Genomic DNA, 72089 nt, shown 5'->3' with positions numbered 1-72089 from the left:
TTTTATCAGTCCACCTGTTACTCTGTAGACACTTCTGTCTATAATTGAATCCTAGAAATCCTGTTTCCTGAATGAGGCCACAAAATTGCCACAGTGTAAGAATACTGCATAACAGTTTCCTATCTAAATCAACTTTAAATCAGCTGCGACAGAAATATGAAATATGAAACCTGATTGAATTAAGGTGATTGCTCCATGATACAGACTGTAAAGAACACATTGTTACTACTATGGTGTGTGATAAACAAAGTAAGGTATTCTAAACTAGTTGCAGACTGCAGTAAGTATACATTGTGTTTGCTTTTAAATATGCAAATATAATTTCAATAAAATGCAAAGTTGTTTATGTCTCTTAAAAATACTTGATACCACTTGCTTGAGGCCATATATGCAAACTGCTCCTGTTTAATTTGTGATGTTCTCATGCATTGTGATGAGTGGGACCTTTTTAATTTATTTAGTGTTTATATCTAAATTTATAAATACTAATTTAACTGTCATTTATTTCAAACATAAAATCCTATTTATTATTTTTTTTCCATATAGTTTACATAGCCTATATTTTGTATTATTGTGTGTTTGCATTTTCATCTAGAAACAGTAATACAGTGTATTGAAATGTTTGTAAAGATTGTTATATCTTAATATGTTCATATAAAATGGAATAATTCATATGACATGATGGTAGAAATGCCTCTGAACATGAAAAATCCTCTAATTTGATTTGAAATAAAGACATCCAAATGAAACAAAAACTAAAGGCTTGGATTACTGTCAATGTTTTGGCATGTTTTTCACTTTCTTGCAGAAAATTTGACTTGAAGACTCAATCCCAGACTGAAATGACTTGATAAGATGTTCTCCACTGAACAATGCATCATTTAGAACCTTTTCATATTTTTTGCCCGATAAATATGAAACTGCAAAGTAACTATATCTGGCAGATAAATGTGATGGAGTACTGTACATTCTTAAATATAACATTTACCTCTGAAATGTAGTGGAATATGAACATAAGTAGCAGAAAATGGAATTACTCAAGTACCTCAGAAAAGTACAGTACTTGAGCAAATGTACTTGGTTACTTTCCAATACTGGATCCAGACTTTTCCTCACAGATATTGTATTTGTCTGTTGCTACCTGTTTGTCTCTCTTATTGTCCCTGTCTCTGTTTCTCTTCCCGCCCCTCCTCCAGGCAGCCTGGAGAACAGCTGAGAGTAGACTGAGATTTATCTCTTACTTTCTAAATGTGTTCCTGCCCGTGCCCCTACCTGCCCGCCAGCCTGTTTGCCCGCCCGTCTGCCCGCCAGCCTGTCTGGATATTGGATTTGCTCTTTGACTGTGACCTTATACACGGCGAGCCACAGGAGCTAGTGCGACTGCTGGACCTTCTGTCCTGTCGTGCAGAGTCGTGTCTTCCTGCCATCGGGGGCCCATCCTTCCCAATCCACCCCCCCGCCCACCAAAACCCTCAACACATGCTCCACCTCCCCACCCCTCCACCATGTGCACTTATTGGATTCCCCTCTTCACCACGCACTCTGATAAGGGCATCTGTCAAGCGAATGAACAATCAGAGCTAAAAAGGTGTGTGATGCACGCTTGGAAGGATCTTACTTCCTGCAGAGGCTGAGAGGATGCTGGGTGGAGGAACGGGGGGCGAGTCAGGGGACCACATGCAGGACTTTAAGGAAACAACTGCCAGCACCAGGGACGCTCTTCACGTCAGGGGGAGAAACGTTTTGCTGCTGTTGATGATGATGATGATGATGATGATGGCTTCCGCTCAGCTACGCGTATTCTCAAGCAATAACATCGACATCTGTATTATCAACCCAAGAATACCCGTGGTCGAGACGGGAGCAAACGGTCACGCCACCTCACTCCCCTCCACCGTCTCTCTCCTCACTCTCTCTCTCTCTCTCTCTCTCTCGCTTTCGTCTCCCATCCCCCCCGCTCCCCTTCTTTCTCTGTTCGACGCTATACAGCAGGAGAGAGCTGGAGGGAAGGGTGGCGATTTCATAAGCTGCTGAAACTGTCCAGGTCCTGTAAGAAAAGAGAAGAGGAAAGAGAGAGAACGTAACTCTTTTGGGACTGATTCTTCAAATGGTTGTTGATTCATCTACCAATTAATTTTTCCATTAATCGATTAACCTTACTAACCATCTAAAAAAAAAAAATTTAATAGTGACAAATGTCTGATGTCTTTAAATGTCTTGTTTTGTTTGACAAATATTCCAGAGCCTGAAGATAACCAGTTTACAATTATATATGACAAGCATCAAATCCATTTGAGAGGCTGGAACTAGACAATGTGTCTTGTTTGACAAAGGCCTGAAATGATAAAGCCGATTATTTGTCTGTGTCGACTAATCGATTAATTGACTAAACATTTCAACGCTAAGACAAGAACTACCACATCTTCTTTGGAGGGAATGTTGCCAAGAATTATCTGTAGATGTCACACAGATATTGCTTTATGAGAGTAAAATGAATGTTGAAATATGAATACAGAGCAATTAATTGAAAAAAAAAAAGGGGAGTAAATCATTTGCGAGTTAGAGTTTTATCCATCCAAATGGAGGGTGAATGCTTTGTTCAAGATGCCCATTCTCTATTGTATAGAAATCCTCACTAATTGGTGTTAATATCTCTTTTAATGGCGTCGGCTACAATGCGACAATGAAACTGCTGTTGTTTCCAGTGTCGTAAATATTCTCTACTCACTATTTCTTCTGCCACACCAACTGTATCTGCAGTCAGCAGCAGGCAAGCAAAGAGAGAAAGAAGAGAGAGAATGTGATGGACTGCCGTGCTTACATGAATAGTCATTTTGTCACTGCACACTAGGGTGCAATAAAGTTTTGGCTTCTTATTTTTTTTCAACGCTTGGAACCCCTGACTGAGTGCGAGTAAGGAAGTGGGAGATGTGAGCTTTGCCATCCCTGTCCCTGTGTTTATCAGTGAGTGCCACAGTCGCACGCATACATCTGAGGGAGTGAGGGCTGCCCCCGCAGTGCTGCGAGCTCAAGCCCCCATGCTGCACACATGAGAGAAATCAGGAGAAAGGGAAGGAGAAAATAGAGCGAAAAGACACAGAAAGAAGAGGCTTTAAGGAGAGAGTGAACAAGAGGAAAAGGCAGACTCGGAGGCTGGAGCGCGCACGTGTGTTTTTTTTAATGTGTATGAGAGAGATGGAAAAGGACAGAGCGAGGCGACATGATGAGTGAGAGAAAGGAAAGGTGGCGAGGGGAGACAGAAATAAGGGAAATGTCAGGGAAGAGAAAAAGGAGGAAGAGTGTGTGTAATTTCAAGAGATGAGAGAGAAGAAATGGATAGAAGCAGGAGGGAGTGTGTTCGTGTGTGAGAGAGAAAAAGAGAAGGGTGGGGGGTGGGGGTGGGGGGGGTATCAGCTGGGTTCGGACTGTCATTCTACGACATGATTGGCTGTGTCAGGAAGAGATAAGCAGTCTTCACATCCCTCTGCCCTCGCATCTTCAAGGCCCTGGAATCAAACGGTGGAGAACACCGCCGCGCGCTCCTCTGCACTGAAAAGAGACTACATGAAAGGAGTGATTCCTGCTATTATTCTAAACACCTCTGCATGTGAAATACCACACTTTTTCAAAGAGGGTGGGGAGGGGGATATGGAGGTGGGAGGGGGGTAGAGAAAAGGATGAAAAGAGAGAAAGACAGAAATGGGCTGGTTTGAAAATGTTAGGATTCTTCATAGGAGGTTGTAGCCTGATAGTACCCTTGTGGTTCCGAGGCCCTGAGATCTCAAATCCCTGTGTCTTTACAACTCTTTCTTCCTCTTCCGCTCACCATAAGCTCTCACATTAGACAGCATTAGGGAGGGAGATGGAGCGAGGAGGAGCAACTCCCCTGCGTCTCAGTTCCTGTGGGACTTAACATCTTAGCTCTTAACTGTCCTGGTGGCCTGTCCGGCCGGTCTCCTCTGACTCAGTCAACCACTTCCCATGTGTCACCTAAGAGAAATCCCCAAATTAATCCTTCAACCATTACTATAAGCTCTGACACTCTTGTATAGATCTGCAGGATTACAGAATAGGTAGGTATTATAAGGTATTACTAGGAATTAGTTTTTTTAAGTAGCAGCTTAAACCTTCACGTCTGATGACGGAAAGGTCTAGTGAAAGGAGTTTTAAACATTTATTCTATTGATACAAGTGGTTTCTTGTAGAGAAGAGACTTCGAGGATGATGTAAAAATTCAGATCACAAACCCTTTATAAACCCAAAGCTTGGACCCACACATTGAGGATTGATTGTGCAGATCTGAGCGCACATAGAGGATAAGAGCGAGTGTTGTAATGTTTAGACCCTGTGAGGATAGAACACACACACCAGGCTCGCCTAATACAGACAGACTGTCTGCGAGGCTACACAGGCATCACCGGCAATCTCTAGTGTGCTCCCAAACAGCTCCCCACTATGCGCCGCATCAATTATTCAACATATTTATCTATGCAATTTGACGGCCTCTCCCCTCTAAAGCTCTGAACAAATTGCGGAAGCAGCTAATATTGCTTCTGGGTCTGTGGCTCAAATCACCACGCTAGCAAACCCCAGAGGCTGAGCACAAGAGGCTGTAAACAATCACTTGACACTTAGCACTTATATTTTTTGATCTGTCGGGCTAAATGCAGGCTGTGAACTCATGCACACCTCCGCTCCGAGTCACGCACACTGAAGGTAGGACCTTGTTTTATGAAAGAGACAATGGTGGTAAATGTGCACATGAGACCTGTGGAGCTTTTACAATACCAACAGATCTAAGTGCCCCCCCCCCATTGGTGCAGATGCACACAAATGCTCAAATGCATGTGCACACACACACACGCCCACATACCCCTGCAGGTCCCACCCCTCCTCATTTCTTTCTTTCTCTTCCTTTCCACCAAACCGGCATTTAGCATGACATACGCCGAGGAGCAAGGGTAGCCAATTATCAAACAGATGTCAATGTATGCGTTACAATACTAAGGGGAGCCCAATTACCACACAGATGTTTTGTTTTTCCTCCTCTCACTCCTTTTTTTTACCCAGCATCCTCTCTGCTCAAGGCCCTCTGAGGATGGCCCAGCCCCCCCCACCCGCTCCACCCGAAAAAAACACCCTCCACCAGTCACACTAAGTGAGGTGCACACATGTGTACACACGCGCACACACACACACACACACACACACACACACACACAGCCTTTAGCGAGCCAAATGGAGAGCATGTGGATGTCAATCAACAGGGTGGAGAGGAGGGGAGGGAAGAGGGGGGAGCAGGAAGGAGGGAATGATTGGGGAGGGAGTGTGGAGGGAGGGGAGGGTGGCACTGTGCATGTACACATGTGTGTGTACATGTAAGTGTGTGTTGTGTGTGGGGGGGGGTGGCTGGTGTGTAGCAGGAGGAGTATAGGGCCACGGATCAGAACCAAGGACAGCTCCCAGTGGAGAGATATGTGCCGCTTTGCTGCGTTACTAAATGGAGGTCTGCCCTGTTCACACACACACCACAAAGATGCACACACACACACACGCACATGCAGTACATACTCACACATGCACGCATGTTGCACTGCGCTAAAGCACAGATACACAAACAAATGGACAGGGAGTGCTTACGATCAAACACATTCAAGCACACACACACACACACGCATATACACATGTGTAACGGCATGTGTACACACACACAAAAGCCTGTTGTCCAAGCACTAACTACAATTTAGTAATCAACTATTAGCTCATTCCTATTTCCCCTCCTCATCCATCTCTCCTAATGGATTCCCAAGGCTTCAACCAGTCTTTTTTCCCTTTTTTTTTCTCCTCCTCCTCTTCCTCCTGTCTTCGCCTCTCTTTTTTCCCTCCCTTCTCCTCTTTGTAGGGGGTAGAGAGCCTAAAAGACAGAGAGCTAGCTCCGAGCCGAGCCCACATGAAACCGAGGAGATGGAACTTTATGTCTCTCTCTGCTGCTTGATCAATAGGAATTTAATGGACAAGGATTGAGTTCAGGGAGTTCATGCTTGCCAACGTGCCTGAGGGGCTGAGCACATGCACGCTGAGAGGCAGGCAGGGAGGCTCACACACACACACACACACACACACACACACACACACACACACACACACACTCTCTCATTCAAATTGATGTTCTCTCTCTATGACACACAGATGTACACACACACATACACACATGCACATTGCGCTACCACATGCTCTCACAAACACACACATACACACACAAGCTGCCAAAAGCCACCAAATGAATTGCAAATGCTATAAATTCAATCGATTATCAGCATTAGGCAATATTTGCTTTGATACAGACTGAAATAATAATTCACCCATTATTGAATTACACAACTCACGGGGGGGGGGGGTCTATAGGAGAAAGCTTGAATATTTCATTGAAGTGAGCTGAAACCGATCAATTGGAGAGGACATCACATTATAGGAGTCCTTGTGTGAGAGCAGCTCCATGCTTCCAAATGCAGAGTTAGTGTTTCTAGTGTTTAGGCCACATAGATACTGACATAAAACTTAGACTGGATTGCTGCGAAACATAAAAGAGAATGTCGAATGAAGGCCTGAGAGCCTGAAGTAGATGTACATCCACAAATATATCATAGTCTAGGCAACATCAAATGAAGCTTAATTTCCCTGACACACACACACACACACACAGAGAGAGAGAGAGAGAGAGCTCTGGTGAAATAAAATAAATGTGGAAATATCTGAAAATGTTAATTGTGTTAATTTCTGTGGCTCAAATGAACGACAAATCTGTCATTTTGTCCACCCCCCCCCACCACCCCAATTTCTACTTTTCTAAAGTGTTTTGAATGTCGAAGCTTTATTTAAAAAGGGATAGAAAGTCATCCCCATCCGCAGCAGAGCGCAGGCCGTTCACTTTAAACACGATGAGAAGTCATTGTAAATGTAAGCAACAAGCGAAGTCACGTCCAACTCTTTTTATCTTAGTTCAGTCTTGCGGAGATAAATTTAAAAAAAAAAAAAAAGAAAGAGGGAAAAGCTTCAGAGCAAGTTGGAAAAACAGTACACGAGGAGAAGAAAGAAAGGATAAACGGAGAGAAAACAGAAAGAGCAGGAAAGGTATGATCTGACAAGGTTATACCGTGACACCACTGTTGGCTTTGTGATGCGACTCAAACACAGAGCGCTTTTTTCCTCCGCCCCGTGCTGCTGCTGCTGCTTCTTTTTTTCACGGACTGGCTTTTCTTCACCGTGGTCAAACATTTGAATGAGCCCACCTGACAAAACTGACAGCTTTTCACAGTGCACTGTAGCCATATTGGCCACACATTTCTGCGCGACTTACGGTTGTGCATTAATTCTATTACACAGCATTTAAGTCAAACGGATTATGAAAAGAATGGCAGCAGCAGCGGCAGCGGCAGTAGGAGCAGTAACAGAGGCAGCAGCATCTCTGGAGGATTTATTCCATACTCACCCCATTGTTGGAAGTCTGTCAATTCCTCCTCATGCACTCAAGTCGACGACAGTGTATTGGCAATATCTGGAAATCACATTGAAGGGGGGAAACGCCCCCTCTCTCTAACTCTCTCTTTTTCTCTTTCTCCCTCCATCCCCCAAAAAGCCTCTCCCTTGTAGGAGGAAAAAAAATGAAGGTAAAAGAGGAGGAAAAAAAAAAGATCCGAGAGGCAGACACTCTGCACCCTTTATCCTCCCTTTAGATCCTGGAATCTCTGGCTCTGCTTCTGCTCTCATCTCTCTCTCTCTCTCTCTCTCTCTCCCTCTCTCTCTCTCCTGTCCTCCCTCTCTCCTGTCCTCCCATTGTTGCGAATCAAGCGTGGTCAAAGGGGCGCGGCGGAGGCGACTCAACGATTCAGGATTCACAGAGAAGGAACAGATTCAGCCTCACACACCATGGTGATGGTGATGCACACTGATTGGGACATAGTGACAGTTCATATACTGAGAGATTTATCACGTGGAAGTCTAATGGGTAAATTAATTAATGAACAGATAGATAAATAATCATAGGATTGGGAGTCAGCCTTTTAATCTAAGTGCAAAATATGTTAACTAAGCTCCATTTTTCCATTTGGTCAATGGACTTTGTGTAGCCTCAGTTTTCTCCTTTGTCTCAGTGTCTTAATTCCATTAGGCTATAATAAGCACATTAAACAATAGTCTCTAACTAAGGCTTGGAAATTATTCAAATGTAACCTTCACCAAAGTGTTCAAATGATAAACCTGCACACCAGGAGACACTCATTAGGCAGTGGCAGGCTGCCTGGAGAGCTCTACTTTGGAGCCGTTTGCCCTGTACATGACCGCGTTGCACGTTAGGCTAATTAACTTTTCAAAATTACAGATGGTCCTGCATTTAAATTCTGGGTGGAATGATCGACGTTTTCTGTTATTAATTCTGGGCCCCGCCTCTCTTGCTACAAAATCATCATTGTGCATAAAATTGGGCCCATCTAGTTTTTCCCCCCTTTCTCCTTTAAAATTGTCTTTTTCATCAGCAGGCACATAATAGGGAGCTGATGGACAGACGGTAAGTGCATTACTGCCTGATGCACACGTAAAGGAAGTCTCACCGCCTGCCTATTCAAGAGCACAATCTGTGTATGTGTGTGTGTGTGTGTGTGTGTGTGTATATATACATGTGTGTGTGTATACTGTGACCCACTGTGAGCATTGCAGCTCCCTGACAGCAACTTCTCAGTGACTGGCTCTATATCCATCCTAATCCAATCCCATGGGATTTCCAGCCGTTGAATTTCCACAGCAAGAGGACTGGCAGCTTCAGCGGGATCTCTGCTTCCCAAATCTCTCCAAACCTCGCCTTATCCGCCGGGGGATTACACAGCTCAGCTCCCTGGGTAGCAGTGGAAGTAGAGGTAGTATACTCCAGTAGTAGTAGTAGTAGTAGTAGTAGTAGTAGTAGTAGTAGTAGTAGTAGTAGTAGTGGTGGTGGTGGTGGTGGTGTGGAAGTAGGTGTTGCTCCATCATTGCATAATAGCTCAGTATAGCTGACGAAGTGGGCATATTGTGGGACTGCGCCACCATTCATCATGGTTTTATTGTTTGTCAAATAGTATCAGGATGCAGGGTTTTACTGGGCTGACACTGAAGGCGGATTTACTTTATATTTTAGAAAGACCAGGCGGAAAGAGCACACACTCACACACACACACACACACACACATAAACACTCACCATATCTGACCATCTATCACTCTGCGGCTGATACAGCTGTAGTATTACATAATACTGCTGCATGCCGCCTGTCAATCACTCAATGGTTCGATTTTTCATCACATGCATTCTGTATATGGGTGTAAACTTTCGGTGGAGGGTGTTTCATGTGGTTTCTTTAGGTTGTGAATACATATGTTGTGAATTGTCCCTCAGAGAAACATGACTGTCCAACAATGTGTCCTCACCATTGAGGTCATTTTTGAGCCAAAATGGCTCCTGTGGTGAGGTGGTGGTTTTTTTGGGGAGGGATCAATCAGGGACTGAGTAAAGAGCCCAGACAGGACAGCTGAGTTGTAAGTCCTGTGCCCGTCCTGTTTCCTGGCTGTTTTGGCTCTTTGGTTCTCTAATTTCTTCTCTCTGTCTTTCCTCTGTCTCTCCCCCCTCTTTTGCAGTCTGCTCAGATCCCTGTGGTATGAGCACATTTCTCATTCCCTCTCCTTCTCTCCCTCACCCTCGCTCCCTCAAGATTGCTGCTTTATTAAACAGACTCGCCCTATCTTTCATTTGCCACTCTCCCCACCGTGCTCCCCACTCTCAGACTCTCTGTGTTTTTTATTTATTTTCTCTGTTGCCCCCCCCCCACCAACAGACACATCACACTGGCTTCGCATACGTCAGTGCATTGCTCAGCAGTCATGTCTGTATAGACTGTTCTTCCATATGCTTGATATGATTCTTCCGATACAGAAAGAAAGAAAGGCCTCTCATTTCTCTCCTCTATATGTTCCACACTCACTCTCCTCACCCCACACCTCATCTCTCCCTTTGTTCACTCTCTACATTGCTCCCACCCTATGTACTCCCTCCATCTCTCTCTCTCTCCCTGTGCTCCCTCCATCTCTTTCAGACCCAGGGCAGCTATATTTAGCGGCAGGTTAACTGCTCCTGTCAAAGGTCTGATTTGTATTCTCTGCATGCAAGTCTGACTCGGGCCTCGCAGCAACACAAACAAAAGGCCCTAGTTTGAATATGCACTGAGCCCACTGGCTTAGGAATCAAAGCCCTCTCTCTGCCCCGCTGCCAGTGGCGCCACCTGCTATGGAAGGGGAGGGTGGGCGAGGAGGAGGTGGTGCTGGTGGTGGGGATGGGGGGGCGGGGATTGGGGTGGGGGTAGCTGGGTCATGGGGACTCAAAGTCAAGCTCAATTCACTCCAAACGCACACGTTCATGCAGGGAGGAGCTCAATGGGCCCACTTCACTCTGTTGCACCACACACTCTGAATGTGCAATGTTTGAGTAAGAGAGGGGAATAAGGAAAGGGTCGTGCCCCTGTACCTTCCTCCCCGGACGACAAGAATGTGGGATGGCAGGAGGGAGGGACAGGACAGGACAGGAAAGTAGAAAAGGAGCTCTGGTACAAGAGATGAATTGAGAATAGAAATCTCCCTTTCCTCAAAGTCTGCCCCAGGCTGAAGTGACAGGGGAGATTAAAGTGAAAGGCACATACATTACACGCTACTGTACATATAAGGACACATGGGGAGTCCATGGAGTTGAGCTGGAGGAGAGGTGTGATACACCCCGCTGCCCCCCCCCCCCCTTTCGCCTGCGCTGCCTGGTCTCATCTGGTCCGGCAGCAGGCTGTGGGTGACAGGCTGAAATGGCACCCTGCTACATCAAGAGATACAGTCACTCTGACCAGAGGCTCTGAGCTCCACATGTCCCACATACCAAAGCAAGGCCAGCCTCATCTGACTGTATTCTGAGTCCTGCCCCTCTAAATCACTACACCTGTCAAGCTTTCCATTTTCACACTGCACTACAGTGATAATGGCGGCAGATTTACACCTAGAAATTATTCATAATTTTTGAAACAATGGGTTCTTGATTTCAGACAGAGGTAGGTATTGGTTGAATTGACAACTGTTTCCAGGAGACTTTATCAGCTGTTGCTAGCTAGCTAATTAACATTAACTAGCAGCTAACATTAGCTGGTTAAAAACACTGGCTGTGTCCCTCCATAAGTGTGTGTATACTTTATAGTCCCCTCTAAAATTCCCCAGTGGAGCAAAAGAAATAGAGCCCATGGCACATACACTTGTTTCTAATAATTATATAGTGCAATGTGCTGCATTGATGCAAAAATGGCCGCTGCCTACAGCTGACAGTGATGACGCAAAATGAGGATGACTAGTAAGTGTCCAAAATCTCAATTTATTGCTCATTATTTTGTAAAGTGTCCATTATATAGGAAGCACTGAATGAGGGAGTGATTTCAGACACAGACTCTGAATCACTTTTTAATGTTGTCAGCTGACTCATTTTGAAACAAGAAGCCTGTAAAAGGCTCTTAAATATGCACTAGACATGATATTGAGCTGAAAGACAGAGGCTAAAGCTACAGGTTCCAGGCAAAAAGTCAGAGTCCTCAGCAGTTCATTATCCATGTAGAGCACATGTAGAGGCATTGTTCTCTTTTTACTGCAGTGTATACGCTGAAGATTTACTGGTTTTTGTATTGTATTGTATTCGGTATGGTTGTGGGAGGCAGGGTTTTAGTGAACAGTCACTTTAGTCAACAGTCAACATTCATTTTAGTGATGTCACAAATTCACAAAGCTTGATTGAAGACTGTGCTGTGTATTGGATCAAAAACTGAAAACCCTTTCTCCATCCAGCCTCCCATGATCCTGTTTAGGATGTCAGCAGGTTACACCCTCAGCAGAACATTATGTTTACTACAGGGCTAACACAGATAAAGACAAACAGTTTCCAGTTCAACTAACCTGTGTCACTTTGATCAGCTGAAATTGATTGAATCATTCTGTCAATTTGGGCAATCAAATGAGAAGTGAATTGACACAGTGCCTGTCACATCACATCACCATGAAGAAAAATCTGTGTCTAGTCATTGTTACAGTCGTGCCAAACAATGAGAAAGTTCCAGAAAAGAGGATTGTTGATTCTAGTCGGTGTCTCAGAGAGAAAAGAAAAGGAAACTAAATAATACTTCAATATGTAATTTGTCAAGTTCTATTTAGGTGTATTAATAAGCATTAATTTCAGCTAGATTTTTGCCCAACTGCATTATGATCAAAGTCTGAGGTTTATGACCATGTGGTTGGTAAATATTTTGAATGCAAACAGTGACAGTTGGTGTCCAGTCTGCTCAGTCGGGTACTGACATAGCCAAACAATATCAACAAACATGACCGATGATTGCGTGATTCAAAAGGGGACTTATCCAATCCAAAACAAAAAACAATTTTCACATAACTGTTTTTGAATTGTCCATTACATCCGAGTGGCATCTCAGACTCAGACAAGTGAAAATGTGGTCGGAAAAATAGGGTGAGCGCAGACATGTAATGAATACATTTCCTGGTTGGCAGAGACATATTTGAATATAATTTCAAATGAGCTGAGGAACACTTTGTGTATTTTGCTCACTGAAATAGCTTTGAAAATGGATGAATTACCTGCTAAATAAATCAAGCATTTTTTTCTCTCTCAACTAGTTAAACAGTTCCCACAAATACTGTATGACAGTGTATCTGCAACATCAGTCCAATAAGGTGCTGACTACTTCCTCCTTAAAAGCAGCCTCACTCTGACTTTTCCTGGGATTGTTTCTGTTTCAGTAGGGAAATAAACCTTCTAGTCCAGGAAAGACAATTGTGTTTCTGTAATGCTTTAGATTACAGAGTCATTATTTAGTAGACATGGACTATGAATAAAATATTTGGGTACTTTTTTTACTGGGTACTTATATCAGGACAATTATGTAAGCACAGGGGAATTATGATATTAAAATGCTGTGCCTAAGAGGGACTTGGAAATTGCAAATTATGTATTTTTCTTAAATTGCAATTGTAACAATGTAATTATTACATTAAAATTATAATATATTCATACTGAATGAACAGTATTAAACAATGTGACTAGGATAATGTTGCAATAAAAGCAATTATGATGAAATTTATTTTGAAATGATAATATATGTGTAAATATTTTTCTTTAGGAAATAACATTGTAAATCTTTTCAGTAATATAGTGTACATTATTGCAGCTGGGAAACAAAACACTAGGCTAAGCTTGGAAAGAACGGTGTACAGCTGTAGCTGTAGCTTTTAATAGTTATAATATATAATATATAAAATATAAGAATATAAATAGGATATTTTATGTATTGTTTTGTAATGTAGAGTATGTATTTCTTCTTCTATTTTATTTTTACTGTTTGTAGACACAGTAAATACACTGATGTACAGTGTATGTGTGCCAGTAAATGTATTAAACATTATGATAGCTTTGGTGCATGCATGTCTTTATACATACAGTATGTAAGTGTGTGTGTGTGTGTGTGTGTGTGTGTGTGTGTGTGTGTGTGTGTGTGTGTGTGTGTGTGTGAAGATGGATTTGTGGATACTGGGGGATACACATACCTGTATAATATGTTGATTGAAAGTTTTTTGGCCCCTCAGTGAGGTTGGTGGGGTAAGTGGGGTTTTGAAGAGTGTGATGGCTTCTTTATGTGGTTGTGGTTACTGCATGATGTAATACAGTCCATCAGCCTGCTATTGTAGTATATCTATTATTATGTTTACAGTAATGTAGTTTGGAGTCTGAAGTTTGGTCCATCTGTCAGTTAAAACTGATATTAGAGAAAGTCAAATACACACTTTTGCAAACAAATTTTATTGTGGCATATTTGTCAACATGCACTAAATAGTGTGGTAAGCTATTGCCCCTTTGAGATGTGTGCTATATTGAACTTCATAATAAATTATTATTATTATCATTATTATTTTTAACAGTGTAATTTATTTCCAGGTACATCCTAAACACAAATTATTACTTCCTTATTTCCTGTACCTCTTCCCCTCTGCGTACCAGTTGGTGCCCATTAAATATTTCATTTGTACCCTATATGTCCAAAATATTTACACTGTAATTTGCAGGCTGTAATTTAGGGCATTACAGATTTTTCAATCTTTCTTTCAATCTTTTTTTTTTTTTATAGGAGGCTTGGATGTCAAAATAGATTGCTCTAAGACTGGAGCCTCATCCTTCAGATAGATGACAAGCCGAGCTTCCACACAACCAGAATGCCAGGGGCGACTTTAGTGACAGACAAATGTACCAATATTTACAACATTTTACAGATGTTTCTATTCCATAAAAGAAATCACAAGTTGTCGCTCGCCATCTCTGCCCCACCCTCCCTCTCTCCGCTGTCTTTCTGTGTCAGTCCGTCTGTCTGTCTAAAGGCTGAAATGTACTGCCGAGCCCGCAACCATAAACATTGAGCGATTTTCCCCTTTTGCAGCTGTCTTAAGCAGACTGGGAGGTGTTTTCGGCTTTATAGATATTGACTCCTCCTCTGCTCTTTGATCCTGGCTGTCCAGCTTCAGACTGGAGCCTCCCAGCTGGCTGTAAACCCGGTGACAGCTTCAGACAAGTAGCACCAACATAAAAGTGCATGTACATCTATTGTCCAGGCCTCGTCAGACAATAACCAGGTCTGTCAGTCAATCACTCAGTCAGTCAGTCAGTCAGGCTTGGAATGAAAAGGTGTTGTTGTCAGATGTGGAGAGGGCTATGGTGACATTCAGTGTTTGATCTCACACAGTTAGGATGAAGATACACTTGTTTTTCATTTATCCTGATAAGTAGGGTGAAATAGTGCAAATATGACAGCTGCAGTGCAGTTTAACAGTCTTAGGGTATAGTGCTTTGTCTTGACTGTACTTACACCCATCAGCCTGGCCTCCTCTCAACAGCTCACTCAAGGGGAATGTCCTCATTGTCAATTAGCTCGGTGTGTGTCCATGTGTTTACGTGTGTGTGAAAGAGGTCCTGGGCCTGTCATCAGTCAGATTTACTACAGCAGCAGCAGTGTTGGCAGGGAGGCAGGGGTTATATGGGTTGGGATGGGATGTGAGGAAGCTCGGCTTGACTCAGTCCCTCTGGTCCTAATGTATGTGTGTGGCTGACTATGCGTGTGTGACTGTGTGTGTGTGTGTGTGTGTGTGTGTGTGTGTGTGTGTGTTCAGCACCTCGCCCACAGCCCACTGATGATGTCCACGCCTGATGATGTCATGGTATCGATCAGCAGGGCGTCTGTTGTGGCATTTGGTGTCAGTGTCTGGAGAGAGAAAGGGAGACAAGGAGAGGATGGGGTTGATGGGGTTAGGTGGAGAGAGATAAGCAACACAACAAGAGAAAAGACGAAACAAGAACATAGATAGATAGATAGATAGATAGATAGATAGATAGATAGATAGATAGATAGATGAACAAAGACAGAGAGCGTGGGGAGGAAGATGCCCTCAGTGACTTACTGTGAAGTGAATCAAGCCCTGTTACCATCCAGTAGACACAGGGGACTTGTATGGAGGAGGATTACAAACCTTACTGCCAGCTCCGGCCATCATTTAAACCTACTTCAACATCTCATGCAGTTTTGATCGATATGTTGCCCAGCATTAGGATCACATTAACAGCGTGAATATATAGACTCATGAGATATCCTTATATACATTCACTGCAGTCGCCTCACAGAACGGCCTGCATAGCACCGCCATCCTGCCAATAATTACTTTAATGAACATCCTTCTGTGTGATAGTGGGATTTTATGAAGTGGGCAGAATCATAAAATGTACTCTGGGTTGTTTTTATGGATTTGTGTCCTCTGGGTTTCCCTCCGATGCCTCGGCGTAGTGCAGCACCTCCATCACATTGACAGTCAGTCAGTGGGCTGAGCCGTGCCGGAGCTGTATTGTGTAGGCTCGTACAGTACAGTTTAGCTACAGCTACTGCATTAGGGCTTCTGCTGTGTGCTATACAGAAAGAGAATGGGAAGAAGGGGGGAAAAAGACTTTTTCCTTCACCTCCTCCTCCTCCTGTATCTCTCACTATCCGCTTCCTGGAACCTGCCCATGCAATTGGATTTAGTGTCTGTCTGTGTGCCTGGCTTGTCTCAACCCTCTCTCTCTGTCTCTCCACTGCTCCATGGCACTCCACTCCCCTCTTTACTGCCCTCCTTGGCTCGTCTCTGCATTCTAATTGGACAATAATGCAGCCAGTGTGGTCCACAACTACAACACTACATGACAGAGCAACAACAATAGTGCTCCTCTGACAGGCTCACTACTGACTGTGTATCGAGTTGCTGCCGCTGCCGCCTGCGCCGCTTATGCCGAGTCTGTTTACACATTTGTGCATGCCGAGTGTGATACCCAGGTCTGGTGTTACAGTTGCTGTTTGTGTTTAGATAAGGGGCCAAAAGAGGGAGCAGGGATGGGGGATGGAGAGATAGACAGTTCATTGTTTACCTTTATCGATTGCACTCCCTTCTCCTCTTGCATTCACATTCCTATCTTTTCTGCTGCATGTATTCATATTTATTCCTCCTCCCATCCATCCAACCTCCATCCATCCATCCACTCTCTGCAAACACTCCTTTACACCTGACCCTCTGCACACTTATCACTGCACCCATTGCCCTACACTGCTCCCTCTGCATCTGCTCCATGTTCAGCTGGAGAGTGGGGAGCTGGCCGAGTAATGGCTGTAGAAACAGCCTAATAACATTACAGCTGCCATAAGGGTAGGGAGGGGTCAGGGAGGGTGAGGCAAGGGAGAAGAAGTGGGGAGGGGGGGGTGAGCTATGTATGAAGGGTGAAGCATTGGCGGGGGTCTAGAGGGGTGGGTGCTGTGAGGGAGGGAGGGGGTGCAGGGAAGAAGGGGGAGGGGCAGGTGCATCACTAATGGCTTTTTAAAAAGGTTACAGCATGTCGCTCCCTCTTCATAATGGGGCCCTGGCTGTGCTGGAAATGCAATTTCCGGGAAAGATAATGCAAGGAGTGAAGGGCTGTGGGGGGGTGGGGGGTAGGAAGGGAGGATGGGCGGGCGGTGTGTACCTTGCGCTTATGTTCAAGTGAAAAAGAAAGAGAGAGAGAGAACGAGAGAGAGAATGAAGACACAGATGAGGGGAGAGAGAGAAGTTGGGGGGGGGGGTTACAGGCGTGAAAAAAGGAGGGAATGCAGCATATAAGCTGGAGGAGATACAGGGGCTATCTGCCTGCATGTGTGAGTGCATCAATAGTTAATGAAGACATTATCTGAGGACACTGCGCCCATGTATCTAAACAAACATTATCCTTCAACCCTTCAACATCCTGCATGGTTGGTTAAAGTCAAGTATACTAATTAACCCCACTCCACCACTGGATATGAGTCTCAACTTTGCCTGATTGAATCTTCCTGCTTTTCAATGGGTATCTGTAATTGCTAGTCATGTTAGAAGGACGATTTAAGTGTATACATTATGTTCCTGTCGGCGCTGCACCCTTTGCTCGATGCTATAGTAATACTTTCAATTTATTTCACACCCTCTGCACATAACATAAAATCAATAACTCACGCTTATGTGTAATTTCATTGTGTCAGCCTGTAGTTCTGCCTGAACAATTATAATTTAACTAAATTAATATTGAGCTGACATCTGGTATCTGTGCATGTGTGTGTCTATATGCATGTGTGAAAAGTGTATACATCTTTGTGCATTGTTTTTCATATGAAGAGGAAAAAGAGGAGAATAAGAGGCAGAGCAGTGAGGAGTGGAAACATAATAAGTTGCTCTACACCTTATATTCTATACAAATCCAATACCAATACCAGAAATGCACACACACACACACACACACACACACACGCTTCCTCCCCTCCCTCCCTTTCACGTCTGTCTGTCCCATCATGACTCATCTGGCTTGTCTCTCCTCCTCTCCTCCACTTAAGCACGATGATGACATGTGCAACTTCCTCAATGAAGCACCTCAGCTGACTGCGCCTCACCTCCAAACTGTCAGGGGAAACTGATGCCCCAAACCCACAGTGCCTGCTTTTAGAAACAGGTCCCGTATCCCAGCAGACAGAAGACAACACAGAGTGGGATGGAATTTGAGATTCGGGTGGGAATGCCCCGTTGTCTGGTTGTTATAGATTTTCTGTGGTGCCTTTTCTCTTTCTGCTTTCCTCCTCATCTGCCACCTGCTTGCTTGCACTGCTGTAAAAACTTGTACAGGACTGAGAATATAAATCAGGGCCTGGAACTACATTTCAGATTGAAAATGAACTGAATTCAAACAAATGAGGTGATCTACTAATCATTGTGGGTTGACTTTATTCCCTTTCAATCTTGTCCATAACACACTTGCTACTGAAAGTGATTGGTATGAACTACAAAAGACAATGAGCTTTTGTTCTAGCACTGAACATATGCAACTCCAGACACTTTTTTTAAACAATGGTGACAAAAGCCACTGAAATAAACAGCTATAGTTACCAGATTTTAGCTAGCTTGCTAATTTAAGCTTACTAGCTACATGAGTTGATGAAAATGTTGTCTCTGGTTGACTTAATTTTTCTAGCTTATTCATTTTAATAGAGAAATCAGTATTAAATATGCACCAGGTAGTGTGTTTTAGTATTGTGAGTATGAGAAGGAAATTTTGTCATTTTTTCATCATTTTGTTTTAACTTAACACTGTTTAACTGCTAAGCTTACACACTTGTTTTCACTGTTAGTATTACCAGAGTGTAGGTGTAAGATGAGACCTTACCTCATGGGTCTAACTGATGTTTTTGGCAAATGTAAAGCTATCTACAGAGATCTACAGAGATTGTAATGTTAGCCTAACCTCTGTGGGGAAATGCTGCACAGCAGATATTCCTTTGATACAATACAATCTATGAGATAAACTAGTTGTGTGGCTTTTTTGTCAGCATTACCTGTAGCTTCACAAAATAATAATAGCTGATGATGTAAAGTTATTACTGTAGGTACCAAGCTCGTCATTGGGACATGATAACAGTTGCATACATTGGTAGAGACAGTACCCTACAAAGAGAGTATCACTCTCACTACAGCTCCATGCACATCCACAGGCCTGCTGTGTAAAGGTTGCTAAAGCTATGAGTTGTTAATCATTGTTCAGTGGGATGAGGGGTTAGTGGACAAGAGATTGAAATGAATTAACTATAAAAAAAAATTCAATAAGCCTGATGCAAAATAATGATGATTTCCATCTAGAAATGCTGAGGTAATGGGTCCAAATTCCCCCAGTGCACCTACACCCCAAGAGGAAAAGTATGATTTTCCACCCCCAAAAAACCTCCTTAACTCTCTCTTTGTGCACATTTAATTAATTTAATTATTCAATTAAATACAGTCTCACTTAAAGATATCTGCTCTATTTATCTACCCACCATCTTCATTTTAATGGTGTTTTGTCTGGGTGAGTCTCTTCTTACGTGCCGTCTCATTCACTACTTGTGGTAATGCACAGAAAAACACTGTAATCTCAGATATATTCATTTCCACCAAGACAAAACAGAGTTACTTTCCAAGAAATATCACATTCTTCTTAATCTCTGGTCTCTATTCTCTCGGCTTCTTCCCCTCACACGCACCTTCATCCACAGTCTGTAAAACCACTCAGCACTGAGCTAGGTATTAAAACATTTGGTCACACTGATCACGTTTACTTTCAAAACCAAAAGAGTGTGCTGGTTGCAAGAAAAATTACCTCAAATTACCAGAAAACTCTTGTGATTGGAATGCAGAGAAGAACACTGTGGAATTAAAATTCCCAGCAAACTAACACAGGGAGTTGTGCTGCCCACACTAATGAGGCCTTGTATGGGCAAAAAAAGGAGACAGAAAGACGCTGCAGGTGGGATTTCACCAAGGAAACAGCGTCATCCTTTGAACCTCTCTGACTGGGATGTTTGGTGGTCGTTTAAATTCAGTCAAGCAGAGGTTTTTTAGGAATTGCAGGTGCATCTCTCTAAAGTCTAGAGAATTAAGCTGACTGCAATTAGTGTCAGCTGTACTGTAAGGTTTCTTTGATCAGCATTTCAGTGTAATTCATGGATAATGTTCTCTGTGTTTTATGGGTGTGAATTCCTGAAATGAGTCAAAAAAGCCTGTGGAAATCAAGCATGCAGAGTGAAGAGTGCACAGACACAGATGTATAAGTAATTCTTTCCATTATCTATGACATTAAGAAAATGGATCTCATTATGTCTCATTAGCGTACACAGGTGCAGATCTTCTCATTAGCCACTGTTTGATTGTTCCTTTCATTTCATGACACAGTTTGAGAAATCTCTTCGTGTAAGATGTCTGAAAAGATGAATGCTGTGTTAGAGCTGGCTCTCAGTAGCACCCTCACAACATATACATGTCTATGATGTACATTGCCATCTTGTGGAATTAAGCTGCAAATGCATAATCTCTGGGGAGTCACAGGAGTCATAGAAATTCCTAATTAGAATATATGAGAGTGACAGGACAGACACCAAATGTGAAGTTTGGTTTTATCTTTGAATCTCAGGTGGTTTAGATGCACCTCGTCACTATCTGCACAAGTGACCTGCATTACTCACATTTATACTTTCTGATAATCCATATGATTGAGTTATGAAATTGTAAAATCATACAGATTATATGAATATTCTGAGATATCAAATTCTCTTTTCACTTTTTTTTCTCACACGATGCATCTTCACCAGGACTGCAGTAGATTAATGTCAAGTGTGTGATGGCTAAGAACACACTGAACCACATGATGGCAGCGCTGAGCCTGTCGCAGCATACAGTAGGTTGAACTGTGAGTGTTCTGAGTTTACAAGTCATGGTGAGTCCTATTCAGCTGGAGAGAGCAGTTGGAGAAAAATAACCCTCATGATGTATTTATTAAGTGTGTTAACTGTACATCCCCTTTAAATGATGGAACAGACAATGGCGGAGAGTATCTACTCAAGAACTGTACTGAAGTAAAATTCTGACATGTACTTTTCTTGACTGTATTCATTTTATGTTATCCACTCAGAAAGCACTTTATTTGGACCAGCTGTACTGCTTATTCATGCGACTCAGTCATATGGCAGCAGTGCAACGCATGTTGACACGTCGTTCACATGTGATCTCAGTGATGTAGACTATGCCATGATTATTGGTGCCAGAGGGGCTGGTTTGAGTATTTCTGAAAGTGCTGATCTCCTGGGATGTTCACGCACAACAGTCGCTTGAGTTTACTCAAAATGGTGCCAAAAACTGCAAACTTCCAGTGAGCAGCAGTTCTGCTGATGGTTGATGAGAGAGGTCAGAGGAGAGCAGCCGACAGAAAGGCTACGGCAACTCAGATAACCACTATTTACAACTGTGGTGAGCAGAGAAGCATCTCAGAATAAAAAACATGTTGAGATAGATGGGCCATAACAGCCAAGACCACATTAGGTTCCACTCCTGTCAGCCAAGAACAGAAATCTGTGGCTGCTACAGGCACAACAAAACTCACCAAAACCTGACAGCTGGAACAATGTTGCCTGGTCTGATGAATCTTGATTCCTGCGGAGGAACACATAGGGTCGTATTAGAGAACTGTCACTGACCTGCATCCCTTTGTGGCCACAATTTGCCATTTCTAGTGGTTATTTCTAACATGATCATTCACCATGTCACAAGGCAATGAACAGAACGATGTGTTCAGTGTACTTCAATTAAACCAGTGGCTCCCAGTTTTTTTTTGGCTTGTGAACCCTGAAAGCAGAGACTGGTTGAGGTCAATGCGCTCTTAGCCTGTCAGTCAACCAACGGCGTTTCATTTATATAACTTTTTGAGGCCCAAGCAGCAGAGGCAGACAGTATTATATAGTATAGTTATTTTTAGTCCCTTGCGTTGGTTAAGCTCCAAAAACACTGTATCTTACACTACCCATAATGCAACCAAGAATGCCACACAAACACAAACAAACAACACACACATACTGGACACCTGTGTGTACCTACACAAGAACACACACGCTCACAGAAACACACGCACACAAAATCACACAAATCATTGTGTGGATATGTAACAAAACAAACACAGACACACTGACATAGACAGGTTTTCTTATTGCAATATCCATTTATTGTTCTCATCACACTAATCTTTACAAAACAGAGGGTTTGCTGCAACAGGATCAAAGGGAAAGTGTTGTCTCTCTCAGAGTTGCAGATCTGAAGGAGAATCGTGCTTTTTATTCACATGTCAGTCAACTGCAGCGTGTTTGTTCTTTGATTTAAAACATGACTTACTAAAGACTTTACAGGAAAGTAAAGCTGTGGTGTTTGACAGTCGAACCAGAGGAGAACATATTCTGACCTGAAGAGAATCTGGCTCTTTCTGGAGGCTGTTTTGCTGTTGGTGTGTATTCTTTTGTATCCCATTCATGTATTTCTTGTACTAAGGCAGGGCTCACACAGTGAACACTGACTCAGATACTAACTGACTGCATTGCTGAAGAGATACTGAGATTTTGCACAAATGAGACGCTTGCACTTGTACTAGGTACTTTTACTATTATTTTTCCATTAGGGTTATTTGATTATTTGGCATGTCTGCTTTAGAGAAACATTAAAGACAAGAAAGAAATGAGGGAACAAAGAGATGTCATGCAGCAAAGGTCATGAGTCTGACTCAAATTCATATTTCTGTAAGTATCTGGTACAGTATAAATGTGGCTTGGCCATCTGAACCACCAGAGTATCTCTTTTTCCCTCTATACAGTGCAGTCAAACTTCTCACAAGTACAAAATGCTCAGTATATCTCTACTTCTTCTTTCTCACAGGAGACAAAAGAGCTTGGGATCAACCTGATAATATATAAGGGTAATACAGCACACATCCTTTGTGGCTATGCTGTACATAGAAGTTATAAAAGTCAACATCCTCCTGGTTCATAGATCTACAGAGCCGCCAAAGACTTTTTTAAAAATCTTGTGTGCACACATTTTTCAAGCAATAGTGGATGTGAATATAATTTTCAAACTTTTTTGTTGTCAAATCTACAGACACAGACATGGTCTAATGTTCAGACAAATGTTAAAATCAATGAAGCTAACATTAAGCAAGCTACCAGGGTTTTCTTTAATCACCTTGTGAAGTTGTCATGGCTAATGTGTTTATAGACTATCTTACAAAGAAATCATCTTTCTAGATATTTGAGATGCTATTTCTAACCAAACCACAAGGGTGTCAAATCTAAATGTTTAAAACTGTACTAATCGATATTTTTCGTATTAACAACAATACATGACCATGTGTACGGTGAAAGAATTCGCTAAAAGTAGTAACACATAGTTAACACTTTTGGCTTGTAGGGCCCAATACTTCACTATTTGGTTCAGTCTCAGTGGTATTATCAACCTCGTTTCCACCAGCAGCAGCCAGCTGTCTAGAGAGAATAAAAACTTTGATAAACCTACTGTGTGCTACCTGGCCAGGTCCAAACAGCAAACAAAGTTAGATGTAAGACAGAAGTAACTTCTATTCATCAGGTGGCCAGTAACGCAACTGGATGGGTAACACAACCAAATGAATGCTAATGTTTGTTACTGTGTATATTTGACTCTGAACATTTCTGTAGATTTGACAACAAAAAACAGGGAAAACTGTATTCATACCCACTATTTATGCTGAGAATTCAAAACAGAAAGTTCATTAAGTTTTGAACACGTAGAATCTGAACTGGGACTAAACAGCTCTCCCAGTCTGACCTTGTTCCACTGGGCAAGTTAAAGTAGTTTGATACAAAGAGTGAGTAATGTGGGCGTTTTCCAAGCGATCCAGTGTTGGTTCAGAGTGGTTCAGCACCTTCATACACACTGCTCTCTTTCATCATAATAAATACAAGATTTTCCCCAATCTCTACACTTGAGTGTTGGTAATGCTTGTGTAAAAATCACACTCTCAATACAAAAAAGAGCTATGTACAATATCATACAAACAAGTTTCATTGTTAGAAAGTGGATTTAAGGGGAAGGGACGTACAGTAACAACTAGGTTAGGGGATATAAGTGTGATTGTGCATGTGTGTGCTTTTGAATATGTTTGTCTATTTGTGTGCTCTGTAAAACAGGTCTTTATTCTAGTGTGTGTTTGTCTGCATGTGTGCGTGTGCGTGTGTGTGTGTGTGTGTGTGTGTGTCATCCAGCAGAGGGAAACATTTCACAGCACAGTGATAGTCAAGATACTAACGCCACAGAGAGAGAAAGAGAGCTAAATAAAAATTGTTAAAAGATGCGTTTGGAGAGAAAAAGGAGAAGTGAGTAAAAACCATGGATGTGAGGGAGTGTGCAAATCAAAATCAGCAAAACTGTCACGCCACATGTAGCGCTTATGGCAATCACATTGTATGTACATGTCAATAAATAAATCTATTAATAAAACTGCAGAAAATAATCACAATAATTACATAACTATAGAGAATCTTTTCCAGATTCAGTGAAAAAATAATACCAGTTCAGGGTGAGCGATGCCGTTTCAGAGAAATAAAAACGGCAAAAAAAAAAAAAAAAAGTCTGTCAGCATCACTGAAAGTGAAGTGTTTTGTATGAAGGCTCCTTGTCTCAAAAGAATACAACAAACAAATATTTGCTCCTGAATGTGATGCACTTTATTTGGCTCACTGTTGTCGTGCCACCTGCAGTCGGGAGCTTGGCTTTGTCTTATCAAATGTGTTTGTCTTTCACATCAGGTTTTGGCGAAGCTGCAACCATCTGAGAGAAAAAACATGAAGAGGATAGCCACGTGAAGATGTCTGTACTTTCATTCTGTTTGCTTTTGTCTGGTGCTTCTGCTGAGAGATATGAAATGAATCCTTTGATCTGAGTAAACTTCATGCTGAGCTGGCTAGGGCACTCCTACTCAGACTACTCTATGTGTGTGTGTGTGTGTGTGTGTGAGATGGCGTGTGTGTGAATGGGACGAGATAAGGAGAGAGGGTGAGAGAAAGAGATGGGGAGAAATTGGAGTGTGTGTGTTTGTATGGCTTGCTAAAAGGATGTTTTTTATGGGTAAATCTCAGCAGCACACAAATCCGTCAGTGGGTTTCTTTGGTCCAACATGGCAAACTCCTGACAGCACACATCAAAGCTGCATCCTGGGAGTAGTACAGAGGGGGTCAACATCACGTTTAGCTTTCAGCATGTGCCTCCTTCAAACAAGTGAAAACTCATTCATACAGTTGTGAAAGAAAAAAGGAAAAAAAATCAGTGGACATTCTCAGTGGTCACAGTTTGATGTGTTTTTCCTTACAGAGCACACCACTGAAGATGAAAGTGAGCTTCACTTGATAGAGTTTATACAAAAAAAGTCTTTAATTAGAATATTCAAAATGGGGAAAAAAAAGAAAAAGATGTACCTGACTCTGTACTGAATGTTCAGCATTTTACTTTACTGGGTATCCAGCAAAGAGAAAGTCTTTGAAGAGTTTGCCTATCGGTTCCCCAGGGTTTAGAGAGGGCAACAGGATGGTGTGTGTGTGTGTGTGTGTTGTATTTTTTGTTTTGGGAGAGGTCTAGACCTGCGTGGAATAGGAGCGGTGCAGCGTTGCATACCGCCCAGCCGGATGGGCGGCACAGTGCGGCGAGTGCTGCTCCGACTGGTCTAGACTTCGCTGGAAATGGAGCGAGACGGTATGAGGACATCGGGGGTGGCGGGGAACCGATAGGGCTGATGGTCATGTGATCTCGGTGAACGGAGATCCCCGCGGAGTCTGCAGGGGAAAGAGAGGAGTGAGAAAGAGAGAGGACGGGGCAGAGAGAAGGCGAAGGAAAAAGAGAAAAGTGAAGAAAAGAATAATCAAGAGCAATGCACGGGATGAGGGGCGAGAGAAAGAGAGGAGGAGGAGGAAACAGATGTAACGGAGCAAGAACAGAAATAAGGCGACGGATGACGGAGATAGCGAGGAGTGACAATGACAGGCAAAAAAGATTTAAAGTTGTTCAGAATGGCTGGACGTAGGTGTTGTAAAGTGGGGAGGAAGAGGAGAGTGCGGGATGCTGGAGGAGAGTGAGGGACAAGGGAGCAGATTGAGAGGAGAGAGGCAAGGTGGGAGACAGAGGAAAAGAGGCAGTCAGGTGAGGGTTAGTGACAGTGACAGACCAGAGAGGACGCAAGACATTTCCCTAAATACTTGGACGAGGACTCGAGAAAATCTCTTCAGTAAAAGCAGCATTGTCGAAGAGCAGATATAACTTGACGGGACCTCCACAACTGTTCTGACTTTTCACTGAATTCATAGTTTTACTCAAGCCAACTGCTTAGCATTATATCCAAATGGTAAATTACACCTCCAGTGTGTCAGCCAAACTGCTGACTCACCTCACAGAGTTAAGTGATTCTCTAAATCCCCGATAACAAGAAAATGTGTAACACTGTAGGGTTTAGGAGTAGAGTAGCGCCTCTTTCGCACTAGAATTTGTTCAATCCTCTGGCTGAAATGTAACCGCGGCTCATTTCACACCAGTAGAACAAATCTCAGCTGCGTTCGTGTCAGCCTACAACAAGGTTTGCGTGTGCAGAGATTTAAGGGATTCACTTGGGTTTTTGTCGGGACTTGAGGATGCAAGGTGGGGCTCGGAGCATGCATGTTTGGGGGTTTGTTCTTTTTTTGGGAGGAAAAAAAGGAGGACAACGGATTCAGGTAAGAGACAAGGGGTGTGTATCTCTGCCCCTCTTCTGTGAGCACAGCCGTGCCTCACACCCACCCCCGCCCCTTACCTGAGGACCACTTAACTTTTCAAGTGGACTCTCCACACAGGGAAGCGTCACCATGGGCATGCCCAGCACGGACTCAGGTCGCTGGGGTCGTGGTGGAGGAAGACTGGGCTGCAACTGCTGGAAGTTGTTAATCACACAAGTCACCTGGAGACAGAGACCAGGAAGAAGAGTTAAGAGAGGACCTGAAACATTTAGGCTGACGTTCAGGTTTATTTTCTCAGACTTCTCTCCTCACCAAAAATACAGCGATGGCTCCCCCGGTGAAGAACCCTGCCAGGACATCAGCCCAGTGGTTCCGGTACTCGGCTACCCTGACCACGCCTACTAGCATGGCCAGACAGAGAAGGGTGAGGCTGATGGTGGGCTTGGTCAGCCGCGTGCCTTTGGTCTTGAACACCAGTGTCACATACATCTGCAGAAAGGCACAGAGGAGGGCACGCACAGTAGGACACAACAAACACAAGAAGCCACACAAGACACACAAGCATGTTTGTCTCATTACTATCTGACTAGGTTTTTTCAGAAACCAGGTAATGAAGGAAACAGTACTTCTTCCTCTGATTAAAATCAAGAAAATTATCTCAACAAAACAACAATTTTAGAGGCAGTGAAATTGCACATAAAAGACTGCAAGATTCATTTTTTGGTTTACAGATGCATATTTGATCTTGGGGGCACCAACTGAGGTGAGGAAATTATGCAAGCTGAAAATGTTTAGTCACTAAAAAGCTAGTTTGATTCAAATAAAAAAGGTACAGAGAGAAGAAAAAATGAAAAGGGTTTGGAGGACTATGACAGAAAGATATGATCATATCTGAGGTCAGTTTGAAGTCTGAGCTATCGCGTGAAAACAGCAGAATAACAACTTGAGTTGGTGCACAGATCGCTAGTTGGGGGGCGACAGCTAACGTCTTGGTACAATGTTTGGGCCAAATAAACACACTGCAGCAGATCTTTACTTGCATGAAAAACGCAAGGTAAAAATCTCTTTGCATTCAGTCTAAACTCACCTTAAGAGTTATGTATTCCTCATGATTCATTAATTCATGTGCACTGTGAAGACTGCCACCAGCGACCACACTAATGGAGCTAGATAATGGATTTAAGGTCATATGAATAAGCAGGGATAATGCATGGGGCTCAAATATTGGCTGTGCAGCACTGATTCAACCCAGTCTGTGAAATCTATAGGGGAGAAAAAAAAACTCTACTCTCATGTCTGTACAGTTAATATGAAGCTACATCCAGTGGTTTAATGCAAAGACCGGGGGAGACATCCAGTCTAGCTCTGTCAAAATGTAACAAAATCAGCCTATCAGCACCCTGTTAAGCACATTATATCTTGTTCAGTTCATTCACCTTTGGATTATTTAAACAAACAAAATATGACATGTTAATTACTGAAGTTTAGAGGTGTTGGTAGGTGGATTTTGTTAGCTGCTAGTTGCTCCCTCTGGTTTCCACTTTTGGTGCTAAGCTGGATGCTGCCGGTAGCTTCACATTTGCTGTACACACATGAGAGTGGTATCAACTTCTTCTCTAACTTTTAGTAAGGTATTTGTGTATTTCTCAAAATGTTGAACTACTCCTTTAAATTAGGGGTTTCTCAGCAAGAAAAAATTAAATACTTCAGTCTCATAGAATAAAGTAAACGTGAAACCAAAAACATCAGCAGAGGAGAAGTAAACACGGTTTCAGTCGGCAGCAAGCATTTTGCAGAAGCATTATCTCACACTATCTTGTCAAGAATGCTCCAACCTACCACTGTGTACACTGCAGAGTAGACGCTGAGTGCTGCATCCTTGGATGGGAAGGATTTACGTGCAGACATGACAATGAGCGGGTTGCCTGTGCAAGCGCGGCGCTCTGTGATGTACTGCATGGTGGACTGGCAGCCCAGCGCTGTGTAGTTTGGTCGGCAGGCTGACAGGAAGTGAGGCGTCTGGTTTCCTGTCACTACCTGACCGGCATTGGCGAAGATGGTGGTGGTGAACAGGCCGAAGGCATAGACGCCTGGGTTGGATATGGGTGTGAGGGAGAGTTGGGTAGTGGACAGGAAAATTGTGGAAAGGATGACAGAGAGGCAGAGTTAGAAGGGAGAAACAAGAAGATGAAGAAAAGCATATTACATGTTTGACAGAGAGCAATACCAAACCATGTAACAGCACTATGAGATTAAACAGGTGATAATGAGATTTTCCTCTTAAAATAGCCTCACATTACACATTATTATCAGCTAAGGTCTGAAATCACAATAGAAGCCTTCATCTCAGCTGGTTCAGTTTAAGATGCAAATTTGCAGACTGCTTAATATTCATGAGTGACTTGCTGCCATGATCCTGACTATCTTACCTCAAAGATTATATCACAGTTTATCATCCAATTAACAGCTACATGTGCAAGCTCTGGCTGATGAACTCTCAAGTGTAGCAGGTTACATTCTAACAAGTCAACCTTTTCTTTCATGTTGTTTTGATCTTTTTCATTTTGTTTTTCACACTTCCTGACAAAACCTCACACACAGAGGCACAAAAATGGCCTTTCACAGGCCTGTAAAGAGCAGAGAGGCTGTGTAATACAAACCAGCATGCTCACCTAGGAAGCGTATTATGCGTCTCAGTAGGGGGTTGAAGTAGCAGCAGTCTGCAGTGACAATGGTCTTCTCCTGGGTTCCCTCTGCCTTGGTGAAGAAGGCACACAGCTCTCCAACGAGAATCTGCGCACAGAGAGAAAACACAGAAATGGTGTCTAACAGTGCTGAGTGTAATATTATACCCACACTCACAATACCATTTAATGTTTTGCATGTAATGTATTGCACGGCAACCACACCCTTACACACAGAGAGGTCAAAGGTCAGCTGTAAGACAGTAAAGTCTACAGCTGACAGATTTCAGCAGCATGGTTTCAGTAATTGCAATGCTGTCCTTCAGTCCACAGCTCTGGTTGAGACTGAATTATCTCAACAACTACTGACATAGCTGTGCTTTGTGTGTAGTGCTAATCAACAAATGTTAGCCTGCTAACACCCTAAATAAATAATATGGTAAACGCAGTATAGAACCGGTCATATATTTTTAAAAAAACAGCAGAAATGCAGATTACAGACTATCTGGTATCCTCACATTTCTCACATTAGGGAGGATGACATTACACTCAGGGTTTGTTTATCTTAAATAACTTCTAGCAGTGTGCAGCTCTACACAGAGGAATCATTTGACCATAGTTCAGGTGCAGCTCAACAATGAGGGTGACCATGACTGACCCTGTGCCGATGATTGATTTCAGATTGTTTCAGAGCTCACAGTGCAAATTAACCTAATTAGACACCTTAATCATCTGTTTTAATGAGCGTGGACTCCCTGGCTGCGGTTGGATAGAGATGTAAACTCAGTGCAGTCTGAAAGTTTCTGTGATCAGAAATAGCAGCCATTGTTACAGGGAGCTCACAGTTTTATTGTTTCCTTTGTGAGGAGCATCAGGCTTGTGGCAGAGGTTTCAGTCAGGTGACTGTGTTCAGTTCACTCCCTGTGAGTCTGAACAGTGGTGCCTCTCCAGGCTGATGATCCCTTAATGGACTGCGACTGTGAGACTCATCTGTATGAGAGCCTGCAGCTTTCTGAGAAGCTGGCACTGACTAAAACTGAGCTCTCTCAATGAATAACCATCTATGACAGAGATATGCTTAATCTTAAATCATCCTGACAATTTCCATGCTCTGCTGTGACAGAAGTGAAACCCACTTTAATGCTGACCGCACTCCACAAACCCATCAGCCTCGTTCTTCCTCTTCCACATTTAACATAACCCCCCCCATTGTGACAATGTCTGAAGCACTGCTGTCTGAGGAGAGAAAGCAAAAGGAGATGAAAGATCCGCAGAGTGAAAGAAAGACAGAGACAAAGAGAGATGTAAATGATCATGATCGTGTTTCAGCCAAGTGCTTCTCGTGCTTCAGAGCATTTCTAAGTGGGTCCAGCCAAGTCAAATGAGTTAATAACATGCATGGGCCCAGTCAGTGCAGCAGGGCTGTGAAGTGCGTGCCCAGCCGAGTGCTTTCTTCCATTAGTGAAACATGGCCCTAGTGGGTGTTCCATGGCAACCCTCTAAACACTAATACGAGCATGAAATCAAAGCTGAGGGGGTTTAATCAGTGGCTTCAAATCAGAGATGTTAGGGGCACAGTCACACTGCGGACAACCATTTACGGGGCAATTAAAATACACACAGTAGCTGCTTCTATGGGGACTGCTGGTCTGTGGAGGGTTTGAGCATGTGTATACCACAAAATGTGAGATAGTCGTGAGAGTGCTGTCACTCACAGACAAGTACTCTTCAACACTTTGTGAAGCAGTGGGTGGTAGTGCCTTTTTAGAAGCATATACTACTGCCCCACAAGTTCTTTTCTGTTAGTCACAGTGAATGCCTAATCTGTGCATTTGTGATAGGACTCTTTAGAGTGAAAATCAACCGCCCCAACCCCTCCACTTTTAGGGTTTCAGTTTGATTTGACTGAGCTCTCAAAACAGTGTTTCCCTATATATATATATATATATATATATATATATATACATACACACACACACACACACACACACAGCACAGCACACATGCTGGGAAGTAAATGTTAATCAGCTAACAATGTTTCTAAACAACTTAATTTGATGATTTAAGTGAATGACTATCTGCTCAACTCATCAGTATGTGTTACATTATTTAGTCATAATCTTGATTCATATCAAAAATGAATGTTTTTATGGTGTGCCATAACCTTCTGATTGGTGGTGCTTGCTGCGATTGAACATGTGCAAAAACTATACAAAACAGCTACACTGTCCTCCTTACTACTGCCCTTGGAGATAAGAGTAGGAGAGTTTATGACAGATTAACTGAAAAGAGCTGAAGAATACAGCAGGAAAGGGGACCAAGAGAGGAACAGCATAGGGAAGGTAGAAAGGTGACAGGGTTAGGGTAATACTGCAGGAGTGCATTATTCATGTGTGGATGGCATACATGTGAATAATGTAGCACATTATTTGAAGGAACATCTCTAAATTATCTCTCTCTGCTGCAGTGGGATGCGCTCCAGCTCCACGCCTCTGCCCCGACTGCTCCTTCAAGGATTCACAGTTAAATATGACGAGGTTGTCACTGTAGTTTAGGGACGAGCGGATTATAATTCCTTGAAATTAAACTGCTCATCCGGTCTACGTAATGCACTGACAATGGAGATGCATCTAGAAACATGCCATTCCAGGACAGAGAATGATTTAGCCTATGATGCTGTGTCATAGCAGGATGAGCCTCAAGACTGGGGGAAAAATAGTGAGTGTATACAAGGACAATGTATTACATTCATACTTACATGCATGATTTAGGCGCAGAACAAGAAAGGAGTGAAGGAATGAAACATTAACACAGATATGAGACATGATTGATTCTGTGTGCGTGCGCAAACAGCGTCATGAGTACAGAGCCCATTTTCGGCCGCACAGGGAAGCTGGAGGATTCTGCTCTGTGTGTGTAAGTAATCAGATCTCAATTTGTGACAGCGAGTATTAGTCAGATGTGAGCGTGCATTCAGACTGGGCCTTTTTATGAAGACGTGTCTATTAGAAGACAATAAGCGGGGATGTTTTACTCAGAGCAATGAGATGAATGAGGAGGATTGTGGAGATGACAGTGGGAGCAGTGGGAGTTGGGGAATGAAGAGAGCAAGACGAGAGCAGGAGCGATTAGAGGAACACTACTGAAGAGGAAGAAGAGGCAGAAAGAAAAGACTTTAGATTAACAAATGTATTTATTATTTATAAATATTTTTTTATACATAGTTTTAGAAATAATTGATTACACAGTGGATGTGCACATAACAAGCTGGAAAAAAGAGAAACTGCTTTGTAAAACCAGCTTCACTAGTTTGTCTGTAGGGACTGTCTGAAGCAGCAAGTTATTCAAAAGACAGGAGAGGATGCAGGAGACAAACAGGCTGTCGTATGATCCTCATGTGGCAATGATGTCAATAAAGCTGTGAGAGACAAATCAAGCATCTTGAAATCAGCCTGAGCGATGGCATTACAGCAGAACAGCGAGATGCAGATTGCTTCCATTAGTGTTCCCTTCTGCAAATAGCTACTGACTGCTCAGCCTGTGTTAGTGATAAAAAAGGTGGCAAAAAAACAGAAAACAAACAGAAGACAACAAATGGAAACAGATGGAAATACAATGTATGGTAGAGCCATTACATAAAATGGACTAATGCTGCAAGAAGCATTGACACTAGGTTCTTATATATAATGCTAATCCTAAAAGGCAACCCAACTACTCTGTTATTGTGGTCTTTACAACTATTGAAAGCATACACTATCCTTATTTTTTTATGGATTTACTATACTTGGTATGTCAGGCTGACACTTAATAGTTTATTGGTGACTGTGGAGATGCAATGTCTTACAGCCCTTGAAAACATGGTTCATTACTAAATAAGATAAAGTTTAGAGGGAAAAAAAACTACATATAATTATCCTTAACCCAGTGAGAAAAGTGAGAAAGTCTTCAGAGTGGGCCCAAAACCCTTGAGACTGTTACCTTTACAGTTTAATCATGTTTTACAAAGAGGGGGACCAGATGGAGGTGAAGTGATTTTAATATCCCAATAAAGAAAAAGCAGTTCAGAGCTTCTGTCTGAAATTACCCCTGTCTCTCAATACCAGTATGTAATGAATGCTAAACTTTAAAAGGCAAGAAAGAAGATAATTCATGAATGAATTATTTAGCAGAAACCATTTGTGGTGAGATATTCAGTCTTTCTCTGGCATCTAACCTAATGAAAGTATGCCACAGCTCTTGTATTGTACAGACCAACTGCAGGGCCATTTCTATGAAACACAGCTCTGCAGCCGTAAGACCTACTGTTTCTGACAAGACTGGGGAAGTTATTCATGTGTAAAGTACAAAGAGATGCCTAGCTGTCACTAGCATCCCATTATCTGTCATCATCTACGGCAACCTCAATCTCTGCAATGCAGTGTATATGTGAGATTTGAGCTAATGGATGATACGAAAGACACTGCACCTGTCTGAGTACATCACTGTCACCATCACCTTTACTAACATGTGGTTCTCACCAGGATTCTGACTGTGTGGAATGGGTGCTAACAGGAGCTTGTTAATCCAGGATACTGACTGAAAATACAGACAAAATACAGATGAGTGCATGTATTTCAATCCACTGACATGATGAAGTATGACGACTGAGAAAAGAACAAGATCTTGTTCATGGATGGACAGGCAAACAAATGCATTCACAGGGGCATAGGGCACTTCACACAAACCTTACTCCGTCTACAAAAGTGGAGGAATGTGCAAAAGCACACCCACTCATGCATACACATTTACACACATCATAAACATACACACACAGTGATGTTCTTGCTCCACTGAGCAGTGTGATTACACATAGTAACCACTGTTAGCCTGCTGAGAACCAGGCGTCCAAACACTTGTTTGTAGTATTATACTGTTACTGTATACTCTACAGAGTATAGATTTATTCCATCTTATAGAAGAAAAACTTCATCATTGTGTTGCAGCATCACTAATCCTTCTCCCTCTCTCTTACCACTCTTTTTCTCTTTCACCTTTCTTTGTGTTTTTCCCACTGGAAGGAAAAGTAGATTATATATTCCTTGTCTCTATCCTTCCATTTTTAACCAGTTCAATTTCATGCCCCCTTTTCCTAAATCTGCTGTTACATTCCTCAAAAATCTGCATCAATGGGATTGCTAGCTGTTTTATGTCTCACTGTGTATTTATCATTCTTTTTTCCCTCTCTCCCTCCCTCTTTGTCCTGCTACATCTTTTGCCCACCATCATCCCACTTACCAAAGGGTCATCAGAGGATGTACTTGAATGTGTCCCCAATAGCAGGTCCAGTGTTGAATACTTTGAATATCCTGGCAAATCTTGCCAAAATCCCTTTTCTTTTCCCATAAAAATAGCTGCATGACTCTGGGATTTTTAGCCTGTGCCTGGTGGGTCTGCATGCACCTGTTTGTTAGCATACTTAAGACTGAAGATTATATGTACGGATCACAGACACCTTCTACAAACTTCATTTAAGTTTTTATAAGCCTTAAACTTTCCATAGAATCAAACCCAGTCTTAGATACTTTTGATGTCTGGCATTTTTTTTTCTGCAAGAGATATTTCAACGTATGTACATCCTGTGATTACCTCTTTCTATAGTAGTTCTCATTGTTAGTGGCGGAGTCCGCCACTGTAGCAGGGAATTCAAGCTGTGATCCAGCAATATTATAATTTCATCACATTGATATCAGCCTCACTGTTTTGCATGGCTTAAAATAATAGGCCCATTAACCCCAGAAACCACAACATGTCATCTCTACACCTCGTTTTTAAACATACAAGACATGATGTGTTAATTAGTCACCCTGACAGGTGGTGGTATGGGTGAATTTGGTGAGACCCAGACTACCTTTTTACCTCTATTTCTAGTTGTTATGTTAAGTAAAGCTAGCTGCTGCTTTCAGCTACATATTGACTGTACAGACATGAGAATGGTATCAATCTTCTTAATAACCCTCTCAGCAAAAAGGAAGCAAATAAGTATATTTCCCAAAATGCTATTGCTGTAATCAGACAGGAAGGCCTCCATCTTAGAATCAGAGTGCAAACCAGCACTGACAGAAGCACTGAGTGCAGAGGTTTGTCCTGATGTGACAACTTAACATCAAGTAATCAGAAATGTCCTCATTCTTCAAACTACAACATACCAAAATGGCTGCATGCAACAGATATTCTTTCACTTCCACTGCACACAGCAACCCCAGGTCAGGACTATAAATAGGGCCATATGCTATGATATAACCACTCAGACATTTTAAAACTGATGAGATGATACAAACAAACAACAGATTGGACTGGGGCCATTCTGTGTGGACTTTGCATGTTCTTCTTCCTGTGGCTGTATGAGTTTTCACAGTACAAAGACATACAGGTTAGGTTGACTGGTGATTCTAAATGGTCGTCTCTATGTGTCAGCCCTGTGAATGATTGGTGGCCTGTCCAGGGTGTACCTTGCCTTTTGCCCAGTGTCAGCTGGAACAGGAGAAAGGATAAATCAGTGTAGCTAGTGGATGGCAATTTGTTTACATTTTGGCAAATGGGTGTACAGACAACAATCATTACATTATCTCAACACTGAAGAAAACTAAGCCAATTTATGGATGTTTATTCACAATGGGCACTGGAGATAACGACAGTCACACTAAAACTCAAAATTTGTTTATCATGTCTGTGTGATAAACAAAGTACCTTTACTGCCTCCATGCACGCCATGTCACAGCTGCTGCTGCAGTTCCAACTGCTGACCATGTCACTGAGCAGGACAAATCACTGGGCCAAATAAAATAACTTATTTGTGTTGTTTTAGTACATGAGCATGCACCTTTCCCTTTCACCTCACACAGTAACTCTCCCTCACAGTATGAAAACCTCTGTTCTGCTAGTTCTGCTAAAAAATTATCACATTCTCTAATGAACATGAAAGACATCAGGAAACTGTGATAAATATTTTAAGATTAATTAGAATGTTTTTGGGATAACTATTTTTAGGATTAATTAGAAGGAGAAGTCCTGGATTTCCTGGGAAACTAGCAATATTTTCTCATGGATAATGATTCTAAAATAATGGGAAAACCTTCAACCCTTGACAAGACAGTGACAAATGAACACTGCACAGCCTTTATCACATCTTCCACTTCTTCGTTCATCTGTTTGATCATTTTGATTACAGAACTTATGCCTCCTCCTGCTTTGATGCTATTAATCTTTTTTGCCAGGACTTGTGTGAGTGCAGGTGAAATGTTCACAGTTACACACAGACACCACAGATTTGTGTCTGCAGCCACATGCAAAGACGTAAGAATAGAGGGTAGCGAGCAGGGACGCACCCCTGTTGTGAATGCAGATTGGGCACTGGCATTCGTCAGAGATCTCTGAGACGCTGAGTGAAGCATGGCAATCCACCAGCCACACAGGACCCCTAAGGTGTCTATCCTCTTCGCCTGACTGAAAAATGGATCAAAGCTAAGAAGCAGAAATGACAACCACTGTTCAGTCTAATCTCATTTCACAGGAATGGGTGACTTCTGCCGAAACCACTGGATAGGCAACAGGAAGGCACAAACACTCTCTCTCTGTCTCCTTCTACCTCTCTCTCTCTCTCTCTCTCTGTTCAGTGCATAGCCAATCAGCTTGATGCAACAACCGCCTCAGGCCTGCCAGGAAAATGGTACATGGAGCAGGCAGCTCCACTGCAAAGCTAACTACAGAGAGAGTGAAAGAGAGGACCTGGTTAAGGTGACAGAGAAAAGAAAAGGTGACAAATGGAACAAGGAGAGGGATGATGCAAATACCAAAATGGTATGGTGATGCAATCCTGCGCTGGCTTTGGTAGGTGATTATCATCATGAGCAGTTAGATCTGTTATTGTGTTCCATGCAGAGTGGGAACTGTGCAGACTGTGGTAAATTATACTTTTGTATGGATATCAGCAACACAGATAGGTAGAGCAGATAGAGCTTCTTTAATGTGCAGTGAAGAAAACAACACATCTCTTCCTTCCATGAATAGAATCCATATCAGTCTCTCTTGGGTTTTTCTCTCTGAGCTGTGATTTCATCTTTACTCTTTTTTTTGTGGTGGGCTGCAAGTCTGGTTTCTACATTTATTTCCACACTTTTTAACCCACATTAACACCATCTCTCCTCTCATCATATGTTTTCCTCATTTTCTCTGTCTCCCTGCCCTTGCCATCACAGACTGAGGAACAGAAGTCGAGGGGCAGAGGCGAGAAAGCCTTCACCCAGACACATATGCTCCCATGGCAGCCAGTGTCACAGCAACCAATGCCCCCCCTCCCGCCACTGAGCCCACCCTGCCATCTGTTTCATTAACCTGGAGTAGCAGCATACTGGCCTAGACTGTGTGTATGTTTATGTAGAGGAGATATGGCATACAATAACGTAAAGAGAAGATGGATAGGGCAGAGGACTGGAAGGCAAAATCTTTAGATAGAGAAGACTGAGTGAGAGAGACACAGGCACAAAGGCATTGATCCGTGTCTGTGCAACTGTGCATGAATGTGAGAGTTTTCTTTCGGGGCTGGTGTGAGGTCACGGTTCTTCTGGGTGAAGCATAGTGCAGTTTAATGTCAGTCCACTGACATTATGGCTGAGGACGTGAGGACAGGACACCTCTGTGACAGTCAGTTAAACATGTACAGGGTGTCTGAGACATGCCTCACCTCTGAGGTTAAAAATGGTATCCATGCAAGAACCACTTACACACACACACACACACACACACATACACTGTGGATGTCACTGGATCATTATGTTCAGCCCTCATTTGTGCACTACTGACTGTTGGTCATGGCTAATTACTGGGTTGCTGCCACTCACTTAAGACCAAGTTAGTATTCTAATGACTGTATTCCCTTATATACCAATCCATAAAACTCTACAGAATGTCACACAGTATAATTCAAGATGGTAAACAGTGTCAGTCACACCAGAAAAAAATATCTGCTTAGTGATACAAGAACTACTTGCAGGGCTAGTTGGTAAATTACTGTGACTGTAAAGTTAATCGCTGAGACAAAAGGGCAAGTCAGTCACAACAGAGAGACAAAGTTCCATACTACACCTATAGTATACCTTTAGAGAAATAAGACTTGTATTTATTAAGGATGAGTAAATTATTCATTAACATTAATCAGGCATTGGTTAGGACATGAAAACCCTTCACAAATAATGTCCTCCTAAGAAGGGGGTAGCAGTATAACTAAATTGAGCTTGCGTAGTCTTTTTCACAGTAGTGTCTTAACTACATGGATATGACCTGCCCTTGAATGAACTTCACCTGGAGTTTAACTTGATGAGTCAGAATAAAGCTGAAAGCTGACATTTTCCTATTTATTAAGCTAAGTATTCATTCGTCACTGCAAGTGCCTTTTATCTCAGTATGACTTCAGTCACATAAAAGATTTCTTCTCCTCTACATCTGAGGTAAAGAGCAGGAGGTGGGACAGAGAAAGATGGATGGGAGAATGAAAAGCAAAAAAGGTAATTTCATGAAATGTGTTGGTATGAGGAATGGGGAAGGCTGTGTGAAAAGGACAAGCAACAGAAATTAAGAGAGAAAGACAAAAAACTAAATGGATCGAAGGAAGGATTTGCAGAGGAGCATGAGCACACACTTGCACACACACTGTCAGATTGAATCTATGCTAGATAAGTTAATTCATCCTAGACTTAACTGGCTTATAGGCTCCATTAGGCAAACTTTCAAGATGCCCTGAAAATGAACCAAACTCAAGTGCGTATTTGTTTGGAGAATATTTGTCTCACTGCAGATACAGCAGCTGCCTTGAGGTAAAATCTCAGCATTCTACCAGAATTTATCTATTAATAACAAGGCAGATGGAAAGTTTACTTGTTTTCTTTTCTAAACAAAAATATGATTATTAAATATGATTTTATGACCGTACACAAAAATAGAAATGTATAACCTTCTATAATGGTTCTTGTAAATCTGCAGTCTTGTGATGGCAAGTACGACTAGCGATCCAGTACAAATTCATTGTCTGCAAAAGCTTGAAATTTTGTTCCACTGCTTGTTATATTTCTGCAAATAATAAAATCTGCCAGCAGTGGCCACCATTTCATTCTTCCTCTGTTTGAAATCAAGGATAATTTCAGAAATTACAGAATTTCCTGAGGAAAATTTGCCACAATTATTACTAAAAATGGAAAGCTTGATAGGCATAGTAAAAGTAACTAAGAGGGCTAAGAATCATTAGCGTTCGCTCTCCTTAAACCATCATGAAATGACTGTATTCATAACAATTTTAGGATACATGGTGTTGTATGGGGTGACATGGTGGTGCAGTGGTTAACATTATCTTGTCACCACAAACTATGGCTGACATACAGTTTTCACAAAAACAGACCACTATAACCTATGTGAAAATAGGACTTACTGCAAGGCTGCTGTATTAGACTGAATTAGCCTCTGGGTCTACCTCACAAACCCTTTGGTTTTGGAGAAACTTTCAAATCCAAACTTAAAGAGACTTAAAGTAGAAACAAGAATGTTTTTCTTTGGTTCTTTGGGGACCAACAATTTGGACTACTGCACCAAATACTGGGCAAAACTGAAAAAGATTAGTGTCACAAAATAGTATGAATGTCCACCAACTGTACTAAAAAGGAAGATTACTACGTACATTACTACATACTATGTATTACCAATATAAGTGTTACAAAAACTCATATGAACACACACTATACTAAATGTGACCAACAGACTGAGGTGAGATAATGTCAGGACCTGTATTCTCTGTTTCAGTCTCCAAGAAGAGAATTGGCTTCATGTGCTGAAACTTCTAAAAGTGATTGATGATTCTAATTAAATGGTGGGACCCCTACTGGGAGCTGACAGAGAGAGTGCCCTCTGTTGGGCTTGGAGGACTCTGGCACCGACCCAAACACACTGGTGGCTGATTACGTTCAGTGACTCAGCCAGGCAGCGTCCCCTTATTTATACTGTAAGTTAATATCATTACATCTCCATTCTGATATTTATCTACTGGCTGTACAATAGCAATAATATATTGCCCTTTTAGTGTATCTCTGATTATTATCTCTGATCTCTGAAAATTAAAAGACACAGTCAAATTGTTCAAAACACAATGGCTTTATGTGCTCAAACTTCTGAAGTTGCTTGGCAGCAAAAATGCTACACTAGATCCAAAACTCTTTCCTAAAGTGATATAAAAGGTCATGATTCTTTTTGTATTTAAGATGACTTGGCTTTTGTGCTGTATAGCCACTTCATCACCAAACACTGGCCTCTGATTTGCTGCTCACTGGACAAAAGAGATAAAGCTCCTCTGAAAACCAGAGGCAAATGGCAAAGCACATTTGCACCAGACTGGTTCTATCACAGGGGGTTACTGCTGTGTATTTACCTTACTGCTTGCTACACACACCGAGGCCTCTGTCAGCACAGGTTAGGGCAGACTAGCTGGTGTAAGTAATGTGCTCTGACCCAGATCAAAGTATCCCAGTAATTTACCCTTAGCCAGGGCAGCTTTAAAGGTCTGCTTGGTTTGAACTAGAGAGTGTAGCTTGGTGCTTGGGTGTGACTGCTGCATATATCTGCAATGTTAAACTGTAATACAGTGATGGTGCAGATTTTTAAAATTTACTGTAAAGAAACATGTATCTAAATAACTGGTTTGGAGAGAAGTTCATATATTTTATTTAATTAAAAAGCAAGGCTCTTATGAGCATTGTTAATATCTTATGTGGACCTTCAACTTGACATGAGGACCCGCAAAAGATTTTGGTAAGGTTAGGGAAACATTGTGGTTTGGGTGATATGACTTTCTAAAAGGTTAGCGGACCTTTGTCTTCATGAGACCAAAACAGTGATTATTACAATAATAAACACATGGTTAAGGTCAGCGAATGGCAAAAAAAACAAACAAACAGTGACTTTGACTTTCGGTTGGAAAAAACAGTGTGTCAAAGTCCAATGTTTTGTTGACCCACCTATCCACCCTAACCTCCCTCTTACACAGACTTTGTCACTCTGTTATAACATCACCTGACTTCCTCCTTTGCTCTCATCATACTCACTCACACCTTATGTCATTTTGGGGCTGAAACAACTGATACTGGCAGTCTGATGACTTTTTTTAACAATAATAAATCTCACAACGCTCCCAGAAATTTTAGACTACCCAACCTTCAACGAAAGGAAAAAATATGTACTCTCCCTTTTCTAACTCCCCTCCCCTACCTAATAATTTTCACACAGTCCCTAAATCAGTACACACACAGACTCACACAGACCAAATGTAAAAACTTTATTACTTATGCAACTTGCAGTGATTTGCACCCATTAAATTATTACTCATGAACATTGTTTTGGTCTACTTTCAGTGTAAACATAATCTAGCCCTAATATAACTTAATTTAACACATTTCCAGCGTGTATTGTGGCAGTGAGAGAAACTGCACACAGTGGTGCCACATTATAATAACCTGCAGCCTTCATCCTTCATCAACTGATGCATGCAAACTGGATTTGTGTCTGTTTGTGCTGCTGTAAGATATTCTTGTCTTTGCAGTGTTTTTTTTTCTCTGCATGTAATCTGGTCAGGTTGTGTGTTTTGTATTGTGGCTGTAGGCTGGTTCTGTCTGTGGTGTTCTGTGTTTTTTGTGGTCTGTTGGGGATGTAAGCTGTTCAGGTTTGTGTCTGTGCTCAGAGTCAGTGCCAGGTGTTATGCATTTCACGCTCACTGCCCTCCGTCTCACTTGGGGCTCAACGGCTAACCTCACACACACACACACACACGCACGCACACATACACAAAAAACAGAACATGCACCCCCCACCCCATTTCCCCACCCCTCAAATTGCCAGCCTTTGTGCTCATTGTCTCCTTTTCTCACCTATCATGTCAAGTTTTTCTTCTCAGACAGCATCTGCTGCCTGCCATTATTGCTCTGTCTCGACTCCAACTTTTGCAGTGTTTCTTTCTGTTGCTTTCTCTGTTGTTTGTCTCTTTGACTCCTCTATGTGCCTCTCTTTCTCTGCTTCTCTCTTTTTCTTTCTCTAATGATCTGTATGCCCATTTCCCATTACATCTCTGTGTGGTCTGAGTTCACTCTTCTCCTCTTTTCTCCACACACAAACATACACCTGCTTGTCAAGAGAGGGGGGAGGAGGGGGGTTACCTCCACACAGCTTGCCAATATGTTCAGTATATCAATGGTACAGTCACACACACATCGGAGATGATTCATCACAAGATAGCACAAACTAACAAATCATTAGAAGGGGGAATAAGAACCTCAGATACAGTACAACAATTCAAACATGCCACCTCAACTCTGACAACTTCTTACTTTCTATTTAAGATCTTTCGGTTTTCTCACTCTTCTTTTTTCACCACAGACACACGCCCACTTACATGCTTTTTTCTTGCACCTCAAAAGTACCTCCTTCTATTTCTCGACCTTTACTTCCACACTTATAAATATACAGAACTCTTACCGTGAGCGTGGGGATGGCTGTGACAAGCGAGTAGATGAGCACCGGGGGGATCTTGCTGGTGTCGTCCGGACCAGGGTAGGGCTTAGAGAAGGTCTTGTCATAGCAGAAGAAGCCCTGGATGTGCACAGGGAAGGTGTCCGTGTACTCGAAGTAGTAAGCCAGCAGCACCGTCCCAGCCATGATCACCAGCTGGAAATAGAACATTATCCCTCCGTTAGGAAGCCAGAGGACGAGAGGTGAAGCAGAGGAGGGAGAGGCGGAGGTGGTAGAGGAGGAGGAGGAGAGGAAGAGGGGAGAATCAAGTCCCTGTTCCCCTCAGACACAGGGAGATGCATAGGAATTACGGACCAAGAGAGAGACAGAGTGAGAGGTTCAGTGTTTGGAAGAAGATACAGGGTGAGGGTGAGAGAGAGAGGGAGAGAGAGAGAGCGAGAGAGCGAGAGAGAGCGAGAGAGAGGGAGGGTGAAAGATAACAAGACAAGAAAGCGAAAAGGTAATCTACAGGAGGAGGCTTTTCTCTTCAAGAGATTAACAAAAAACAGAGTATAACAGGGTTCCACAGCACTACAAGCAGCAAAAACAAAGAATTGCATAGGGAGCGAGAGAATAAGAGAGCAACACAGCAAGAGAGAGAGAGGGAGAGAGAGAGAGAGAGAGAGAGAGAAAGGGAGGGAGGGAAGTGGGAGGGAGAGAAAGGGGGAGCAGCCTTTATGCTGCTGGCACTCATGAAATCTACTACAGTTGAGCTGTGGGTGTATTTGTGGATACTGTGTGCGTGTGTGTGTGTGTGTGTGTAGAATACATGAATGTGTGTGGTAGGAGCATGTGCACAGGGGAGTAAAGTGTGTTTTTGCAGACATGTGGCCCTTACCATCAGCTGATGTCTGCAAAAAATTTATATTGCTAAAATAATTCAACTAACTTCCACACACTTTTCTATTTGTGATAAGTATATACAAGAGAAGAGATCATCACTTTCTAAAATGCTGGTTGTTGAATATATCATCTGGAAAATGCCACTAGAATAGTCACATATTTTTACATTCAATAAATTGATCAATTAGGACTTAAATTAGCATTTAAATTATGCAATAATAAATTACACTTGAAACAAATCGCAGATAATAATAACTTCTTCAGTGTTTAATTGATGAATTAATAATTGAATTTTATATTTTATAATGGAACTTCAAATTAATTTTAAGTTGAAAAAAAGATTCTCATGAAAGCGGACCATTTTTCTGATACTATTTATGATCTGAAGTTTTTCATCAATAGCCACGTCATGTATTTAGATTCTGTGATTACCACTTCATATAGTAGTTTTATAGTTTTAGGAGTCCGACATTCCTCCACTGAATTTTAACTGACTTCAATAACACGAGGTATTCACAGCAAACGATGCAGCTTATGTTTGAAATTTTATCTCAGTGATATCAGCCTCTATGTTTATTCTTCACTCTTCTGACACTTGACAGAGTTGCATTAAGTTATTGATCATGTAAATTCAATGGTTCTAGCTCATGCTGCTTCACACTGAAAGCATTCAACAAGGACAGCAACAAAAACACTGACTGAACAGACTTTATGTGTTGGCAGGAGTCAAGGTCAAGCCAATTTAGATCTTCTGCTGCTGTTTTCTTGTTTGGACTGAATTTTTAGGTGGCAGGCTCCAACTAAAAACTAAATATAAAAATGAATCCAATTCAATTCATACAATCCAAGTATTCATTCTGGTGGCAATGTAGGTTACAGTGGGTTTATCAGCCTGCAAACTGCCAACAGCTACCTACTACTGCTGATTACAATGCTGGATACAATGCTAAAGTGCTATGACTGAACCAAAATAGTGAAATTGTGGCCAGTAAAACCAAAACAACAATCTGAAAGATGCAAAAACGCAGAGGGAAACAGAGAGCTAGATCATTTTTAGAGGGATAAACCCTCTGCTGATATAGACAACTTGATTGGTGCTGTTTCAATGCTGAGGGCTCTCTTTCTAGTTCCGTGTACTGATTCGTTGGAATGGATATTACATGATGCAACACCATTTTGCATCTGCAAACAAATTTTCTCCTGGAAAATTTTAGAAATGATTCTAATCGGCATGAAATGGAGCTGAACTTGAGGACAGAGACGACAGGCTGAGTGTTGCAGTCTGAAGCCCTGAGGGATGGTCTGCTCAGAGTCACATCACTCTGACCAGGGACATCTTTCCACCCACATCTGCTGGATCAACACTAACACACATACACGGACAGTCAGTGTGTGTGTGTGTGTGTGTGTATATATATATATATATATATATATATATATATATATATATAATATATATACATATATATATGACAAAGTAAATGTACTGTATGTATGTACAAGTGTGGTACAAACACCCACTAACACATATATAAAGAAACATCTATATATATCACATGTGCACTTAACACACATGGACCGGTATATTCTAAAACATTCCCTTTGTTTCTATATTTGTATCAAATTAGCCTTCATCTGTGCCTCCCTTGAGGGAGATGTGTTTTGCTATCTGCAGTTGTCATGGTGAAGAAATGGCAGAGAGATCGGGCCTATAATATTCTGTATTTTTAGTGCTAGTTTAGTGTATCTTTTTTGTCCAGTGAGCAGTCACATTTTTTGTGTATCAGAATATTGCATGAGGGGTTAGGGGGGTTACACACACACACACACACACACACACACCTGAAGGGAGCTCTTTGGTGGGTTTGCTTGAGGCGAGAGGGGGTGTTTGATATGTGTGACTCACGAAACCTTCCCTTGTTTTCCTGTTTGATAACGTGGTGCTCCTCCCCTGCATCTACCCAGCCTATTGTCACCAGCTCTGACTCATACTTGTGACTGCTAAACTGAAGGAACACCACTAATTCACAAGGCCGCCTTAAAAATCTGCAGTGTACTTATAGTTCAGCTGTTAACATGCCTCCTTAATTTTCACTGAGAAGCATGAAAAGGACAAAAACTTCGGGTGGAGATTTTGCCTCAAGCTCCTGCACATTTGCAGGTCAGAGTTCATGTTGTTGAACTTTGACCTGCAAATTCACATGTCCCAATAATAGAAGCTTTGCTTTTCCAGTGACTTATCTTTTATGATTTTGGCTCTTTCTCATCACTTTATCTTAGATCAACTGTGCTGAAGAAAAAAAAAAAAACCTCATGAATTCAAATGTTATTGTTCCATTAAACTGCGTGTTTATGCAGCTTTAGAATGATGGAAAATGGTGTGGAGATACTTTCACCTGACACTGATACTTGTTCATGTTAAATAATAAAAAAAATATATGAATGATATAAATTCACAAACTCACAACTAACACTACACATCAGCCAGCTGTTGACATGTCACCTTGCTGAACCTGTGATGTGGCTGACAATAACAATATTCACACCCTGACAACTTCCTTACATTCCCTTGGCCTCTCTTTAGCGCTCCATCACACGCTTCTTTCCACTCCCACTTATAGACTGCACATTCTTCTCTACTTTTTTCTTTCTTGACCTCTTGTCCAAAAAGAATTGACATTAAAAGAAAAGGGGACAGGCTTCAAAGTAAAGACCCCATCTTACTCTGACCTATTTAAGCGTGGAGATGGAAGGGCAGATCAATAGCAAAAAGAGCTGCAGCTTGTCAAGATGAAAGGTCACATTAAGACAGGTCAAGTTGGGAGCTGTCACAGAGAGACATGAGGCTGCCTGTTTTGAGCATGTGAAGACTGAGGAACGTCTTCTTCTATTCTCAACCTTCTAAGGATGTCATCATCTCCCTCCGAGCCTGCCTTTACATCACTGCTTTGAAAATATACTTCCTACCTGTCAGATTATGAAGCCATTACCACACTTCGCCTCATTACGTGCTGACATAAAACTGACTCAATTATTTCAGGTGTCAGGATATTTTGAACAAGCTTCAGTTCCTTCCACGTGCTGTGGATAAGTGGAACAAGTCATACAGGAAATTAGTTTCTTACTGATTTCTGAGGCGTTATAAAAAGTGCTCATCAGAGATAAGGAAGACGCTTATCTGGTCCTCATGACTGATCCATTATGAATGAAAAGACAATAGACATTAATTACGTGCATGTTCTTCTAAATGAATTACCTTTAGTTGGGTGATTTAATTTAAGATACTTTATTGTATTGCAGAGAGAAACATTATACTTTTTATTCTACTACAGTTACACATGTATGCCAAGTTACATATTAGTTATATTTTGATTTCCAAAGCAAGCCTGCTCTGTTCACTGCACTCTGCCAAGATAAAAATGCTATTTCTTTTCTTGAGTTGGGACTGTAGTCAGTGGGTCTAGATCTATAATACAAAGCTGCCACCCCACACTTTATTTGGAGAAAAAAACCTTTTCATTATTACAGTGGCTAAAGAGACCCTTGGTAGGTAAAAATATACTGGCTCCTGGAAAGATTACGGTGAAGTTGAGTGATGCTTGTCAACTCAAAATTCACAATTTTAGCAACAAAAAGTCACATTTAAAAGGCAGATCAAGTGATAAATACATATACCAGTTGTTGTTACATGATACCAGAGCTCTCAGTCATATGCAACTTCTAAAATATATCATCAAGCAATGTTGAATATCTGTAGCAAATGTCATGGCCATCCACCATGTAGTTGTCAAAATATTTCAGTCAAACTGTCAAAAAGATTTTGTGCCAATCCATCCAATGGCTTTTTTCACCAGAATAAGTGGAGGCACACAGAATGCACACATGCAACAAATTTCCTCTTTGGGGACACTAAAATCTATCTTATCTGAACAACAAATGTCAACTTCATGGTGACAGTGTAAGTCAGAGGATCACCAGAGGATCCTCTGGGGACCATAAATGTCTATATCATTGCAATCCACCCAACAGTTGTTAAGATATTTCAGTCTGAACCAAAGCGGTGAACCAATACACTGACCGACCAACAAAGTAACTAAATGACATTGCCACCCCTACAGCCATGCTTCTAATACGGCAAAAAAAAAACAAACAAACAAACATGCACAGTGACCAACTGGGAAACAATTGTGCAGTAGCCAGATTTTATCATGATATTTCCATGTCATAAAATGTAACAGCCTACATGAAAGGATTAGCAACATGGGCTTAATATCCAATATTAACATCATTGGTCCAGGGTATAAGATACAGTACATTTACATCAACCAGTCACCTCCCAAATCAAAGTCTTGATGTAGCATTATAATCATTTTTCAACTTTAAGAGCTGGGCAATACTGGCCAAAGGCATCAATACATGATCAAAGTCAAACAACAGGGACAAGCAGCCACCTGCCTTAAGACAAGTTTTGCTTTTGACACTTCTTAATATTTTACTGCTGAGTTACTGAAATAGTGAATCGATGAATTACTACTGTAAGGGGGACATCACAACTTGTTGAGTATTACTGTTAGTCTGTCCCATTAGAATTGAATCTCCAATGCCTCATTTAGTTTAGTACATAGAACATGAACATAGAGGAAAAACACCTTTGAGCTAAAGCTTGTTTCATGTAATACAACAGACCTGACAACAGACAAATCAAGTCAAGGAAGTGTACCTCAAGTTGCACATTATATTCCTCTGAAAGGGCACAGTCTTCAGCAGGTACTCAACCTCTTAGCACCATCACATTCCCAACAGCACTACAGGAAGAGATTCTGCCCTTTTCTCAGATGACTATCCTGTTCTACTTGATATCTGTATGTATGACAATAGAAATGTCACCGTGTATTTCTCTCTCACCTGTTCCATGCACCTTCTCCTACACTTGCCCCCCCCCCCCAAAGCCCCAGCTTCTTCTCCTTTTCCTCTCCCTCCATTATAACTTTACCCCCCAAAAAATTCTCTGCTGTTTCTGTCATTCTTCATTTCTCAGTCATCCCTCTAGTATTTCCTTCACTTCTGTCCCTGCCTTCCAACATACACACATTTTTTCTTTTTACTTTGCTAAATATTTCATATCTTACCTCTGAATTTCAGCATCAGCTGCTGTAATGGTGCACTGGGCCCAGTCGTAATGACTGTGACGCCAAGAGGCAGCAAGGGTTTACAACAGCAATGACATCAATACAACTGAAAACACAGCACAGATAGATGGAAAGCATTTTGGGAACACTTTGGGAAAAAGTCCAGGGAACAGCAACAGCCGACGGCATGTGAAGGACACCAGAGTGAGATCAGAGCAGCTCTTGAAAATATGATCACTCTCCCTCCCTTAACCTGGAAAAAAACATGCCATCCTTGCGCAAGTTCAAATCATAGTCCCTTTCTTCACAAACAGGGATTGACAGCTTTACAGAGTTAGCCATACTTAATGAACTGTATTAATACTTTATTAATGTGACGGCAAGTTTCTGTAATGATGAACGTGCATCTAAATATAGAGCTGTGTCTATTATAAGAGAGTTTTATAACTGCACTTGTGCAGCAGAAGGGTTGAAATATTAGTTTGTGCAATTTTTGGCTCTTTAATGTATAATTCAGTTAAAATCTACATATTTACATACAGAAAATCTCTGGGTGACAATTCATCTCTAGTTACATGAAAAACCCTCTGTGAAACGACTGCTGTATTTGCCCGATTTAATTCTGCATTTACTACTAAGTATGACTTAAAGTGATGAAGTATTTTAGTTCCATAATCTTGTGGACTCTTCTGTTAAAAAAGCATGATAGCAATACAAATTATATAAATGAACAATAAAAAAGTTAATATGCTGATTTTTAATGGGTATAATGTTAACCATGTTACAAAGAGGTCTGCAGGTACAGGTTTTGGTCATAAACCAAAACACTGGACAAATTAAAATGATGACGATGGCGCTAGATTAAAAATTAAGGTATCACTAAAGTAATTAGAATTCATCCTGTGAGTACCATGAATGTCTCTACAAAATCTCATGCATATACACCCCATAGATGTTGAGATGTTTCACTTTGAACCAAAATCAACCTGTTAGTAGCAATATAGGAAAAGTCAGAGGATATATCATCTGGGAACAATGAATGTCTTTACAATCCAATCTATCCTCCACATGTTGAGATATTTCCCAATTAAGGGTAAACTTTGATCTACTTTTCATGTAGTGCCACATGAAAAGCCAGTGATGATATCAAGGGTTCTTCATAAGAAGTGATCATATTGATTATGGTGCATCAATATAAATAACATACAAATAGGTTGGTAGACTCCGCCCAGAAATATTGTTAAAATTGGTATTGCTCAAAATGAAAGACAGTACCCAGATCTGTTTCTTTTTTGGAAAACTGATTCTGCTGCTCATCCTGGTGGCGATCCGTGCTTTCTGTTTTTCTTTGCTGAAGAAAATAAACATTTTGGAAGGTGATTTTTACGTCAGCCTTTCAATATCATTGCTACTGTCACTTAAATGTTTAGCTCAGTTTGTGCTGGAGGTACACTGCCCTCTTCCTGTTTGGTGCTGTAAATCAATCAAATAGATTTACAACAAAATGCAGCTGCCAGTCTTCCCTCTGTGATATTCCCTCAGATCGCAGTTTTCTTTTTAAGTTAAAATAGTAAAGATGTATTCATACTAAAATGTTACATTTTGCACCTTTACAAGAGAGACCTCCACAGGATATGTAACAGCCACAAAGCTCTAACACAGGTCACAATGTCTGTCTGTCTTTCTGTGTTGTTCTCTTTCTCTCTCGATTTCTCTGGAGGTCCAGTCATGTCCCTAGATGCTGTTAAAGCTGTGTTGCCTGAAAGAGCAGTTTTGTGTTTTACGGACGGAGGATTTAGAGCAGAAGGACGATGAGGCACAGGGGTCCATCGTCAGACACATGCTGTCCATTAAGACGCCTGCCATCAACACACGCTACACTGCACCTGGCCAGCATGGCGGGAGTCCTGGAGGAGGAGGAAGCCCAGAGGAGGGAAAAAGGCAGAAGGGGATTGAAAAAGAATGGAAGGAGGGATGGGGTTCAAAAGGGGAGAAGTAGAGAAGGAAGGAGGGAAGAAGGTAGAGAAGAGATAAGAAAAGGAAGAGAAAATAAAGGGATCTGGTAAAGAGGAGGGAATGCAAGGACAGAGGAGTGTGGAGGGTAAAAGTAGGTAAAAGAAGAAAGAACGGACGTCCTGGGGAACAGGTGCAAAGCTCGGGGTGGCAGCCAAAAAACTTTTGTTCCATTTTCTTCTCCCTCATGTCCTCCTTTCTTGACTGTTATTTCTACACAGGTTTCTGCTTCTCTCCATCACACAGGGACTCACAGTGCTGACAGCATCACAGGTGATGACTATGATTCAGCTTGTGGAATTGTTTAACATGAAAATAAAGTAATACGCTTCCCTTGCTCGATCAATGTAGGTGGCTGCATTTGTGTCTGTTTAAATGGATGGCTGTTGGCCAACATAAAAGTATGTGTGTGTGTGTGTGTGTGTGTGTCTGTGTGTGATGGCCAGGTGTCTTTGGTGGCTCAACCAATGTCTCCGTGACTGTAGAATGGTTACTGAAATCGTGTAATATTGACCCATGATGTTCTCTGATGATTTGAAGTGGCTATGACTGATGATGTGAAAGGTGTCACACATTATAACCTGACTCTTTCGGTCTGTGAAGTTATTGTTCTGTTTCACTCTCATTGCATTGTTTTCGGCTGAAAAAAAAGGGGGGGGGGGGGGGTACATTACCTGCTCTGCTCCAAGCTGCAGTTAATATTTAGCTGGTGAACATAGTGGCACGTTAAGCTAAAGGGGTTGGTGGAGACAAAAAACAGAGCTAAAAGAGAGTGAATGTTGGACTTACATTCACCAGGTGGCCAAACCATGACTCAAAAACTCAAAATGTTAATGTTGCTATGTAACTAGTGGATGCAAAAATATGCAGCTGTTTCATAACAAATTTATCATATCAACTTAATATGTGGTAATATATCAACACTGTGTTCACAACTGTTTATGTTCAAATTAGATAAGATATAACGTGTTAATCTAATCAGTGAGCTTTAGATGTGTTGGTAGGTGGATTTTGTTACCTTTTTACAGAGCCAAGTGAGCTGTTTGCAGTCTTTGTGCTAAGCTAAACAGCTCCTGGCAAAAGCACAATAAATTATTGAAACACTGATGTATCCGGTTTACTCTGCTACATACTCCAGAAAGACATGTTTGATCTTTGAAGACTGTGACCTTGTATTGTTTTATAGTGAGTTGGAATGTGTTTCCTGAACTAGGTTTAAAGCCAAAAACCTCCTACCTACTAATACATTACCAGTGCAACCACCATCCCTACCCACACACCGTACTCCCACTCCTATATTCCCATTCGTTTGTGTCTCTTCCTTACCCTTCATTAAACAAAAGAAATGCCCTGACACAGCTCTACAAACAGGAAGATTTCTGTCATCCTAATGTGGGTTATTTTGTGTGAACTGGAAACTGACAGGCGGTCAGTGCTAATTACAGCTTCGCAGCGGGAGTTGGAATAGTGCCGTGGTCTGTACTGATCTCTAATCTGTCATTCTAAATACAAGAGAGGCTCCCTGTTGAGGCTGGGGCTGAAGGGACTGGGAGACAAAAAGAAAAAAAAATGGGAGAAGCAGATGCAGCAGTAGTACTGTGTATTAAAAAGACTGTTGTGTTGCTCAAGTGTTTTCATACGAATTTCTAAAAGTTTGTGTACACTGAAAAATTAAACAATAAATACAGAATTATCTCCTCATTCAGTAGACAAACAATACAGATATGCAGTAACACTATCAACTGGTAAGGAATAGGATTAAATAGATAAACTGCAGAGAGTTTTCACATCTTTCAGGTTATTGTTTTGGTTTCATTGCCCACAGTTTTACTGTTTTTGATCATTCTTCACAGAAAAAAAATCCCTGATCAACCAACTATATTCTATAAACCAAAGATCAGACTCACAGAATTAGCAACTAGCTGGTGAACACAGTGGAGCATTTAGCAGCTAAAGAACTAAATACTTATTAGTTGGAGATGAAAACAAAACTAAAAAGACAGTGAAACATTTACTTTTATTCAGCTGTCGAAAACACTACTCCAGAAGACCACTGATGTTGCACTGCATGCTAGGTGTTTAAATAGGCAGCGGTTTGCTGACGTAATCAAAATAACAACTTTTGAAGGTGATAAATGCTCAATGTGAAGGGTAGCACGGTGGTGCAGTGGTTAGCAAGCACAGCAAGAAGTTTCCAGGTTTGAGCCCCAGTTCGAGCCTGCCCAATGTCAGCCCCCCCCCTTTAAATTAGATTAAAAAGATCAATGGAGAGAGAATATAGAAGATCTAGATCCAGATGCACATTAAAAATTAAAAACTGAAACTGGGAGCCTTCATCAAATCAATGTTCAAAACATTGATAGCAATCATTTGATAGTTGTGGAAGTAGTAGAGTACAAGTAATTGACTTCAAGCCTATTCTGACAGCTAATACTTCAGCAGTCTGATCTGTGCACATCATCTTCTCATTGATTTTGTCTGAATGTGATCTGCCTAATGTGGCTCCCCAGAAGGCCACTGGTTTATCAAAGTTATTTTTTTTATCTATTGTCTTAGATAACAGCACATGATTTCTTATGTCGGTGTAATTAACCTATTTATATGACTTAATAGGGACAATTTTATTGCATGTTGCTAACAATATGATTTTTGGCTCACCATCCATACTGTTAAGGTTTTTGTACAGTGATGTATAAGGAATACAAACAGATTGCCAGTCTTTAAAACTGCATTTGATGCCTGCTGTTTCTTAACATATTTCTCCTCTACAACTCTTTTAACGTGCACCATCACTCTCTCTATTGATATCTTACTCAAATGATGACAAACAGCTACATTAAAACAATAATGTCTGGAGCTGTACAAGTGTTCTGACAGAGCAGAACATGATAAATAGACTTTGGAAGCTGAATAAATGGTTTCCACATGAAAATGAGCCTGAAAGGTTTGTCAGTTGTTTGCAAGCAAATGAAAATAATAGAGTGAGAAGAGTATTTTATAGACTATAAAAGTTTAGATGGAGTACTTAAGAGAGAAAAATGTGAAGGAATGGGAGTTGGAATAAGAAAGCAGCAGAGCCAATGGTGCATTCACAGAGCTGTTGGGAGTCCAGCAGCAGGGGAAAGAAAAGAAAGAAGAGGGAGAAGAGGAGGTGTTCAGGGAGCAAGAGGGGAGAGAGGGTGCGAGGATTATGGGAGCAGGGTGAGATGGGGTGAGCGAATGAAAGGGAAAAAAGGAGAGGAGGGCTGGCAAAAACAGAGGGTTGCTGCAAGAGTTTTGGCCTGCGTTTCTCTGGGTGAGTGTGTGTTTATGGGCAGGTGAGGTGAAAACAGACCTGGAGAGAGCAGGAGAGAAAAAGAGTGGGAGCTTTTGTGCTGTATTTATGTGGAAAAGGGCTGAAGGGAAAGGAAAGTCCAATGGGAACAAGAGAAAAAGAGATGAGAGGAGCATTGCTTTAATCATCCTCCAGTCCAGTCCTCTTTCCCCCATTTTAAAAACACCTCTCATGTTGATCTCATTTCATTTACTGCCAGCCATCATGTACGCTGCCTTACAGTGGTCGTTCAACAGATAATACACTACAATAATAAGACGACCAAAAGCACAGTTGGGGATCCACCTCTCTGCATGTCTTCAATGCGGTCAGATACACACCCCTGCAGTGCACACAGCACCATGGGGAAACCCTGTGCATGCACATTACAGAGATTACACTGCAGCAAAACAGCTATTACTGGCCCACTACCTGCCCCGAGCTCCAAACTCCTTTGTCTGCCAAGTCATACAGTGTGTAATCTGTGTATTACTCACTCGCCATGAATAAATAATGTCAGAGAAGTAGCCAGAGTATAGAACAGCAGTTAGAAGAGCAGGGTTTGGTTTTACTTTTTTGTTGATGATGAATTGTCTAAATGTATTTTTCAAGCTGAAAACCACTATGGGTGCATGTAGCCACCACAGAGCTGCTTTAATGGATGAATCTGTTGATATTCTATATTTTTCTTACTGTACAGAAATTCCTCAAGAAGACAAAAGACAACAATGAATCAATCAACGAGTACTGACTGTGTAGTTAAAACATGCTGTGTGTCATATCTATTGTTGTCCAAAAAGTATCAAAACTCAAATCAGACTGTGTTTTACAGACACAAATGTTCCTTCATTACCAACAACGCACACATTGACCAAACCAAACACACTCAGTCCCACATACACTGTACCTGTGCCAAAATTACCCGTTCACTCTCCAAACATGTATTGATCTGCAGCTGAATATCGATCCCACAAAATGTACTATTTAGTTGAGTTTGAGTAACACAATTTCCTGTGGGTTATTGACTACAAGTAACTTTTAAATACACAGTACAATCTTAATGGGTTAATGGTCTTCTAAATCTTCACACAACTGCAAACAATTCCTCTTGGAAGTGAAAAAATAATCAGATCAAATTCATTTGTGTGCACTTTGTATTAAAAAAAAAAAATCAGTCCATAATTTTAAAAGCAATGTAAGAAAATGCATTTTTAGGTGACACAATACATGTTAAAAGAAAAAAAGTAAAAAGCATGAGATGTAAAACAAAGAATTTTGTTGATACAGGAAATTATATACAAGAAAATAAAAGGACACTCTATTATTCATTAGAGTCTAGAGGCTTGTTCTGCATCACAGCATCAATTTGAAGCTGCCACCCAACATCATACAGTCGATCCTGGTTATGATGTTTACCAGCTGGAAACCAAAGAAAAATCTGCTCTTGTTACATCTAATATCATGCTGCTTGATCACATCTGAGAGACACTTCATACTCATCTGTTCTGGGCTCCATGTTTGCCTTTTCTGAGTGGATATTCATTTACCCTGATATCGTTTTGATGTTCAGCCTACTTTATGTGTGACTGATTGTGTTGACAGGGGAGACTTCCTGTGATAGGTGTGAAACTACCAGAGTGTTACCTACCATTAAACACATTGGCCTACCATTAGACACAGGAGGCATCCATAGACATGCTGATTATTCTCTGTCTCATCTCTGCATGTTGTACAGGTGTTAATGAGGCTTGTGAGGCTGTGTGTTTGTGTGTGTGTGTGTGTGTGTGTGTGTGTGTGTAATACAAACACTCATGAGAGACATTCTACTTCTTTGTGCCAAAGTGAATTAAGAGAGAAAATAAGCAATGAAAAGACACTTAATGATGGTTGTGTCAAAATCTCTGTTGATAGGTGAAGTTCAAAGTATATGAAACACTCAAAAGCCCCACACAAGTTGAGAACAGTAGACCTGTATCTTGTGAGGGAGCTTCAGCTGTGTTACAGCAGTGCCCTCTGGTGGAGAAATTGCAACAACTCTTCTCCATGACTCTATTTCCTAAATTATAATAGAGTAATTGGAACACAGAAGTCATGCTGTTAACAAATCCATGTTAACTTCTGCAAAAATGGTACTGGACCAGTTTGGAAAAGAAAACAAAAACCAGAGGATTTCCATTTTCCACACTAAAAATCATAGAAATGTCTTCAGAATCCTGTGTTCCTATCTGTAAGATTAATGTAAGACAGCCATCCACAGAATCTGCGTTTTCATGATATACCTCAGGGAAAAGGAGGATTAAGATGTTGGCTGCTCATGTGTGGTTTAATTTAGATAATGGCAATGGAAAACATCACACCCACACTAACCCAATTGCGAGCACATGATAAGTGATCTGCAACATGGGAGATTCAGTGTTTGAGACATCTTTAGCCTCACTGCAGATTTGTGCTGAAAAAACAAAAGTAATTTGAACAGCCCCCACCTAATAGTAAAGCTTTTAACACTCAGGCTGGAATCCTAAATTTAATTTAAAGGGACTGTGTGAAAATTACTGGGGTGGGGGGCGTGAATCTTATTTTTCATTTTATACAAGAATGAGGGCATCCCTAGCCAGATTGATTATGTTGTTTATGTTTACTGGTCTTTAAAGACATATATGTGGATTTCATGAATACTCCCTAATAATGTTCATGCAGCCCCTAATATGTTATTGTCATAAAGGCACAATTTGCAAACTTATAACAATTTAAAAAATCCCAAATGTCCTAAATTAAAACTGGTATAAAACAGCCAAGGGCTACATCTGCAGCATGAGTCTTGTGACAAAATTTTAATACAGGTCAAAAGGTCACATTAAACAGCTCCCAGTCTGTCACATGACAGTGGCAGCAGCCTATATGCAGAGCTGTGAAGAGGGCTGTAAAAAGTATTTACAGTCATGGAATGGGGCTTTATGTTCGCCCCTCCACTGGTCTGGATAAGTGTCTAATCAGAGACTCTTCACAATAGAAAGCTGCATTCTCCATTGCACCTCTTCATTGAAGCACGCAGCAGATTAGCTTTAAACAGAAATTACTTTTAAACTGCAAATGTGCTAGCGTGTCCCCAGATGGCAGAGAGTAAATGCAAAGAGAAAAATATCAACAAAATGTAAATAAAATGTGCTAGGGCAAGACTGACTCATTTATTTTTGTTCCCCGGGTGAAAAAGGTTACAGAATTCATTTTATCGTATCATCAGTCTTTACAGAATTGGATTAGATGCAGAGGGGAGATGATGACATGGATTTGTACACAGTAAAACAGGATTAAATAGAAATTAATGAGAGGTGGTGTCGATATCTGTGCAGCTGTGAATGGCCAGGAGAAATCTAGCCAAAATCAGAGACGAAAGACGAGCACGGGCAGAGGAATCACGCTGAAAAATGGGAAATGACGGAGCAAAATGGAGGGGATAGAGGAGACACGCAGAACAAGATGGCTGAGTGGGTAGCACTGATAGAAAAGGTTGTGACTTGTGATTAGGGCAGGGAGGATGAAAGGAGTCAGAAGAAAGAGAGCAGAGACGGAGAATGAGTCTGGCTGATTGGTTTCCATGGTAACTGCTGATGAGGTGTGGGGCTAAATAAAAGAGCAGGTCCTTCTGGCTTTGTATGGTCACGTCTCTCACTCTCACACACACACACACACACACACACACACACACACACACACACACACACATATATTAAAAGCTGGGGGTGTGGAGGGGGACGGTTGATAGGCAATGCCACACCTATCCCTATAACAGCACCTAAATTTAGGTTTTTTGGGAAAGATCTGGGAAAGATCCCAAAGAAGCCTATAACAAAAAATGTCAAACTATTTCTTTAATGTATTCTGCATCACTTTTCCTTATATTGTTGGTCAGTTACTCACAAATTTCCCCAAATATTTTTTGCACTCCAGAATGCCTCCCTGCCACGAGCCCATTTCTCTAATATTAATTTATTAATAGTTCAGTGACATTGCTCTATATATGGTTCACGGCGCAAAAGCTGTGGTTACTCAGAATGTTGCAAACGGTTGATCATCATTATTCATTATTTTTTAAGTGAATAATTCATTAGTTCTTAATCTAGTTTTGCTGTTTGCAAATTGCTGAGTCACATGGAGCAGACCCTGACCCAGCATACACATGGATGAAGGATACTCACGTATCCATCACAGCCTGCAGTATCAAGAAACTGGGCTGCATTAACTCCTGGCAGAATATGCAGAGAGGCCCGAGAATCAAACCTGAATCCTTCTCACTGGAGTGGTGACAGCACTAATCACTAAAGCACCTCATAGTCAATGTTGTCTACTTGTTTAAGGCAGCGGAGTGGCTCAGTGGTTAGCTCTGTCAATTCACAGCGAGACGCTCCAGCGTTTGAGCCTTGGATACATGGGAGACATGCAGGTAACATTATGTATGTGATTTTGCTTCTCTGCCATTGGAGGTGTGATTGTGGACACGTTTTTAGGCTTACAACTGACGAACTACCTGGGGCGTTTCCATGTGGGGGAATGGTTGGATGACTGCCGAAGTGAGTGTGTGCTGAATAGGGCTGGGCAATAAAACGATATATATCGATAGAACCTATCCTTGATAGACATTTAAGTCATGCTTTAATAACAAGGTTGACAGAACTAATAATTACAGAATAATTAATGGAAATAATTCTGTGCAACAGAGCTGCTGTATCATCCAATAACAATACAAAGGCCTCATCTACTATCATTTACAGATTTAAGAGTTAAAAAAACATTGTTCTGCGAAAAAATTAAGATAAGATAAATGTAGTTTATTGATCCCGTGAGGGAAATTCTTGCATTACAGCAGCAGAGACAGCAACAACAGGTAACAACAGCAAAATGAAAAATACTCAGAAAAATCTTAAAAATATATACAGGAAAATAATTTAAGTTGCAATTAAAAGTTATGTGCAATATTTTCATCTGAGATGCCTAATTGTAAATTAGATGCTTACAAAGCAGCAAAAGAGAGAGAACAGTCTGTGATGTTGCTCACTGCTTAGCAACAGCATCAGCAATGAGATCGAGTCCTCCAAACCCAGTTCATACTGTGACTCAGTGCCCTGATTTCCAACTTGCATCAACATGAGTCTAGTTGCCAGATTACATGCAGACTAACATATCAGAACTGTTTACACCACACATTAAAACACATTTTGCCTGTTCACTGTAAATTTGATTTCCCTCCCTGCTGAATGTCCTCCTTTCAATATTTTCACTCTGCAGATTTCCCATTTCTGGATTAAGTCTGTTGAATTATTCACTAAAATGTATTTCATAACATTTTTACAAAAATGTTAACAAAGTAAAGCTATCATCTCACAAAAATTTAAATCAGTCTATGAAGAAAATCAGGTGACTGCTCACAAAACCCCTCCCCCAAACAGTGATTGTCCAATAATAGCTTAGCAACTGTAACTAGGCATGGCAGATCTGTTAAGCTTTGGATTTCTCTACGTGCTGAGGTGATGCTGTAAAACTCCATATATAAAGAGTTTGGGAGATGTGTTTTTTTAATTGTTTCCAAAACAAAAGCACACGAGAAAAGGATAAGAAATTGATTAAACAGCATTTGTCTGCTATATGTGTGTGTGTGTGTGTGTGTATACACACATCTTGTAACCTTAAGTGTGAAGACATTCTTCAAAGTTTTAGGTACTTTAGATGTTTAAATTCTTATACATTACACAATACGGTGGCATCTTATTTTTCTGTTCACTACAATTTGTTTGTTTGTTTGTTTTGTTAACTGATAAATAAAAACTATTCATTGGCATTATTTTTGAAAGCATCCTCCCTTTAGTTTTTGTGCTCAAAAAATCTAAGAAAACAAACTCAGCATATGGACTGAGCATAAAAATATGCTTTTGGTTGTGTTTACATGTATATAGTGAGATGAAATCATTAGCTGTTATGCAGCCTGTGTAGACAGCTGCATTGATTAAAATAGGAGCATATATGTGCCATCAGACGCATGTGAGATGGACGCCTGGAAAACGCGATTGAAAGGCTTGCTGTGAAGACACACCACAAAACTTTTGCACAGTTCTGTATATTGCAAGTAAATTTTTAAAACCCCTTTACAGGATTCTCATTTTAAAATGAGAAAACTTAAAACATAAAAACTGGAGACAGTGTCCTGATACCTCCTAATTGGACACTTTCTCCAGTCTGTCTTACAGAGTTTGAATTATTCACTTTAAATCAAATATTTCAATTTATGCGTATATGTTAATTAAAACAGTTCAAATTAAAACAACATATGCAGGGGTATTAAATTGTAACAAAACCCTCTACAAGCAGAAGAAAACCCTGTTCACTGCCCTCCATCACAGGTAACAGCTGCTGGCCTCTTTTCTCTGGCCCTGATTGCTTGCTAGACTTCTCCATCCCAGTACAAATAGATAGAAATACTCTCCCTCTCTATCATACACACACAGACACACATACACAGAGATGTAGGGTTAGCAAGGGAATTGACTGAGACCTGAGGGCTGAGAGCTGATGTGTGGGAGGCATATGGCGGAGTGGCCTAATGGAGAGCTTTTACAGTATATTATAACCAAAGGGACCAGTGTTTTACAGAGAGGTTCACAGGGGCGGGGTGGGTTAGTGTAACTATTGTATCCTGGTCCCTTCTGGGGCCCAGCAGACACACAGGTACAGTAGAGTAGGTGGACAAGGAAGACCTGTTGAGGTCTTTGGGTAAAGAGCATCTGAAATACACCAACATTCCTCTCAGTTTGTGATTTATTTTCTTGTCAACTAGAAAACTGTGCACGCAGGACCATGCAAGACCAAAAGATCATAGATCTCTAGATCATGTGGATACTAGATACTCCTCGCTTCCTGGAAAAATTCAAAATTCAGACAACTGTGCCCCCCCCAATGCCCCCCCAATCTCGTTGCACCAAGAAAAAGCAACAATGTAGCATTCTGATTCTGATTCTCAGGCAGGTTTTTCGGACCGTCAGTTTTCGATTATTTCTAAGCACATTTATCTGAGTTTCTTCAAACTCAGCGCTAATGCCATCCTCTGGAAGTGTAACTAACGGTGAATCAAAAAATGTGTATCATTCTGTGTGTTCAGATTTAACAGAGTTAGGACTCCAAGAAGCAGTGATGAATTTTGATGCAAATTGCAGCAACCTTCCTGCTGTTTTTAGAGCACCACCTGCATCTGTTCCTTTCACCTCATGCAGTGTCTTTGACTCTCTTTGTCATGACTCTCCCTCCACCCCCATGCCCTGGGCAGGTGTGCCTTTCAGTTTGAAAAACCTCTGCTCTAGGTGAAATTCACATGGTTTTAGGTTATAATCACATTTTACTCAATTCTGAAAACTCAGAATCATTAACACAATGAAATCACAATGAAGACAAAAATATCACAGTAAACAGTAAAAATACAGTGGTGCAACATCCAGAATGTAACATCTGTACCACAACATGATGCACCTGCAATGCAATGATGCAACACAAATGGCTTCGCTTATTTGAATCTGTTACAGAACAATACTCTGAATGCAGGGTACTCCAGCTGAAAAGCTGATGGTTGGCTTACTTGAAGCCAATGAGCTTCTGGACTGCTTGGTTTGTCCTAATTAGATTACAGACAGTCCAATTACCTCACCAGTTCATGCTTTTCTCCACCTCAGTTACAATTTGGTGAAGGCTCTGGGACTTCCATTGCCCTCTGAGTCATCTGTGTGACTGCTCTCACAAACAAAGTAGAGCATGCTTTCCACAGGGGATGAAGCTGTATGTGTGTTTGTCTGTGGTGCATTCTAGGTCTGCCACAGACAATGACCTTTAGCATGATCTGCATAACACAGCTCCAAAACCCACAGCACAACTGCTGGAAATCCACTCTGTCTGTGCTGTGACATCCACAACCACCTCGATGAATCATGCAGTTCACAAATACGCTGGAAAACCCTCAACACGCCACAGAACAACTGTAGCCACTTTACAAAGCCTCAGCTGCCCCTGGTGCTGGAACAGGGCAAGATGTGTTACACCAAGTGGGAATGTCAGCGATGGAGAGCTTGTTTGCTGAGCTGTCCCAAACTCTAGTGTTCAGCCTGAAATATTTACCACTGAGGCTGAGATTGTAGAGATGCGAGTAGAGGACAGTGCATCAAGCTCGGGGGTTAGATAGAGAGTCAAATCTCAGAGCCACAAAGGTTTTTCCGTGCTGACAGCACCGGCAATCAAAGAGATAAATCACAACTCAGTGTGAAAGACCAGAGAAACAGGAACTAGCCAGCAGAGATATGATCGAGACTTATGTCCAGAAACTCCTCTCTGTTCTTCAGTCACTATTATTTTACTCTCCTCATTGAGGTGTCACTGACTTTAATTGTTAAAATTACATTTTCTTGAAAAAGCAACAAACTCTTTCAAGTTTCGATACATGCTGAAATTTGTTAGTTTTGTTCACAGACTTAGAGCAAAAAACTCAGGGCAATGCGCTGGCACATTCATGTTTCTTACCTCCACAAACAGGAAGCAAGGGACGATGGAGCTGCTGCTCTTCACACCCGGCTTCTCCTCCACTGCCATCCCTCTTTCTGTTTCTCTGACCGTCCCTCTGTCCAGCTCTTTGTCTCCTTATCCTGAAAGAAAGAGAGTAGGTCAGGTTAGTCCACTTGCCAGCCTGAGGTCAAGTCCAGAGTGCGGGGTTAAGTGAAATCCAATCAGGACAAATAAGCTTTGGATGGATCTGAGACTTTCCTTGAGGTCTTGTCTTCCTTTCGGCACGATCACACTGCTGTTTTTATTTTTACACATTGTTTCTGTGATATCTTTTCATCTATTTATATGCTACATCAATGAATATTTAACACATGCACAAAAAGTAAACTCATTTCTTAGCACTGTGGGCTATGTGCATTCCTCAGTTTACTATTGGAGTCACTGAGATTGTTTTACTTTTGTTGGATGTTGATGCATTATACACCAGTGCCCTTAAGAACAACAAGAAAACTAATAAATTCTGCAAACTGTGCTACAATCTACCTCTCTGTGCTGTGCATTTTATGCAATCTGTTGTACTGTAGTCTCAATTCTCTATCGACACGTAACTGAAAATATTTTTTCACCAAATGCAATTACAATACACCATATTACAGTTTATATTTCAAGATGAAATTAATCTTGCACACTCCACTCACTTGTCTCCACAAATAATTTGCTGCAGGAACCAAAGTAAAGATAATTTGTGTATGACAAACTAACTGGCGACACGCTAGCGAGCCAAGAACATGCTAGCTAGTCGGCCACAATAATACACCCTGGATAGGCAGCTACAACCTGCCGTGAAGGTATCAGCAGGTTAATTGTAGATAGCCTAGCTTACTGTACGGAGGAAATTATTGAGGACGCACAGAAAACTGTCGTATAGCAAAGGGAATAACCTGGTAAAATTTGTTTAACGAGAAAAATATCAGACAGTGAGGAGAGCAGTACCAATTAAACGTCACTGCAGTAAGCACAACAATATTTATTCTGAAATGTCAGTGACATTGACAGTCATCACAATGCTAACAGATTAGCTCACTACCTGTAATGCTCGCACGGAGACCTCCGTCGGTAAATGTGACCCCGTCTTGCAGCCACGTTAGCCCACTAAGCCAGCTGGCTTAGCAAACTGGCTAGCTCAGTTACTAACCAAACAATACACAAACTATTAGAGATGTTCCTGAATAACAAGTGGAGCAATTTATACTGTAGAAGATAAAGCTGGAAGGTGCCACACACCCTATTGAGATAGCTTCCGTCCTCTTTAATATAATTTTTACACTTTTTTTCGCCTAAAACAAATTAGATATCACGTGTTAACTGATGAGCCTTATGGGTACCGGTAGGTGGATTTTGTTACCGTTGAACAAAAGATGAGAATTTGATAAATCATCTAATTCCACCAGTAAGCAAATAAGCATATCTTCCAAATTATCAAACCATTTCTTTAAGCTGCACCATATTACATTTGATGACAGACATACACGCCTTGCAGTATTTTCACTTAAACTTATTAATATACATAAAACCCAAAGACGAAGAACAAGGAATTGTGCTACAGAAGACAAGAGGATTCCTCAGGATGATTTCTATTGCCACACGTTACAGTGTCGGAAGTGAGTAGGATTGCTCAGCTAGATTTAGTGATGTTTTCAGGTTTTCATCTATGACACTCCTGACTTCTTTACACAATCTTTATTTTCAGTGGGTTAATATGGACCATCATTTACCTGTTGTTTGGTTGGACAAATTTGTAAATACACGTGGTATATAGAGAGGAGAGGAGGAAAAAAAAGATTTTTTGTTTCTCAGAAGTTGACAGGTTGACCTCCATTCTTCTGTTGAGTGGTGTGTTATGTGCTGGAGAGCTCTCTTCCTCCTAATTCCTTCTACGCTGGTGGAAAGAATAGGCCTGAGGGATGAATAAGGCATGAAGCCAAGCTCTTAGCAGCCCTCAGAACAACACAATGTGCCAACCAAGACTGCTTTTAGAGAGAGTTGGTTGGACTCTGTGTGCATGTGTACAGCTGTGTGTGTATGTGAGAGAGAGAGAGACTTGTCCAAAAAAAAAAAAAAAAGTAGCTGTCAGGGTGAACAAGCAGAAGCCCCAGGTAACGGAAACCAACAGTGAGAGAAAGAGAAACAGAGACAGAGGGAGAAATCATTCCTGTTTCTTTTCCTCTAGAGGCTGATGGGAAGTGTTACTTTGTGTTTCATTCCCTCAGCGGGAGGCAGCACAAAGAGGCCCTCTCCCACAGTTTGGGCCACCGGCTGAGAAAGTGTCTCCTGAAGATAAAACCACTTGGGTGGCCATAGATGAGGCAGAGAAGCTTTTGATAATTAATATCTGTTAAGTGGGACACCAAGCCAGGGATGATTTCACCGAAAGAATGGGAATTATAAAGCTTAAGTTACATTCCCCAGGGGTGTATGCAGACTTCCGACTTGTCCCACGCACATTTGGTAAATGAACATTTCTCATAAGCCTTTTCTGAGCACTGATTTGGGTGACAAATTTGCAGTTTCATTAGTATGAGAAAATCTGGCGACTGCTCAGTATGCAGTGCGGTAGAGGCCGACACACGTCTTATTAGCATTATTTCAGGAGTGTTGAAATCAGTGTTGGACCAGTAACTTGAAAAAAAATCAATCCATTACTTAGTATATATTACTCATTGAAAAAGTCATTACCTTGCTTTAGTAAACTCTCAAGCAACTAGTTGCATTGCTTGTTACAGTACAGCTCCATCAAAGATGCCTTTCAACAACACCAAAGCCTCCACACCCAAACATCAGTATCTAAAGTGGCTAGAATCAATAATTTCATAATAACAACATATCCAATTACACTGTGAAAACATAGAGAATTATCACTTGAATCTAGTAGAATCAAGTTTCCTCAGCTTTATAGAGCTTTATTGTGAGTTTCAGCTCATTGTTTAGACCAGCCATAACGTTACTGGTTCATTCCACTGCTCTCATAATGTCACTGTCAGCCATTTTCAGAGAAAAGCAACAAACCCTACTCTGCACTACCTGCTCAGTTCCAAACGGCAAACAGAGACAGTTAGCAACTATCTGGTGGATTTAACATTTAGCAAATACAGAGCAAGATATTCTACAGGAGTGGTAAAGACCAAAAACAGAGCTAAAAGAGAGTGAATATTGGACCTGCATTCATCAGGAGGACACAAACATGACTCCAAATGACCAGTAATGTTGCATAGTGTTAACTGCTTGCTAACATTTTTGCCATATCAAAAGGTAAATGTGTCAGTGTTGTGTTCACAACTTTCTGCTTCCTCCAAGTGGCCAGTTATTGTAGGTATAATGTGTAGAAAATGAACACAAGACAATATGGTTAAAACAAAAGCAGCTGGTTTTTATAGTCAAATCCAAGCAGCACTTAAGAAGTCCTTTCCTTGAAGCAAAGTGGTTCACACACCCTTCAACTCTAAGTAAAACTCAAATGACTCCTGGATTTAGGCTTACCAGCGGCTAATGTTAGCCAGCCAGCTAAAAACATGTAATTTAGAAAATTATGGAGCTCCTGGAACTCACATTTCTCCACATTTGGTAGAGGCTAAATACCTCCCCACACCTCCAGCCCCTGTGCAAGCAGCTAACACATCCTGGTGCAGTCTGTCCACTGACCACACTCAACTGATATCAACCTAAATTATGACTCTCAGTAAAACAGCAAGACAGTCGTCTCCTAAATTGTTGAATTCACTGAGTTTAGCGAATTTGCTCTTGTACATTGAATACTGCATTTCAAACTGTAATCTGATTCAAACTGTAATCTGATTCACTTACTGAAAAAAAATCACATCATTGTAACATGTTACTAAGTAATGTGTTACTGCCCAACACTGGTTAAACTGCATGGATTTGTGTGTGTGTGTGTGTGTGTATATGAGTAACTATGTGGATGGAAGAGGCAGTCCAGATGGTTTTGATCTGATTAGAGGGGTCCAAGTGAAAAGGGGCCTAATCTGATCATTAATCTATCAATCAGAGAAAGTCAAACCAACCTGTCAGCAGAGACAGAAGGTGGATGGACAGATGTGTGCAAGGAAGGAAACAAAGAAAGACTAAGAACCAAGGAGACACAATTACAGGACATCACACATCCACAACATACTAATCAGAATAAAAACATGAGAGAACTGAAATCAAAATGGTGGAGATGTGAAGCAAAGCAAGCTGCAGAGGGGAAAGTTGAATTAGCACCACAACACACACACACACACACACACACACACTGATGCACACACACATCGTGGAGAGCAGGACATTTGAATCCCCTGCTGCTCCGAGGACTCCAGTCAAAGGGTAGAGACCCAGGCAGCCATATGTCCTCTCTCCTGCCTCTGCAGTCCACCACCCTGCCCTGGGACATGCGGTACACACGCCTGTGCATGTGAGCACACACATACACACACACACACACACACGTGTGTGTACACAAATGCATATACACACAAAGGCTAATTGGGCACAACAATCTAGATCATGCTTGATGTTACAGGCTTTTCTGCTTTGCTAAACAATACTCTTGCATATCACATATCCTTTTATGCATAAATCCACATTGGTGCAGCAGCAGTATCATTAGAGAAGGTGCAGCAGCATTGCAGCATTAAAATGCCAACTGTCAGTCAGTCATTCTGTTTCTCTGTGCCACATCCAGAGAGATAACTCTGCCGTAACCTAAATATTATTAATGTGACTGCAGAAGGTTTTTCAGTGTAGAGCACTCTCAGAAATAGCCTCTCTTTCCCCCTTTTTTTTTTTTTTTTACCATTTACCTGCAGCCCAGAGCTGTCACTGTCGATCTGAGCAAAGCCATAAATTCCTCAGCTCTCATGTTGCCTTGGATTTAATTATTATTATTTTGTGTGTGTGTGTGTGTGTGTGTGTGCGTGCAGTGTGGCCATTTTTGCCCAGCCATTGTCACACTAATCTCTTTCAACTCAGATCTTGTCCTTTACCACACTCAGACATGCAATCACACCAGTCATGCTTCTTTCTCACATGCAGACAAAACACACTGGCTGCAATCACGGAAAAATACACCTATCCTGACACCTGAGTTGAGTCACAAACAAACAACAAACATCCCACTCCTCAGACTATATGGCAACCCGTCCCTGCTATTAATAGAACAAAGTAAAGGAGGAGAGTAAAAACCATAATAGGATTTACCCAGTGCTGGATAATTAGGGCTTCTGTTTGGGGAATACCACTGCGAAACACAAAATACCACAGAGCAACCCCCCCCCCTACACACACACACACCACAACATACACACCCACAGGCACACTCAAAGACCTGGGGAAGAAGCTTGTAACAACAGATCCCCTAACATTTAAAGCACAGAACATGCAGACCAGTGACTTCCACAACATGACAGTTCTATTAGGGCTGTTGAAATCACCAGGAAAGGGTAGGAGAGGAAACCTGCCATCTGTCCATCCAGCCATTCATCCTTCCCTCCCTTCCTCCTCACCTCGGATACCTTGTCGCCGAGCTGCCGGTTGCCGTGGCACCAGATTCCTATGCGGTGGCCATGTCAGATCAGATGATGGTAAAGTGTGGTGCAAAAATCTCCTTCCACCCAGCTGTCCGTCTCTCCTCTCTCCTCTCTTCCTTTCCTCCTCTTTCCTCTCCTCTCCCCCTGCTGCCTCCTGGTCCACAGTGAAGCGTGAGAGAGCAGACGAAGAGACAGCAGCAGCAGCAGCAGCAGCAGCAGCGTCTCTGTCTCCAAATCTTCCACACATACACACACTTCGCACACACACTCACCCTCCTTTTAATTAGCTTGTTCCAACAACCAGCAATGACTAATAAATTAAGTGGCAGAAATTACCTCCTGTGCAGCGTTCGGTCCAATGAGGAGACACAGAGGGAAGAGAGAGAGAGAGAGAGTGCAAGAACATGTGTGTGAGGGAGTAAGAGTGTATCCGCGTGTGTGAGACAGTGATCGAGAGAGCGAGAGAGAGAGAGAGAGAGAGAGAGGGAGGGCATACATTATGTGTGTCAGCTCATTTGTATTCAAAGCTTGTTTTTCCTCTCTATCCCACCCCTTCTCTCCCTCTGTCCATCTCTCCCCTTATCTCCCTCCATCCATCCATCCCTCCCTCCTTCCTCTCTCCCCTCTTTCCCTCGCTTCCCTCTCTCCTTCCCTCCTCTCTGCGATTGGACATAGAGGACATGAACCTGACCCAAACATTAGAGGGATGGAGGGATGGAGGGATGCTCCACACTAAGAAGATGGCAGGGAGGAAAAGAGGGCTTGCACATGTGTGTGGCTGCTCAGCCGCCTGCCTCCAGCTCTGCACGCTCTGTATGTGGGTTAATGATACATGGCTATTGATCTAACATTCCTGGAGCACATGTAACATCACAGGTCAGAACTGGTAATAGAGAAAGAGAGAGAGCCTGGCTAGACTGGCTGGACAGTAGTGCCTGTGTGTGCCTGTGTGAGCTAGGCCTACCTGCTATGTCAGTGTGTGAGAGGTGAAGGAAAGTTTGGAGCTACGCAGGAAGAAGACATAGCTGAGGGTTGTGAAAACATTATGACAGTCTGCCAAAACATCTCTCAGTCAGGTCATGATGAGATATAGAGGAGACAGAATTAGCTATTAAAACAATACATCACGTTACACTGTGAAACTGCTGAGGGCACACCCTGCTATTAAAAACAATGCCAGGTTCTGACGCACTGCTTCTCTGTACAGGGTTGAGGCAGTGAATTTCTATTGGGCAAAGGCGCTTTAACCACATGTGGGTCTAGGGATGGCAATGGCATGGTTAGTTATTCTGTCCACCACTTTGTCTCAAAATCTGCAGGACCGAATGGCACAAGATATTGTACAGACATTAATGCCCAGAGGACAAATCCTAATGACCTTGGTGATCCCCTAAATTTTCTGCTATGGTAGCACAACAATGAAGTTGACTTTTTTTTTTTTTGAGATCTCAACAAATTGGATGGATTGCCATGAAATTTGATACATGCATTCATGACCATCATCAGGTCAAAATTTTGATTTGGTAAAACACAAGACAAACTAATGTCATTAGGTTTTCAGGTATGTTCGTATCATAACTGCAAAATATCAGTCTAGCCCCTTTTATACAACCTGTTCAAAGTGGGAATGTTGCACCTTTATTGCATCTACCATTCTGTGTAAAAGGTACAAGCACTGAATTGGGGGGGGGGTCTGCTACACATCTGTGTAAAAAGCAGACCTGACACGGCTATCAGACGCTAACAGACACTGACAATTTGATCTAGCTCATCATCAAAATACTGTGCCAGCTTCTTTTCTGATGCACACATGAAACAGGGGAAAAGGTGGAGTCCTGCAGCTCAGAGAGACACAGAGGTACTAAATGAATCACAAGGTTAACCTCAGCTTTTTTCTGTTAGCCAAGCTGCTGGTGGCCTCTGCCTTGCCCACTCTTCATTAATATAGAATTACCTCAGACACATTAATAGCCACTGGTCTTTTTTATGTGCACAAAGCCTCTGACCTATTTTATGATAGATAATATATCAAGAAAGAGATGAAGAGCACTAATAACTGCCAGTGACTATTTTAGTCTTTGGGAATGGCAAAATGGTTCATATGGTAGGTTTCAAGAGGGAAAAACACCAAAAACTGAAAAACAAATACACATGCCCAGAATATAAAGATTATTAAATAACCTCCCTAGATCACAATGTTTTTATCCATAAGGAATCACATGAAATAATGAAGGATTTTTTTTGCCTGTGTTCCTAATTAATCTGTAAAATGAAATCCATCGTCTCTCTCTGTCATTCCTACCAAATCAACACTTCACTCCCTCCCTTTTCCCCTCCTCCATTGCTGAGTGTGCTGTCCTGCCTCATATGGGTCTCAGTGGGATTGTCATGATGGTAGATGAGATATGGCCCAAGCATCGTGGAAATGAGAAATCTGCCTGTTATGGGGCCATTATGGTTTACAGCACAGTGGATTCCTGTCCCATGGGTCTACTCTCCTCCTGGCCATACACCCTGGCCTGCTCCATCTCTTTGCCCCCCCGGCTGCTTGCACCATACTTGAGCCTACGATGGAAATCCTCCAAACTCCATTGTTGACTGATTGGAAGAGAAAACAGAGAGCGAGGGATGGAGAATGAAGGAGAGAGTGGGTCAAAAGAAAGAGAAGAAAAGGGCAAAAGGGAAGGAGGTTCAGACCTGAGAGAGATCTTGCTGAGCTTTGCTTGCTGTGTAAATTAGTTGTTACCACGGAAACCTTGCCTTTTCATACAGAAGCATGCACAGAAAAACACATTTAAGTGAATGGGATGTGTGTTATATGTATGCATTAACACATTTACTCATTCATGCACATTGCAGAACCATAAATCCACTAATGCTTGTATACTGTGCGTATATTTGCGCTGCATGCATGCATGAATACAAACATCCACAGGACTCTTGGCACAGCTGGATGGCTTCCTTTACCTTTACTGCATACTGGCACTTTACATGGCTCATTTAAATAATTCAGATGATCAATTCAGTGTCAACATCATGAGCAGTCATGCAAGACGTTTGGTCCAATGTGATGAGTGTGCAGTTGAGAAAAGAGCTGGAAGCACACATTTAATCAGAGAAAAAAAAAAGCTTTAAAGCAGCTTGAAACTACTGATGAAAACACTCTAACTACATACAGCTATAAAGTTGTTTAGGTTGATTTGTCTTTGTACTGCAGCCACTTCTATTAGCAGATGCTAGATGTTTCAGCCATTTATTTAATACATTTTGCTACCCATTGTTCACTATTGCTTTAAATAAGAACAAACCATAAAGTAGTAGTCATATCATACAATAGTCATTTCCTGTAGTCCTGTATGAGCATACAACCTTAATATCCAATTTCAAGCTCATCATATAAACACACCTTGCACATTAGCTCCTTATTACCACCACACATAATTCCCGCACAGCTCTCCAAGCACAACCCCCCCCCCCAGCAAACACACACACATACATTCCCCTGTATCATTATGCCAAGGGCTCCAGCTGTGGTCTACAGGGGCAGTTCATTAATCAGCTCGACAACAAAGGACCACATTCCTACACTATCCTTTCTCCTTTGTCTGTACCTCCCACTGGATCCTGAGCCAATTCTTCCACTTAAACACCCAACAAAAGCTCTTA

At 41.6% G+C, this 72089-nt stretch overlaps 1 protein-coding gene across 5 annotated transcripts; it reads right to left on the bottom strand.

The window, feature by feature from the left end:
- Positions 1 to 22165: 22165 nt before the first annotated feature.
- plppr2a (phospholipid phosphatase related 2a) lies at positions 22166 to 68856 on the bottom strand. 5 transcript variants are annotated; one of them, XM_018698683.2, is made up of 9 exons: positions 68760 to 68856; positions 68400 to 68577; positions 62860 to 62981; positions 42979 to 43167; positions 29425 to 29545; positions 28592 to 28842; positions 27065 to 27241; positions 26846 to 26973; positions 22166 to 25822 (listed from the first exon to the last, which is right to left on the bottom strand). In XM_018698683.2, exons 3-9 carry the CDS (start codon positions 62926 to 62928, stop codon positions 25714 to 25716), a joined length of 1044 nt encoding a protein of 347 aa, XP_018554199.1. In that variant the 5' UTR covers positions 62929 to 62981; positions 68400 to 68577; positions 68760 to 68856; the 3' UTR covers positions 22166 to 25713. The 5 variants fall into 5 exon arrangements, with proteins under 5 accessions (XP_018554199.1, XP_018554201.1, XP_018554198.1 ...); XM_018698685.2 differs by lacking the exon at positions 68400 to 68577; XM_018698682.2 differs by lacking the exon at positions 68760 to 68856 and having other exon boundaries at positions 68400 to 68723.
- Positions 68857 to 72089: the final 3233 nt, after the last annotated feature.

The sequence above is a fragment of the Lates calcarifer genome, linkage group LG11 (assembly GCF_001640805.2).
Source record: "Lates calcarifer isolate ASB-BC8 linkage group LG11, TLL_Latcal_v3, whole genome shotgun sequence".
Taxonomy (NCBI): Eukaryota; Metazoa; Chordata; class Actinopteri; family Centropomidae; genus Lates; species Lates calcarifer.
This window is presented reverse-complemented; position numbering and strand designations above follow the sequence as displayed.

Coding starts and splice junctions, on each gene's coding strand:
- plppr2a (XM_018698683.2), bottom strand. CDS start 62,928: ATGGCAGTGGAGGAGAAGCCGGGTGTGAAGAGCAGCAGCTCCATCGTC. Junction 29,546..42,978: donor CAGCCATCCCCACGCTCACG/GTAAGAGTTCTG, acceptor CTCTGTGCGCAG/ATTCTCGTTGGAGAGCTGTG. Junction 27,242..28,591: donor ACTCTGCAGTGTACACAGTG/GTAGGTTGGAGC, acceptor GCCTTTCTGCAG/ATGTATGTGACACTGGTGTT.